Below are 72089 nucleotides of genomic sequence, written 5' to 3'. Positions count from 1 at the left end.
TAGACCAATTGTATCAGGTATTGGTTCCTTGACAGAACCATTGTCTGCCTTCCTTACACAATATCTTAAACCCCTCTTGGTCTTGGTCCAGGCCAGATTGCAGGACACGACCCAATTTTTACAGATTATTCAGGATAGCCAACTTGAGCCTGGATGGCTTATGTGTTCTTTGGATGTTAAGGCCTTGTACACCAGCATTCCTCATTGGGCTGGTTTACAGGCCTTACAGTATTGGTTAGACAGAGCTGCCCTGTACTCACCTGGGTTCAATACCCTACTGATTTGTATGACGGAACACGTTCTCAACAAGAATGTCTTTTACTTCCAAGGACAATGTTTTTGGCAACTCCAGGGTACGGCTATGGGAGCATCATTTCTTTTTGGTCCAGTTGGCTGTTAAGGAGGACAACAGGTTAAATAAGGGAACAGAATAGAGGAATCAAGACAACGTAGTACCAAGAAGAGATATCCCAACTGTTAATGCATTTGCAAAGCATAACCATGATATACACAGATACTGTACTTAACTTTGATTTTCACCTGTGCTTAACTAGTGCAGACTATTGTCATGAAAATAACCCACTTCTTACTTCATAGCCTATGCTGTGTAATATGTAATACACAAGTCTGTGGATGCTCCTCTAAGAGGCCCAAGCCTAAATGGGTAACCACTGAATTAACAAACATTACAGTCATCTCAAACTTGGTCACGTATGACTTGCTGTGGACTGATTACACTTTTCAGTTCAAATATAGTAATTACCAAGAAGAAGACCTCAACTCATAATTGAAATTTGAATGCAACAGCAATATACACCCCAGAACTGCAAACAAAACAATGAGGAAGAGGACACATTATTCAAAACTAACCACAAAATGGCTGCTTGATGCACAGTAGTCAGCAGTTCATAGTGTTAATAAATGATATCCAGGAACAACTTCTGATTTTTGCTGTCTTATTTTAACAGAAATGTTGTTTCCTTTTCTTGTTTGCAGGAAACAGTTTGTAGTATTAAAACACACCTGTCGGTGCCAAATGCCAAGTGCAACAGAGCTATAAAAGTGGGGAAAACACAAGCCTCCATTACACTACTTACGAACACACACACACACACACACACACACACACACACACACACACACACACACACACACACACACACACACACACGCACACACACACACACTTCACCTACTTGTTTCATGGACATGTCCGGAGCCTCACCTACTCATTTCACGAACATCCCACCCAGCCAGCGACCATTTTGAACATCCCATCCAGCATTCATGAAGCCCATGCAGCGAAATCCCCGTGAGAGCTCTCAGCTCACCCCTCATTGGCCCTGCCTAAAAGGGAAGCAGTCCGGAGCTCCTCTGTTCTGTGCGGTCGTCGATCGCACAGATTCCTGGGTATCTCACAGCACAGGTTGCTGGGTACCACTTTCTCTGCATCTGGACTGCTGATAAAGGCAGTCTGAGTGTCCGCACATGCACAGAGCAGTTGGGACTTGTGATTTTTTTGTTTCACAAATTTTTTTTCTTTTGTTTTTTTGTAGGTGGGAGGGCTGCAGTCCAGCAGTCCGATAGCAAAAGCTCCCCCTCTCTCAACCATGTACAACTCAGATGTATGATAGTGATAAAAAGTACAGTTGTGTAAGAACTTACCATAAAAGTAGATGTCCTACTGATCACTATCACAGTTTTCCAAATGCATGGGTTATCACTGCTGATATCTCACAGTAAGACGCTGTCCGGTTCGATTCTCAACTAGAGCGTCTTCTGCAAGGAGGCATGCGTGAATGGGCGTACCTTCGTTGAAGGTTGTGCATCAGGCCTGGCAAGCCAGTATGTAAAAATCAACTGCCAATCATTAGCGGACTGGAGTTGCGCTGTGGCGAACCCTAACCGGGAAAAGCCGAAACACACAAACATCACTACTGATATCTGACTGGGGTACCAAAGCATTACTTTTCCAGGATCGTAAACATAGGTGTATACAGATGAATGTATGACCATAATTCCTCAAACTGGTCAACTTGGATGGGTGATGCATGATAAGGAAGCCCCTTCAGTTCTAGGATGTTGTCCAGAGAATAGGAACAGAGTAAGGAGAGATATATAGAGCATAGAAATGAATGCAGATGGGAAGAAGGGTTGGAAAGAAAATTGCAACATTGATCAGTATGATATCTGCTATTATGGAAAGTGTTTACACAATGGTACTATATCCTGATTGGCATCATTGCTGCAGTATTCCTAACTAATTGGTGATTTCCAATGCAGAAAAGAATGTTAGTGTGGTTGGTGAATAAGCAATGAAAATGTCCAGATAGAACTGATGAAGCAAAGACTGTTAGGTATCTTCAAAAGGCATTAATCTTGTAGTCTTTAGTAAAGGTCTGTACAAAAGACCAGGTGGCAACATGCCCCAGAGCATGCCACTACCATTTTAGAATTAGTTCAAGGGCATGAGGGCAAGGACTGTCCATATAGAGAATAACAAAAATAGATTGCCTTAAGAGATCCAGCTTGCAAATGATTACTTGGATAATAGGACTTTCCCTGTTAACAAATGTTAAATAAAAAATAAAATAAATAATTATCTTATTTTGTTTAACATCCAAAAAATGAATTTCACTTAAGGAAGTGTGTACCGTAAATCATAAAAAAGTGGTACTGTTTTCTAAATAATGTGCAAATAAATCAAGCTCTTCCTTTGTATCATGCCATAATAAAAACAAATCATCAACAGTTCAAGCATAAAAGAGGATGGACTCCTTCCACTTATTATCCTCATGGAAAATTATCTTGTCCTCCCAATGGGCCAAAGTCAAATTCACATATGTATTCGCGCATGGGGTGCCCATTGCAACAAACCTGCGCTGCAAGTAAAAGTCACCAACAAACATGAACACATTATTCACTAAAACCAATAGCATTAAGGAGCAAATCAAACTAATTATACTTTGCTCATAATTACTATACTTCACGGCAATCAAGTCAAAATCATTCTGAATAATTGTAAATAAATTAACGTCCAAAGTCACAAACATATAATCTGAATTCCATGATCATAACACATCTCCTAAGGACTGCAAAAAGCCTGCTTAGTTTTTTAACATTGCTGGAGCACTAGATAACAGAGGTCTGAGTTTCTTCTCCACCCAAACAGACAAAGGTTCTGTAGCATAGTTCATTTTGAGGTACAGGTCTCCCTCTATTTTGCTGGATAGCCAATGCCTCTCAGGATAATGGAGTTTTTGTGTATTCAAATGTCATCCAATGTATTTAAAAAATGGACTTGGCTTTAGGGGTGGGGCAATGGGGGGGGGGTCCTGTTACATGCTATAATCTGATAGTTAGCTTTATTTAAAGTGAATAGAATCTCAATAGTTCTGTAAGTCTGTTTGGTGGTTTTCTGGGAATCTGCTTTGATTTATATATATATATATATATATATATATATATATATATATATATATATATTCATTTTATAATCTCAAAATACTGAAATGCCGAATTTCAGTATCTCGAGACTATAAAGTCAAAAAATGAAAACATTGAACAGCAAAAACAACAAACCACATATAACTGAACATAACAACAACAAATTCACCCATCATAACATCGAAAAGTAGCATAACAGACAACAACCTGGCTAACAGCCGTCCAATGAAGAGACATCCCAAATGTGCCTATACACGACATTATCAGAATGTCGAAAACTGCAAAAACATCTTTAATAAAGCCAATAATCTTAGTACAATATTGGAAATGAAAGGTCCATATATAACATGAACATCCGTATACTGCGGTTCAAAACAAACAAAATCCACGTACAACATCCTCGTCCATGAATGAAAGCAACCCAGCAAGTAGAAACAATACACGGAATGTTTAGGTGCCCATAATATCTGGTATAACAGCCCGATACATACACCTGTACTGCCAAACTATGTTGGAGCTTCGAAGCTCCTAGCTAATCTCATACTTTACGTTGCACCACTTCAGTGGGATTCCTCAAAATAAAGGCAAGGCTGTCATAACATAGTGTAGACAAAGGATAATAATCACAAATAATATTTGCATGACATGTAGCACATATAATGCTACACTTACATTTACAACAATCTTGCAATAGCCATAACTAATTGGGTTGGTGAATACGTATCCCTATTTCTCAGCACATTTTTAAACTGTGTATGCTGCTGTACAACATTTCGCCTCTTAGGAGAAGGCAGAGTTCCGCAACTCATTCTGATTCATAGTTCCTCAACTCTGTCTTGTTCTCTGGCTAATACGTTTATAAGGATATTCAAATCATAGGCACGTTGACCCAGCAGTGCCTTTAATCTACGGTGTCAAGCTTCCATGCTATTTTGGGTGTGAGGCAAGAACAGTGAATTTAAGTCATTAACATTCCAGAATGACACTGGAAATATGGGTGGAAAATGGGAAAATCCTGTAGTTCTAGTGCAAAACTTACCTAACTTGCCTAGAATGTACCAGTCGGAGAAGTGCTGCAACAAAGATTTCCCTTCTGCAGGAAACATGTCCTTAACATTCATAAAACTTGACAGCACATCATTTTCGGGTACAGATGCTAATGCTACCAGACACTTCACATGCAGTTGGGAACTCATATTAGTATTATACAAGTGTGAAAGACCCAACTGCTGCACTTTCCTCCAGATATTCTGCCCAAAGTGAAACAGGCATCCTTTGGACACAACACCTTGCAGATTCATATTCACACTTCTCTTTGCCGCAATTTCAACGTCACTTAAAACGTATTTAAGGTGTAATTCGAATCCTTCCTCATCTAGCAAGTTTAGAACACAATGCCACATAAAGCTATAGGATTTTAGTGTTTTTTTCGTCATTAGGCAGAACAATAATGGTACACTTTATTGAAACCACCATAATGTACCAGTCCATGAACGCTATATAACTGAAGGCACATAATCCCCTTATAGAAATATGTGCCATCTACCTGCCAAATTGTAGCAGTGCTAAGATCAAACAGGTTTTGACGTGTACTAAAAACAGCAACAGTTGTATCAGTAGTTCATCAGACATAGTTTTACTTATGAAAGGGCCAGACTTCATAGGATAATCAAAGATCTTTATATCATTTATGCTACACAGCTTATCTGCTTTAAAATTCTTTCTCCGAACCCTACCAACCTGCTGAATAACAGCTTTATGTGTGGGTAGGCTTGGTGTTATATCAGCAGATGTTGATGCTAATACATCGTCGACTACAATGCAAGGGTTATCATGAGACACTTTAGAACGTACTGTTAACTCATCAAAAGCCCTATACTTCTCAGTCTCACTTGGATCACCTCCATGTGTCTGTTGCACGGATTTCAACAATTTCTCACCATCTGGAACACTTACAGTGATGGCTCTACCTCTGCACTTCAGGAATAGTTTCAACTTGCAGCAGCAGTACGTCTTTTCTTGCACTACCTTTTCCCGATTCATAACATAACCATCCAGTATCAGAACATAACTGCCTTTTGTGAGCTGAAAGTGTGATACATGGCTCCTAAAGTCCCTGGAGCAGTTATAGACGTGTTATACATTTTGAATGGACATGCAAATAAAGTCTAATTTAACTTGGTTACATGTTGCTGTGGTTTACAATATAGCAGCATAGACACCTTCACAGCTCGATTTTTCTGCAAACTGATAGTACTGTAACTAGTGTATTTCTTTGCAAATAAGCACTGAAACCAACTTTCGACATTTCAAATTTCGTGGTTTTTATTACGTGATATTTTAAGGGTTCGTGTTTATAGTCTCGAGATACTGAAATTCGACATTTCAGTATTTCGAGATTATAAAGTGAATCCATATAAATATATATATATATATATATATATATATATATATATATATATATATATATATATATGTATATATATATATATATATATATATATATATAACACACACGCACACACACACACACACACACACACACACACACACACACACACACACACACACACACACACACACACACACACACACACACACACACACTGTACCATAGTTCCTGTTTAGTCCAAAGGTAAGGCAGGTGCAATTCTTGGTAAAAATGGAGAGCTTTCTGCACTTTTAAACTGGGTTTCAGTAAATATGTAAGCATGAATGTACAACAAATGAAGGGTTCAGCTAAATTGTTATTTATACCCCTAGCAATAAGCAGCTGTACATTGATATTGTCCAGTGCTTTATTATTATGTTTTTATTTTTGGTTTGGCAGGAAGATCAGCTGTCTGGGCTCTGCATAGAAAATGCACTATGGGTGCAGCAAAGGTTTTAACCAGTATGAGAGGTAAATTCTGCCCTTAGAAAAGAAAGGGCTGATCCCATTCAGGCACATACTGGATACAAATGACATGAGTTATTCATCCAGTCGTTGACTTCAATAATGTTTTCCTTCTACCTTGGTATCAGTCTTGCTGAAAGTATAAATGTTAAAGTCTTTCCTGTATCTGTGATGTGCATATAAAACTCAGAAATATTAGGTTATTTATATCCACATGGACTATCTGTGTTATTCATGTAAAGCTCAGAAATGTTAGATTATTTATATCCATGTGGACTACCACCATGATGAAGCCATATTTTTTCATCTCAAGGGTCTTGACTGCCTGTAAGACATTGCATATCTTTGTACATGAAAGACAGTTCACGTCCACCCTAATTTTTAATGTTGTGAGAGTAGAGTTTATGTGTTTTATTGTTTGGACACCAAGTAACAGTACATTTCTATGATCATAAAACTTAAGTGAAATTGATTTGAGGCAAGTTGTTTTCCTGTTGATGTGGCAATATCTGCTATCCTTTTTTAATTTCTATTGAGATCTAGTCTTGTTAGACCTTGAAGGTTTTGAAAATGGCTTTTTTACAGCCTCATCATATAATGATTTATTCATGTATTTTGTATGAATTACTGTGGAGGCATGTGGTGCTCACAGGCTGGGTTTTTTTTTTTGTTTGTTTGTTTGTTTTTTTTTGTTTGTCACAGTGATGCCTCTATCTTAGTTAAAGATTTGCATCTGTACCAGGGATGGGCTAAGTAATAATTCATTTTCCATGGGCATTAGGCAGTTGCTAAATCATTGCCTAAGAATACCATGTTCTATGATGCTGGCAACTGACAGATGACAAGCTGTCTGACCTTCTGTTAAGTGAAAGAGTGTAGAAAATGGGTCTATATTATAACATTGAATTCTACAAAGATTGAATGTTATAATATTCACCCCATAATGTTGAACGCTGAAAACAGCGAAGGTGCAGGACACCTAATTCTTTCCCAGGGAAAGAATTCGGTGGGCCGTTGCTGTGGCTTCACTGTTTTCAGCGTTCAATATATTGGAACATTACGGGTCTTGTCCAGGTAAGTGTGCGATTGTGTGTAGGTTAGGATTAGGGGGAGGGTTAGGTGAGTTAGGGTTAGGGAGCAGGTCAGGTAAATGTGCGATTGTATGGACGTTATGGTTAGGGCGCGGGTCAGGTAAGTGTGTGATTGTGTGTAGGTTAGGGTTAGGGGCGGGTTAGGTAAGTTAGTGTTAGGGCGCGGGTCAGGTAAGTGTGCGGTTGTGTGTAGGTTAGGGTTAGGTGGTGGGTTAGGTGAGTTAGGGTTAGGGCGCGGGTGAGGTGAGTGTGCGATAGTGATGGACCTTAGGGTTAGGGTTGGGTTAAGGTAAGTGGATAGCTAGTAGTGTATATAAAGTTTAGTTTAGGTTTAGGTGTAGGATTTTAAGTGTATGTGTGTGTATTGCTGTTTTTAGTGTGTGTTTGTGTTGTATGTTTCTCGGAATAACAAATGCAAACTTTCTCGAAACAGTAGCAACATATCTTGTACAACACAGGATAATCATCAATATCTCTCAGTCTGCCCACATACTTGTATAAAACTTTTCCACAACAGTAAATAAGGTATATAATGGGACACACAGCTGATTTCCCTTAAAGAAATGACACATTAATTAATGAATCCATTCTGGCAACTGTACAAAACAATTCGATTTCCAGCAAAGAAGGCAAGATTACATGAGTAAATGTATGTTTAAGGCATTGGCCAAAAAGAACTGCATTCCGATTGAGTAGCATCATTAAAAGTTCCTTGATAGTTCATACTGCTATACTTTTATTTACTTATTTTTGGGTGTAGTAGCATAACGTAAAGCCTATCTCAGCTTTGAAAGCTGTAAAACATTCTAACACTCTTCTGACTTGGCTGTTATATACTGTATGCTGTAACATATGATTAGAACATAACAACTTCAAAGGGTCTGAAATTAGTGAAATGCATAGCAATCTTTTCCAATTTTAGCTCTCAGTCAGCTCACTCCTCATATTGCAGGGTTGTTGTTTTCCCCAGTTTCTTAAAGTAGTCAGGACGTTACATCTGTTACAAAACCGGTTATGTAAACATCAAAGTTGGAAATACTTTTTTTTTATTTTTGGCAAATCAGTATGAAGTGGTATAGCCTTCTGCTGATTTTGGAGCATAGTCAGCACTCAGATAGAGCTAGAAAAGTAATTAGTGAACAGCAGCCATTTTGTTCTAGAAATACTATTACATTCCTGGTTACTGCATTGCCTCATACATGCATAAGCAAACATAACATGGCTTCAAAACAGTATCACATTGCGTAGGAGTAGCTTCTGACTTCTCCATGGCTTCTTGGATACCAAGAATGGAAGTATGCCTATGACACTTTAATGTATCTGCTGCTGTTTATTTGTTGCTAATAATTAAAACCGCGAATAAGGAACACACTCATGATTTTGAAATCTCCTTTATTATACTTCAGTAAAACAACATTATAACATCACAGGTTTCAAACTTTGGCAGAGTGGTAGAATGCTCGCATCTGTAATAACATTAACAATGTATATGAAGAAGTGTGCCCTGGTCCACTTGTAGGTTACACCAAATACCAGTCACTTGTTGAGAGATTAAGAAAGCAGCGAAATCTCATCCAGATAACAGTGATACTGAGAATAAGCAACAGTACTGAAAAAATAACAGCGAAACCTCCGATAAGATTTAATCTTACTTAGTAACAACAAATCACATTGATGAAGTCGTGTTTAAGTACACATACTGTGGAGAACTGAGCTCTGCTACATATCTGTTCAAGCAACATACTTAATTGACAAATCTTGTACTGCCCTTCACTGGGTACATCTTTGAATGACTTTTATTTGACTCTTCCATCACTTTTAAAACACAGTCTTCTATGTGAAGATCCAACCACACTGCTGGGGCTCATTTGACAAGTTCTTTTATGCCACTGTCCTCTGGGATAACACTATCAACTCCATCACCGTAACCGTGACACTATCATTTGTGAATTGTGAGTCATCATAAAGAAACAATTTTACATTTACATTAACAATGTATCTTAACAAATAAGACAGCACTGTATACTGCTCACCAACCAACAGAAGCAGAATCGTAACACTCACTAACCGCAAGCACAACTCAAGGAGCATAACACAGCTCACTTGACTTAAAAGAGAAACAAATTCCAAACCCAAAGAGGGGGAGGTGCTACTACCATGTTCAAATGAGCTGCACCTTCTTCTGCCTTTCTTCTGCTAGACCACAACCGAATAAACCTCAATAAAAAACAGACTAGGTGGGAGGACAATGCAAATGTGCAATGCCAAAGAGAATGACCTTCCTCCTAACATAACCTTATTTACCCCTCCCAGCCCCTCGCATTCCTATTCCCTGACTCAAATGCACCCTCCACCTCCCACTAACAGCCTATCTTATCCTCAATAATCATACCCTCCTTCCTTCCTTCCTACCTTCCTTCCTTCCTTCCTTCCTTCCTTCCTTCCTTCCTTCCTTTCTACCTTCCTTCCTTCCTACCTTCCTTCCTTCCTTCCTTCCTACCTTCCTTCCTTCCTTCCTACCTTCCTTCCTTCCTTCCTACCTTCCTTCCTACCTTCCTTCCTTCCTTCCTTCCTACCTTCCTACCTTCCTTCCTTCCTTCCTACCTTCCTTCCTTCCTTCCTTCCTTCCTTCCTTCCTTCTTCTTCCATCCTCCCTCCTGTCTTTACTCTCACAATTTAACTCTTTTGTACAGCAACAAACTTGCCTTGAAAGCAATCTACTGTTTTCACTGCTAGCTTTTATTAAAACCAGATACAAACAACACATCCATGAGATTGCAATCAGCTTTATTAAACTTCAATATCTTAAATAAATTAAGCAGTGTGGTTAGTGCTTGCCAACCAGCAGTAGCAGTAGTAGCATCCTCAGACTCAGTACAACCAGAACTCCTCAAGGAGAGTAACACTGCTCACTTGTCTCATAAGAACAACAAATGTCAAACCTAAATTGGGAGCAGGGGTAGAAGGACATTATGACCCTATTCCAATTTTCTGGCCTTGTAGCCTGCTCCCCCGCCCCTTTTTTTTCAGTTTCAACCATACTAACTACTCAACCTGTCCTGCAAAAATAATGACAATTGAATAGTAAAAATATTAAAAACAGCATCACTAAGGTGAACCCTGTCACTGTGGAACTGTATTCACCAAATCCCAATTCTGTAATATCACAAACCCCAACACATTACATGCCCGGGCAACCCTATGAATAAGAAACTTTGCAGTAACCTCCAATGTATTAAACTAGGTCTCTTCCTTCCACACCAACCTTGCGATTATTGCTGATAAACAATGCACTCCATTTCCTCTTTAGTATACCCCTGATATTTGCCTCCTAAATGTCACCATTTTGCTTGCTTACCTCTTCCAGAGCTGGTAACAAGTGACTCCATTTCATACCTCTTTGACTACACCACTCCACCTGCCACTGGCTACAAACTCAAATGTCGGCCTCCAGGTCTCACCTCCACTCACCTAGCTGCCCAACAAACAGAAGAGTGGCTTATTATGACTATCAATTTCTTATCTGAAAGAAGAAAAAAATAATATCTTTGTCACCTTAACAACCCCATCTACCCCACCTAATGTATCCAAATATGCCCCATAATATAATCTACCAACCTTCTCAATTACCTCCCTTCTTCCACAAAACCAAATACCTACTTATCCATAAACAATGAGTGTCATAATTCTCACCATTTATACCTTGCAGCCTTGCACTTGCAAATCTCTTCTAATCCAAATAACAAAAGTCCTAGCATCTATGCGATGCTTTATTCATCCTGATAAATAAGAACAGACCTCTTGCCATGTCATTTCCCACACCATAGGACATACTCCATACCACTCCTAGGCAACACCATTTGCCTACCATTCCCCAACTGATAAATCATTGATATTTTTAACCAAATCAACACAACCATTAGAGTAATTTTTGTATCTTCTCAATTAAACTAACTACAAATTCACTTACCCTAAATACCCCAACAAACATAAAAAATGATAAAGGAGCTCACAGTAAATAATCAAAATAAGAATGAGAAACCTTATGCAAACCTTCTAATAATGATAGCAACATAGGGTTACCCCATGGTAATGTATTATCACTCAGTGTAGGCCAAGCTTACTCCCACCTCTTCAACATCCTCAAATATCATCCAATTTTTGGCAACATCCTTCATCCTACTAAACATCAGAGCAGCACCCAATGTTGCCAAGTGGACCCTAATAGTCCTAACTGCATTAACTAACTGCCATCTTCCCACCAAATACCTCATTAATAATTTTACCAACAACACCCTTTTATACCACCACAAAGCCTTGATAAAATGCTGGAAAACTATAAGAGCCTTAGCATATGCCTTCTTAGTAGACTCAGACCATAACTGCTGTACCAGCCAAGTACCTGGCCTATACAATCTCCCACATCACCTTGGACACAAACATAAAACATACTTGAGCTCCTGGTGCCAGCTTCCCAAAACCTGGGAAACTGAAAGCAGGAAAGACTACTAGCCAAAACGTTAAAATGACCTGCAAAATGCATAGCTGGAAAAGAAAGATTTATATTCAAACAATGCAACATACTATTCTTCCCTGGTCCTTGCACCAGAAACATTACTAAAATTAGTAAAAATCCAAGGATGCAGAGAGGACCAGGACAAAGCCCAAAAAATGAATAAATACATAAACAGATGTCCAGTGAATACTGGGTGTTAAAAGACTAATGTTTTAATAAAAACGGATAAGTAAAAACTGATAAAATTGGTGAGCGCTTTTGCGGAAAACCCACTTCTTCAGGTCATATAACCAATACAACATTCAAACATTTAAATAGAATTTAACTACCAATGAAAAATTAAATATCCAGTCATGTGATGGTATTCAATGATGTAAACCCCTTTTTTTAAGTGCTGGTTTTAAAGAAACAGAATTATTAAGACCGGGACAAGCATTAGCCCTTAGATCAAAAATCCAACGTAGTTCAGCATATTCAGTTTCATTATACATGTCACCCTCATGTAAACCACAATCTACTATACTTAACACCAATAACTTAAAATAGTGTATGTCACGCTTTTCTACAACATGTTTTGCAAGAGCATTACTCTTAGCTTCCTATTGCAAATATCGTTAACATGCTCAAGAATTTTCTCCCCTAATATTTGACTAGTCTTACCAACATAGAATACCTCACATTCTACACATTTAGTCAAATAAACTATATTCTTCATACTGCAGTCTGCATAAAAACAGAATTTGATAGTCTTAGATATTCTCTGATGAAAAATAGAGGTTACAGTGCATACAAACTTGCAAGCACTACAGGATCTACATGAATATGTACCCTTACATTCAGATTGCACTATCCAGAATGGTGTTTGTCTATAGCACAAACGTTGTTTCAGTGTCTTATTGTTCCTAAATGCAAACTTAGATGAGGAACCTATTGTTTTACTCAAATCAGGGTCATTTATAAGGATGGGCCAATTTGTTTTAATAATGTCACATACAACATTAACATTACTAGAAAAAGATAACATAATTCTGCTCAAGATGTCAGTAGTCATCATCTCTGTAGGTCTGGACAACTCTACTACATTATCAGAAAAGTAGGGTTTAGCCCATGAATTCCTATGTTCTTTCACTTCCAATATTGCTTGCTCTGTATCCCCTATCTTGCAGCCTCTATCTATAAATTCAACTCTAAGGATATCTAAGGTTTTCTCAAGTGATGTTTCTTCTGTATGTAGTCTCATGACCCTTAGTATCTGATTCTTCAACACATTCCTTGGAATGTGTTTTGGACATGCTGGGTTTATGTGGAAGATTATTCTTGTTCCATGGTTTCTTGTATATCTTTGTAGATAATCTACCACACATGTTCTTATGGACCGAAACATCTAAGTAATCTTCTATTCTATAAATGATTTATCGATGATATATTTTTTGTGTGGAGGGGCCCAGCTGATCTATTGTCAGACTTTGTGGAATTTCTGCAAAACACTACATCGTTCTTAAAATTCAGTATGTATTATTCAGATACAATTATAGATTTCTTAGATGTAACTGGATCCAACTATAAATTTGTCTGAAAAGCAAACTAATTTTATTTGAAGCATGAGTTTTACCTCTTGCTAGAGGCTGTTGCACCTTACATGTATTAATGATTTCCATGGGCTGACTAAGATCAGAGAACATCTTTTCAACAGAGATCTGGGAAGAAAACTCCATTTAACAAAAATAATATAATTTCATCAGAAATCACAAATCCAAATTAAATGTAAAACTGGCAAACAGGAAATATATTAAAATATAAAACGCACACACACACACACACACACACACACACACATATATGTGTGTGTGTGTGTGTGTGTGTGTGTGTGTGTGTGTGTGTGTGTGTGTGTGTGTGTGTATGTATGTATGTATGTATATATATATATATATATATATATATATATATATATATATATATATATATATTTATTTATTTATATACACATATTTATATAAGCAGTTTATGACTGGTTTCAGATTAAATTATAATGAAGATACATACATTAAGCAGGTATCAAAGAGAAAGTGCAGTTTTATTAGTACTGTATTAGAAATTATATTTTATAATAGAGGTTTAGTTACTAAGAAAGTAAGAGATGAATATTTATAGTTATTTCAGATTTTAAAATGGACTGCTGCTTTGGTAAGGCCTGTAGGATCATCCGTTGCTTCTGTGCAATAAGAATCGTATTCAGTGTCTGTAATAACTGTAGAACATGAAATTGTTAATTTCTAAATATTAACAAGCTGTGATGTTGGTAGTAAAATGTATTTACATTTTACTCTGTACTTTTATGGTTCTCTGTAACCGATCTATGGTTCCTTTTTCTTGCTGTTCAGGTTGTGATGTTCCTGTTATACCTTATATTTATCCTAACAAATAACTGCATTATGTCAGTTTAGAGTTTAATATATGAACATATTTTAGATGTCTTTATGGCCAGGGGGGTATTGGACAAATAATCTGAATGGAAAAAAGGGGCACTTTTTCCTGGCCCTAGCTTCAAAAAGTATTTCTAGAGATTAGTACTATTTCAGAAGTACAGCATCTTTTGTTAAGACATTGAGTAAGACTGTAGTAGATTCATTGTTGATTTTTTTTTTTTAATCTGGGCTGCCATATATTTCTAAAATATGCATAGTTCAATATTTCAAATACTGCATCTGGAAGTGATGATAGCAAATAGATCATTCTGGAGCAATGGTCTTAAAAAGAACTTTTCAGGTGAGACAGAAGAATAGCATTTTATAATATGAGCTCATGATCTATAATGATCTATTGATCCATCTATCATTTTATCTGTCTCTCTTTCTTTATATCTAATAATCTATCTAGCCATCTATCTGTCTATGTATCTATTTATCTGTCTCTCTTTTAATCTGTTTGTCTGTCCATCAGTGTATTGCTCTATAATAATATTTAAGTATTTATTTATACATTTGACCATGTGTGTATGTGCGTGTGTGTGTGTGTGTGTGTGTGTGTGTGTGTGTGTGTGTGTGTGTGTGTGTGTGTGTGTGTATGTGTGTGTGTGTGTGTGTGTGTGTGTGTGTGTGTGTGTGTGTGTGTTCCTAATAGACAGAATGCAATTATGATCAAAGTCATGGCATTTATTATTGGACATTTATTGTATAAAGAAAGTATGTTAGAAATGAGAAGCACATATAGAAAACAAAGGTGCAAAAGCAAACATAGTCAATAAAAATCTGGTTTGTGTACTTACCTTATAGTGATGAGAAATGGAAGGATTTATGTTTGGACTTACCTGGTGAGAAAAAGAGGAAATAAGGTCACATGGCGAATAGTTAGCAAGACTTTCTACTGATGCTTAATGATAGGAGTCAACAATATGCAGTCTGTGATTATGATTATATGGTGATTTATACACTTCAATATCTATCTGTCTGTCTGTCTATCTATCCACAATTAATGCCACACACAGAATGCCTTAGTTAATGTAAAAATGACATCAAAATTACCTTTAATTAATATATAAGACTGGGTTAGGGACACAGCTAGTGCACGGACTTGGTTTGCATACACCCAAACACTACCACTAAGCAAGACAAAAGAACAGGTATGCACACACACACACACATGCACACACACACACACACACACACACACACACACACACACACACACACACACACACACACACACACACACACACACGCATGCAAACGCACACACGCACACACACACACACACACACACACACACACACACACACACACACACACACACACACACACACACACACACACACACACACACACACACACACACACACACACACACACACATACACACACACACCTACATGCATACATACACACATACACACACAATACAAGTAACTGGAGTAAAATATCTGAGCAGTTGTCAGATCTTCGGTGCTAGAAGTACCAGCAGGGGTTCCAGCTTTTACAGCAATGATTTTTATAATTTTTATTGAACCTTTAGCACAAAATGTGACATAATCTTCAGTGTAAAAAATTCCAGTAATATCTAAGTACCTAGACCTTTAGATGATTACGTTTTGGTGAGTTATTAAATCTTACTGAGATACATTTGGATTTTCTAATCTGACTAAATCTGATTATCAGCAGGCAATCAAATTAATAGTGGAAAAGCAGCTCATTTAAGATAATAAAATGAACTATAATTTCATGCTGCAATAACTTTCTTTTTCCAGCTGCAAACCCACTCATATAAAAGTTTATTTAGAGACTTTTTCTGTCTATCTTGGAAATGATGACTACTAAATGTAATAGGTAATTTTGCACATAAAACAAACAGCTGCAATCATTTCTGCATTACTTCTGCTTCTTCAGTTTTCCAACAGTATTTTACTATGCTCATTCCCCTGAAATAGATAGAATGACATAAGAATTTAATTTCAAAAGATTTTTCTGACTGCAATGTTTTCATAAATTCTGTTCTTTAAGATTGTTGGTGGTCATTTTAGCCCTCCACTTCAGTTTTCTGCAGCCAGGTAGACATTAAAGCCTGTGCCAATCCATCTTTCAGGGAAATGAAATGTGATTTATCAGTGGTATGACCCTGGTATCACAAACATAGGTTCATAAGTTCATAGGCAGTTACTAGGCTATCGGCCCTAGGGGCCTATACAAGCCCAGCCAGAAAGGTACCCTGGCTTTTGCCACCCAAGAAAATTATTTTCCTGTGCCTCTATCGAGCAGAGCCACAGAGGGGATCCCCAGGGTGAATTTCCTATTTCCCATCCAGTCATCAAGACTTTTCTTGAAGATTACTAATGAGGAGCTTTGTTTGATAAAGATAGGTAGTTTATTCCAGAGTATGGGAAGTCTCTGAGACAGGAATCTATCCCTCTGGCATGTTCTGTTTATTGTGGCGACAAGGTTTAAGTCCCTAGAGAGTGTTGCTCGGAGGGATTGGGATTTCTTTAAGTGGAACATGTTCAACAGCTCTGGGTTTGACATAGCTTTGTATGTTAGGCAGAGATCCCCTCTGAGTAGGTGATATGCGATGGAGTAAAGCTGGAGTTTTTTGAGACAGTCTGCGTAGGCATCTGTTTGAGTCTGGTAATCCTCTTTGCAAGGTATTTCTGTGGCCTTTCCAGTTGTTGTAGATGTCTTGTGAGGTAGATACTAAAAGGGGCATTGTACTCTATAATGGTTCTAATGAGTAATGAGTAGAGGGGAACAATGACCTATTTTTTCTGGATGAGAAACCTTTTGTGATGAGGTGTGCCATGTAGAAGGATTTCCTGACTACTGTGGTGATGTGATTATCAAAGGAGAGACTACAGTCCACCTGTATCCCAAGGTCTCTTATCACACTTTCGGTGTTAAGTATACTACTGCCTATGTTGTCATTCATGGGTACAGGGTTTTTACCAAAGGGTATGACAATGCACTTTTTGGCATTGAGCTTGAGACCATGGCTTTGACACCAGGCATCTGTCTCAGTGAGGCCCTTTTGTAGGATGTCCACATCATTAGGAGTTTCGATTATGACTCCTAGTTTGCAGTCATCTGCAAACTTCATTAGCCAAAGACCTTCTGTGTTAGCCTGTACTTCAGAGAAGTAGATACCAAACAGGAGAAGACCCAGGACTGAACCCGTTGGTACTCCACTTGTCACTGGTCTGAAGTCTGATTTGGAGTCTGCTACTTTCACAGTGTGGGTTCTGTCAGTGAGCCAGTTGGCAACCCATCTTGTGACATAGGGATTTATACCTAGTTTAGTGAGTTTATCTATAATTCCAGAGTGGGGGATGGTGTCGAAAGCCTTGGCAAGATCTAGATAGGCTGTGTGAACAACCTTACTCTTGTCTATGGATTTGGTGACTGCTTCAAAAAAGTCTATCAGGTTTAGGAGACATGATCTGCCTTTTACAAACCCGAACTGGGCGGGGTCCAGAGTTTGGAGATTACCAATGTCTTTGTTTATAAGATCCATGATGATACGTTCCATGGCCTTGCAGACCAGGATCATCAGGCTAATGGGGCGGTAGTTCCCAGGGTCTGCTGTGGCTCCCCTCTTGTAGAGTGGGATAACCATTGCTGTGGGCCATTCAGCAGGCACAAAGCCTGAGGTGAGGGTATGATTGAACATGGTACTTAGGTGGGGTGCCAGTTCGTTCTGTAGTTCATGTAGAATGCAGCCTGGGATGTTGTCTGGTCCCATGGTACTGTGTTCTTGGCTTTGGAGAGTGTGGTTTTTACCTGTGCATCTGAGATTACAGGAAATTTGCATTGTTCCAGTATAGAGATGGGCTCTTTAGGGGGTGAGAGGGGGTAAAGTTAGCACTGAACCTATCTGCCAGGATGTTGGCAATATCAGTTGGGTCTGTATATTTAGTGCCATTGTGCTGTAACTCAGAGCAGATCTGAGTGTTGCCATTGAGATTCTTGACATAGCTATAGAATGCTTTGTGATTGTCTTTAGAATCAGTGGTGATTTTGTTTTTGTAACTAGCTTTGGAGGATTTTATCAGGGATCACAGCTTCTTACTGAGGCTGACCAGGGAGCTCCTCCACTCGTGGGACTTTACTCTCTTTTGCAACAGTTTCTTCCTTCTGTTGTACAGTTTGTTTATGGCAGGGGACCACCAGATTGGCTTCCTTTTTTAGAGGATAGCGTCTTGGTTCTGTTTGGGGTAGCACGAACCATGCACTCATGTAAGTGCTTATAAAGTGCAGTTGTGTAGGACTGAGTAGTCATAACTGTATTGTCCATCTGCATGGGTGCCATGAAGTTCACCACTTCTGTCTTATGAAGCATGAAGTTGGCTTTGGACACATTTTTTACCATGGTTTCCTTAATGGGGGGTGGAGGCAGGATGTGGATATCTAGGGTAATTAGCTTATGGTTGGATCGGACCAATGAGGCATTGACTTCAGGTGTGGAACACTGGTCATTCATGTTGGTAATGACTAGATCTAGGATATTGTTGCCCCTGGTGGGGGTGTGGATAAGTTGATCCAGGGCATTGGAGTTTATGAATTCCAGAAAGCATTGAGCAAAGGAGTTGGTACATGAGTAGTTTTCCCATTTAATGGTAGAGTAGTTGAAATCGGCCATTATTAGTGTGTGGTTGAACCCTAATATTTTCCAGTACATCAAGAAAAGAGGAGTGGGAATCCTGGGGCATGGTGGGTGATCTGTAGCAAGCTACAATTTGGATTGCAGTTTTGCCCAGAGTTAGTTGCACTTGGATAACCTCGGCTGCATTATGCTGAGCAGCTAGCCTGGAGGTGTGGAAATCCTTAATAAATATGGACACACCTCCGCCTTTGGTGTTCTGGTCCAGGTTACATGGCTGAAAAGTGTGGTATGAGTTATAGTCTGGTAGTGCAGAAGTGCTCCCTGGAGCCTTGAACCAGGTCTCAGTCACTGCACAGATATTGATGTTCTCCATTTTAAGGAGATTTTAACATTACAACAGAAGTTATATGTTTTATTGTGTTGTGGTCTTCTAGTTTGCCTGATGATGATGATTATCAATTTTGTGCATCTGACTATCATGGATATAACATTTGAGTTCAAATAATCAGACAATACTTAAAACTTAATAAAACAACAAAAAAGTGGAAGCAGGCTGGTAAAAAAACGGCACAGACTATTTATTAACTCTAAGAGCTTTCAGCCAAGCAGATGCTCAGCCTTCCTCAGACATAAAACTATTACCACAGCTCTCTATTTATATGAACAAAGCACCTTATTTAGTAATTAATTAATTATCCAATCACAGTAATAGATCAAAAAAATATATATATGAAAATATAAGAAAAATATATAAAAATACTACATTGTAACCATTCTCAAAGAGGAAAAGGTAAAATATGTAAAAATCACACCATTTCACAATCATTCTTTCGAATGCAAAAACCTATAAATATAACATATTAATTTCCTAAAAAACTAGTCATAAAATAAACCATATTAATTAACATAAACCAAATGGATTACAAACAAATAAATATGGTACAACTGCTTCAAGGTTTTAACTTACAAACACTACTATTTAAAAGAGGGGACATCTCACTATACATTAATACAGATATTTGTAATATATCTAAGCATGAGTTAGATTTTATTTCATTTCTTAATGAATGAATCTCAGATTTGTAAAGATTCCTAGGATTTTCTATAGAACTTCAACAAGATTGAGTTCAATTTGGATGTTGTGTTTTTAGAAGGAGGCATTAGTACTCATGAGAGGGTGAGTTAGTGATGAAGTGACTGATTTTATTTTCAATAGTCACTTCTGTGGAGCAGTTTTTTTTTTTTCTTAGAGATTCTTAGAGATTGTTGCTATTTTAGGTTGGCCAAATTCAAGCTGGACAAGAATGACTCCTTTGCCAAAAGCTGCCCTGGCTGGGATAGATAGTTAGGTTAAGATCTTTGTTTTCCTTGGTGTGCCACAAAGAGTAGTAGTATTGAGGGACTGATAATTTTTCATTTTTTTTTGGGGGGGTCCTATTATCATGCTTTTTGTTTTGTTTTTTTTACTCAAATAATTTTATAAATTTATTCAAAATACAATAATAATAAACTTTTACATTTCAAGCAAGAATAAATTATAATTAACTATTTACAAAATGTACAAATGGCCTCAAACCAAATATGAAAAAAGGAAAATCAATCTGATATACACAAACAGAGTTTACACATTGTTAGAATAGGTTGTTATACTTCTTCTCCACTTTAAGTTGGTGAAATTGTGTCTGTTTTAAGTGTCTCAATAAGGGAGAGAACTTTCTCACAAGGATTATTAATCCATTTCTTAGGAAAGATTCTCATTTCCTTGACTCTTATTTCCAACAGCGCTACAACTTTTAATGGGGTTAGAAAATCATCAAGAGTTGGAATGGAGGAGGAGTTCCATTTTCTTGTGATGCATTTCTTAGTAACTGCCATTGTAGTCCAAAGAAGATAAAGGTCTTTGTTTTTTCGTAACAATAGTTTCATTTATATTCAGAAGAATTAATGACTTTGACAAAATAGAATCTGTAAAAATGGCTTGTAGAAATTCACCAATTTCTTCCCAAAATTTCTTAATGTGAGTACATTCATACATAATATGAGACCAATCAGCCTTACATTTTGAAGAACATCTCCAACATGTTGTATCATTAGAATTGTTGAATCTAGCAATTTTGTTGGGTGTATAGAAAGCTCTATGCAGAAACTTCCATGAAAAAAAATTCCAAACTTGCATATTGGTGGTTAATTTAATAGAATATAAAAGACTAGTTTTATTCTCATTTGTTAACAATAAAGGATGTTCTTTAGTAATAAAATTCCAAAACTTCTTATTAGAATTGCCTTTGCAATTAATAATGATTTTATATAATTTTGAAGTTAAATTTGTCCAATTAGAATCTTTATATAGTACTTCATGTAAAAAAAATATGAGTTTAGGTATGGATTTAAAGGAAGAGTTGTCTATTGTTCTGTATAGATGATGTGCATATAGAAGTAGACTGCTATGAGCTAACCAATCTGAATTTGATAAATCAAATGTATTAACTGATGTACATCCTTGACGATCAAGTTTCTCATATATTGGTAACAGCATATACATTTTTTTGTTTTCCATGTTTTAAGAGTAGTTATATGAATGTTATTGAATTAATGTTTTTTTGTGATTTTAAAGGGAATTAATAACTGTAACTATAATTTAATATCAATATTATTATATACAGAATTCCTGAATGTGTTGTAAATATAATTTATATAATTTAGATTGGTGGGTTTAGTAGAATTATATTGCAAATTAATACAGATATGCCAGAGTTTATTATTTTGTTCATTTAGTTGTAAGTTTTTTTGTTAATTTATTTTCATTTTGGAATATAGCAGTATGTAAAGTTTTCCATGCAGAAGAGAATTTTGGATCAAACCAATGTATAACCGTTTTGAAAATGGAAGCTTTAATATAAGATTCTAAGTCAGGAAAATGAATCCCTCCCATTTCCCAAGGTCTAATATGATTTAAGAAAGCGATTCTATTTCTTTTTGGGTACCAAAGAAAATGTATAAAAATTTTATTTATTTCTTTTAAAAGATTCTTACTGGGAATTATAGGACCAGTTTGATCATCACTTATGACATGAATCAGTGATTTTTTGATTCTATTAACCAATATAGACATAAGAATTTTATAATAATTATTAAGCAGTGAGATTGGTCTATATGAACTGCATACATTCTTATTTTCCTTTAAAATAGGGGTGATCAATGACTATCTCCATGAAGGTGGAATTGTGCCCTGTGAATATGCTTCCTTTAGTGCGTTTTGCATAATTGCTATAGCAGATGTTGGAAATAGTTTGTAAATTTCAATAATGATTCCATCTATACCTGGAGTCTTATTATTTTTTACTTTCTTTAATTTTTTTCATTAATTTCTTTGAGAGTAATTTCCTTTTTGAATATCTATGATTAAGCTTTCTGGTATTTTGTTTAATTTAAAAGAATCCAAGCCTAAGTCCAAGTTATTATGATATGAATCATTATTTTTGTAGTGTTCTGTAAAATGATATTTAAAGGCTTCTAAGATGTCACTTAAATCTGAGACTTTTTGATTGTTTTCCCCTTCATGAATTATATTTGTGATATTATTTTCAGTGGAGTGTCTTTTTAATCTCATTGCTTAGTTGTGCATATATTTTGAGAAAACAGAGAAAGAATTTAATTTTAATTTTTGTAAAGCCAAATTGGTTTTGTGAGTTAGGATATCATTGTATTTTTTATTTAATTCCCCAATTTCTTTTTTTTTAGCAACTGGATCTTTCAAATCCTTAGAGTTGATTTCTATGATTTGTTTTTGAATATTAACTAACTCTGATTCCCATTCCTTTGTTTTGTTATTAAACCAAGTAATAATTTTGCCATATAGATATGCCTTTAGGCAATCCCATAAAATAACTATATGTATGTCACTAGTATAATTTGTATCTAAGAAATATTGTATTTCAGAGTCCAACCATGGTTTGAACTGTTTTAATTTAGTGATATAGGCCAAAATTCTTTTTGTGAATGTCAATCTCTTAAAATCTGTTTGAAATTCAAGAATGAAGGAATTGTGATCAGATAAGGGGCAAGGGATTATAGAAAAATAAGATATTTTCATTTTTAAATCTTGGGATACAAAAATTGTATCAATTCGTGCTTGGGTATTGAATCTGTGATCACTATGAGAAAATATTAATGAATTATCTTTCTTAAGACTAAATGAGTCTAATAATTGCAAATTATCTACCCATTTTTTAAGAGTTTTCCCTGTAGAAGTAATATGAAAAGGTATTTTATTAGTAGTCTCCAAACTATCTAAAGTACAGTTAAAATCCCCTCCCAAAATTAAATTACCCTTAGAAGTTTTATTGATGAGATCTATATGCTTTTTAACTGTTCCTACTCCTATATCAGGGAACCAATATAAATTCACCAAAGTCCAGATTCTGTTACTAAATCTTATTATTACAATTGATGGAAGACCATCTTTATCTTCATAGTTATAAATAACTTGAGGATTAGTGACATTTTTCCTCCATAATATTAAGACTACTCTGTTGTTTTTTTACTATATGACAAATTAGATAACCTTAGATATTCATTTGGATTCCATGTAAAGTTATCATTACCTTTAAATTGGGTTTCCTGCAAAAATACCACAAAGCAAACAACATTGGAGACATAGGACATCCCTGTGTGGTACCATTAGTAATTTCAATAGCTTCTGATGTAAATGGGCCTAATTTTACATAGGCCAGATTGTTTTTATAAATATTTTTTATTAAAGTAATGAATTGTTTAGGGAACTCATAAATTTGTAGAATTTAAAAAGATAGTTCTAATTTAATGAATCAAAAGCTGTTTCGATGTCTAACAAAACTATTAGGGCCTCCTGTTTGTCTCTGTTTAAAATGTCTACAAATGAAGTTTGGCAACAAACTAAGTTGTAATGGGACATCTTCATGGGGGGTTAGGTTAATATTAAGGGGAGTTAAGTGGGTTGGGGAGGTGAAAGGGTTAAGAGGGGGCAGGGATGGTTGGGAGGAAATGAGATAATGATGGGGAGTGGCTTAAGAGGTTAAGGCTAGTGTAGTTGGGTCAAGCAATCACATTTGGTGTGAACTTGCTACAGGTGCAAGTTTATGCCCAAGATGATCTTGGGTGCTGTTGCTGTGGTCGGGTGGGACTTGGTGGCAGAGGTAGGTGAGGTTGGGAGGTCATGGTTTGCGGAATGTGCTGGTGTTTTTTGCTCTTTTCCCCTGTGGGTTGTTGGATTGTTCAGGGTTGTGGTGGTCCAGTTTTGAAAATTTATGGTTGGGGACTGTGGGGGTGGCCTTTCAGTCTGGGGATCTGAGAGTGAGGCTTTCTTGTTTACGTTTGTTGCATGCAGTCAGAGGAATTGTTGTGGTTCAGTTGAGAGCTTGCATGTGAGTTTGAGGAGTTTGGCTGTGTTGCTGGGTTGTGAAGATTTGTGAATGTGTGAGAATTGTCTTTGTAGAGATTGGTACTGTGAGGTGGTGGTCAGATGACAGTTGGGGACATGGCTGGATTGTCCCTTGTGTCTTCTGGTGGCAGCGCGGTGTTTGATGGACTCGCAGATGATAGTTTGTGGTGTTTCACGGGTGCCGGAGCAGTGTTGCTCTTTTCGCATGCACGTCTGCCATTGTCTGGGAGATGCAGAGGTATCTTAATGTTTTCTCTCAACGGTAAAGATTTTCTCAGGGTACCAGCTTTGGATTATATTTGGTCTGCTCATTGTTTCTGTTTAAGCTGAGTGTCATGCAGGTCTCCGCTGAAGGTGAGCCACTGGCTCAGTTGGAAAAAAAAAAAGAAAAAATAGGGGGACTGTGTGCTAGCAGTGGTGAGGGCAGAGTGGAGGCAAATCCTGGTGCATTGTCAGCACTCTAATTTTATGGGAGGGGAGTTTCCAATGAGTCGCTGTTTGTTGTTTTGTCCCCTCCCATGTTTGGTGATGGAGGCTAGGTTTTGGTTTCGGGTTTCGGGCTTGGGTGGTCTTGTTTCGCTCTGCCTCATAAACTAAACCAATATATCTATTTTCTCAGAATACCAACTTTGGGCTGATATTTTGGTCCGCTCAGTGCTTTATGTTTAAACTAAATATCATGCAGGTCTCCAATGAAAATGAGCCACTAACTCATTTGGACTAACCAGGTCAATGAATGTAAAAAAAAAAAAAAAAAAACGGTATGCTAATGGTGGTACAGGCAGAGTGGAGGCAAATCCTGGTACATTAGCAGCGCTCTAAGTTTATAAGAGCAAAATTTCAAATGAGTCCCTATTTGTTATTGTGTCCCCTCCCGTATTTGGTGATAAAAGCTCGGTTTTGGTTTTGGGTCTCTGGGTTTGACAGTGTTAGAAGAAGCTTGAAGTTCGTGGTGCTCGTTAGTGCTGGTGTCGTTGGTGGTTTATTATTTTGTGGGCCGTGAGAGCCTTGGAAGTTCATGGTGTCAGAGCTAGTTTTGCGGGCCGTGTGAGTTGATGTTGTTTGCTCTAGTGATTGGAAGCATGCACAGTGGCAGCATGTTGGGATCGTTCTGCAAAGCAGGGAAGAAGATGGGAAGAGAGAGAGTGCAGGAAGAAACAGAAGGAGGAAAAAAAAACCCTTTCATTTAGCATTACAGGGTTAGCGGAAACTAAACTTGAACCAAAATCAGAAAACAGAATTTCATGTGGAGCTCTCTGGTTCCCTTGGTAGTATTGTAAGTTATCAGAGTAATATGAGATGTTGTTTCCCAGTTTCAGGTTTTGTCTGGGGTTTCTTGCAGTGAAGGGTGGGGACAAATTTAGCTTGCTGGAGCTGCAGTTTTCTAGCTCTGTGTTGAAGAGGCATAGCATATGGTCGGCATTTTGACGTGATGAAGAGGGCGATTTGGGTTGTTACTGTGGTGCTTGGGTAGTTGTTGTAGCATTTTGGCTGTGTCAAGGGCACATGTGCAAAGTTTCGAATATGAGGTTGGGTGAGCCTCATGTTTTGGTCTTTTTTTTTCCATTTAGGTGTTATATCCAGAAGCAGCAGAATTAATATAATGGCCATATCAGTCTGTCATTATTGACAGCACTGGTCTATACTTTATATCTATCCGCTACTGATAGATTGGTGCCTTCATTGATTTACCCTGTTATTACTTGCATGTTTATTAATCTGTTTACATGTCTTGTTGCTTATTCTTCATATGTCAGCTCACATATGGCAGACAGGAGATTATTTTGGATCATTCCACCTTTTTTTTTTGGAAAATTAAATAAATAAAATGGGGGGAAATAATTTGTAATGAATTTCCTCCACCTTCTGTAAGTTGCACCAATGGGTCTGAAGTTTTTTTTTTCCACAAGCAATTACATGCAGACAGAGCAAAAACTTTATAACACATGCTTCAGTTCTGAGATTACTGACCAGTCACGTCTGTATTATTCATTTATTTATTTTATTATTTTATTTTTTATTTTTTTATCTGCATTAGCCAGCTGTGCTGTCACATCAGTGTTCATTTTTCTCCAGAACGTTCTGGACAGAATACTTAAAAAAAAAAAAAAAAAAAAAAAAAATCTTACATGCTATGTGTTTTAATAAGGCATTTCTTGTATTAACTAACCTACTTGCTTGGTTCAGATTCTACAAGGCAAAAGTTATGGCATAAATTGCTAACACCTGGGGTTAAGAACCCTGCAAAGGCTTGCTTTTAAGCATGTCAGATACCTAGCATTTTTACTTGGCAGTCTAAAGACGTTAAATATACTGCTGTTACAACCATAAAAAGCTGTATCAACATGTTTCATTTCATCACCTACAGATATGTCCCATGTTTCAAATTAAAAACTATATTTTATTGTTTCAACATGATTCCAGCAGATGTGGCAAATATATCACCTTTAATGTGTTTCATTTGAACCTTTTCTCATATAATTTTCAATGTTGGGGTGGTGATGGAGAATGTGTCTTTGTGGTTGCGGGCTGGAGCTATGGTTGCTTGAAGAGACTGAGTTGCCATTTCGCAGGCTGTGAGTTTCCCGCGAAGAAGGGTTGCCCCCCCTTCTTTTTTTTTCTTAGTAGTACTAGCACAGCAAGTGGCAGATTTTGATAGGGCGCTAATTGATGTGGTCTGGAATCGCAAGTTTACCAGGGTTGTGGGTATTGATAGGTCCTTCATGTGTGGGGTTTAGTTTTAACATACCTGACTGGTAGTTAAACTTCTCTTGGGTATTTGATAGGTTCATTGGAAGTATAGCTTTAGTTACGGCTGCTTTGTCATAGATATGAGTGGCGGTGGTACATTCCTTCCTGGGTTGGCAGAATAGGTTGTCCTTAAAGATGTCTTGGAATGTCTGTTATGTATTTTGAATGATTTGCATCTCTTTTCTTTCTTGCAGATGGGGTCTTGGAATGCTGTGACTGTAAGTTGGAATAGGTGGGTATAAGTTGGAGCCTTCTCTTTACACATTAGATGGTTTATTTTTTCCTTTTCTTTGTAGATGGCAGTGTGCTGCATACCATTGGTGGCAATACACAGTGAAGTTTGCCAATGATGGAAGCAGTGGTGAGTGAGGAGGTTACACATGGGTAGCACAAGTGGGCAACAGTTCCTGACGGAAATTGCTGAAGTGCAGAAGACATCATGCGGTGACTTGACAAGAGGATTTGAAAGGTGATGTTTTGATGGGATGGATGTTCTTCCCACTGAATGGGGCTCAATGTGGATCTGAGTATTACCTTAGTAAGGAATTCTAGACCTTTGCGTTAATTAGTGGGAGCTGATTATTGGGCTGGGATTTTGGGAAAGTAAGGAAAAGGTAGGTAGGGGTGTGGAGGAGTGTAGGGATCCCACTGGATAGGCAGAGTCACAACATTCATAGGAGCATGGGAACTTATTAGGCTGCAGCCTTATGGTTCTTGCAAGCCAGTGAAGTTCAGTCGTTGCTTTCTTGGATCCTTGGGTGGTTGCATTCACTTATTCAATTTGTACTTTAGGTGGGGGAAGGGACAAGGAGGCATTTGACAAGATGTTGGTGTTTGTTCCTAATGGATGGTAGCTTTGGGAGTGACAAATTTGTCCCTTGAGTAAGTAGTGTTAATGTTGCGTGCCAGGTTAAGGTTTTACAGAATAGCACAAGGATCATTTCACTTGGGAATTTGGTTGAATTTTTAGATAGGGTTTAGGAAGCATGGTAGGTAGGTGGCTGTAGTGGGGTAGTCTTAGAAACTGGGTGCATGGTTGCAGGGGAGTTAGAAGGTTTAAAGGAAGCTTGGTTGCAGGATAAGGCAGCTGTAGGACAAGTGGTGCTGGTTTCTGCCAGCTAAGGTAGGACATTAAAGTTGGAGTTAGACTGTTCCCTACAGTAATGGAGTTGCTGCACATATAGGATATGCTGCCGTTAATAGGGTCTTGGGTGTGAGACTTGCTACTAGTTGTTTGACTGAGTGCCATTTTGAGTTCAAAGGGTTATATTTTGTGGTTTGTTGTGGTTATAGGCTGTCAATACTTTCAGTTTGATCCATGATTTCAGCTTTGAAGGCAGCGGGCTAAAAGGGTATGTGTTCTCTTGGTGGTTGTTCTGGTGTTATAACGGGGTCACGGTAATCTTACTTTATTTAGTTTCATTATGGTGTGTTTCAGTAATGGCATGGCAAAGGGGTTTATGATGGGATTCTAAGGTGCTTTACAGATGATGGGTACACTAAATGATGTTTGGCTTGACCCTTTCCTTTATGTGAAGTGGATTGGACAATTTTGAGTAGTATGGAGGGGGAACAGCCTTGTCAGGCTGGTTGGCAGAGAAGAGGGATAGGCTTGCCCTCTTCTGCTCCCCCTCTGATGTCTGGATGTTCATTTTAAGGATCTGGGGAAAGGAAATAAGTAGTTGGAGGAAGCTTGCTGAATAGATAAGCAAGCTGAGGTAAGGATGGTGCCTATTTGGTGGAAGGTAAATTCAATGGATGGTGTATGAAGTGAGTTGGAACGCTGCTTCATAAGTAAAGTAAGCGAGCAGAGGTACGGACCCTGCTTGTTGGGCAGGGTGAGTAGGTACGCTGCCTTGACTAACATTATAATGAATGGTGTATGAAGTGAGATGGGACGCTGCTTCATAAGTAAAGAAAGTGAGTAGAGGTATGGACGCTGCTTACTGGAGCAGGGTGAGTAGGTACGCTGCCCTGATTAAAGTTACAAGGATGTTATGCTGTATTTAGAATCATATCATGAATAGTGGTAATTAATAAAGTTGGTGATCAAAGCTATGTTATGGAAATTTAATAAAGGTCATAAAATGTCATTTGATGTGATGTGTATTATTGAAAGGGATCGGGACAAATGAAGTTTGGCAACAAACTAAGTTGAACCGGGACATCTTCATGGGGGGTAGGCTAATATTAAGGGGAGTTAAGTGGGTTGGGGAGGTGAAAGGGTTAAGAGGAGGCAGGGATGGCTGGGAGGAAATGAGATAATGATGGGGAGGGTCTTAAGAGGTTATGGCTAGTGTAGTTGGGTCAAGCAATCACATTTAGTGTGAACTTGCTACCCACCCACCCTCCCTCTTTTTGTTGGTGGGGAGTACGGTTAATTATCAGTTGGGATAGGTGGAGAAGAGGGATAGGCTTGCCCTCTTCTGTTTACCTTCTGATGTCTGGATGTTCATTTTAAGGATCTGGGGAAAAGAAATGAGTAGTTGGAGGAAGTTTGCTGAAAAGATAAGCAAGCTGAGGTAAGGATGGTGCCTATATGGTGGAAGGTATATTCAATGGATGGTGCATGAAGTGAGTTGGGATGCTGCTTCATAAGTAAAGTAAGCAAGCAGAGGTATGGACCCTGCTTGTCGGGCAGGGTGAGTAGGTACGCTGCCCTGATTAACATTATAATGAATGGTGTACGAAGTGAGATAGGACGGTGCTTCATAAATAAAGTAAGTGAGTAGAGGTAAGGACGCTGCTTACTAGAGCAGGGTGAGTAGGTACGCTGCCCTGATTAAAGTTACAAGGATATTATGCTGTATTTAGAATCATATCATGAATAGTGGTAATTAATAAAGTTGGTGATCAAAGCTATGTTACTGAAATTTAATAAAGGCCGTCAAATTTCATTTGGTGTGATGTGTATTATTGAAGGGGACCGGTACAATGGTTAAAATTCTTTGAATAGTATCATGAGTATGTCTATTATAAATAAAACCAGTTTGGTCATCACTTATGACATGAATCAGTGATTTTTTGATTCTATTAACCAATATAGACACAAGAATTTTATAATTATTATTAAGCAATGAGATTGGTCTATACGAACTGCATAAGTTCTTTTTTTTTCCTTTAAAATAGGGGTGATCAACAAATATCTCCATGAAGGTGGAATTGTGCCCTGTGAATATGCTTCATTTAGTGCATTTTCCATAATTGTTATAGCAGATGTTGGAAATAGCTTGTAAATTTTAATAATGATTCCATCTATACCTGGAGTCTTACTATTTTATCTTTAATTTTTTTCATTAATTTCTTTGAGAGTAATTTCTTTTTGAATATCTATGATTAAGCTTTCTGGCATTTTGTTTAATTTAAAAGAATCCAAGCCTAAGTTAAAGTTATTATGATATGAATCATTATTTTTGTAGTGGTCTGTAAAATAATATTTAAAGGCTTCTAAGATGTCACTTAAATATAAGACTTTTTGATTGTTTTTCCCTTCATGAATTACATTTGTGATATTATTTTCAGTGGAGTGTCTTTTTAATATCATTGCTAGGTTGTACATATATTTTGAGGAAACAGAGAAAGAATTTAGTTTTAATTTTTCTAAAGCCAAATTGGTTTTGTGAGTTAGGATATCATTGTATTTTTTATTTAATTCCCCAATTTCTTTGTTTAGCAACTGGATCTTTCAAATCCTTAGAGTTGATTTCTATGATTTGTTTTTGAATATTACTAACTTTGATTCCCACTCCTTTGGTTTGTTATTAAACCAAGTAATAATTTTGCCATAAAGATATGCAATTAGGGAATCCCATAAAATAGCTATATTTATGTCACTAGTATAATTTGTATCTAAGAAATAGTGTATTTCTGAGTCCAATCATGGTTTGAACAGTTTTAATTTAGTGATATAGGCTGAAATTATTTTGGTGAAAGTCAATCTCTTAAAATCTGTTTGAAATTCCAGAATGAATGAGTTGTGATCAGATAAGGGGCAAAGGATTATAGAAAAATAAGAAATTTTCATTTTTAAATCTTAGGATACACAAATGTTATCAATCCTTGCTTGGGTATTGAATATGTGATCACTATTAGAAAATATTAATGAATTGTCTTTCTTAAAGTGGGTGGGAGGTTGGTATAACGGTTAAGGTGTTTACCTTACAAACACAAGGTAAAGGGTTTGATTCTTCCATGGGGCAGTAGGCTAGACTTAAAGTGGCCCACAAGGGCAGTCAGCCTAGTACTAATCTATGAACCTATCTATCTATGAACCTAAGACTAAATGAGTCTAATAATTGCAAATTATCTACCCATTTTTTAAGAGTTTGCCCTGTAGAAGTAATATGAAAAGGTATTTTATTAGTAGTCTCCAAACTATCTAAAGTACAGGTAAAATCCCCTCCCAAAATTAAATTACCCTTAGAAGTTTTATTGATGAGATCTAAATGCTTTTTAACTGTTCCTACTCCTATACCAGGGAACCAATATAAATTCACCATAGTCCAAATTCTGTTACTAAATCTTATTATTACAATTGATAGAAGACCATCTTTATCTTCATAGTTATAAATAACTTGAGGATTAGTGATATTTTCCTCCATAATATTAAGACTCCTCTGTTTTTTTTACTATATGACAAATTAGATAACCTTAGATATTCATTTGGATTCCATGTAAAGTTATCATTACCTTTAAAGTGAGTTTCTTGCAAAAATACCACTTGTGCTTTATTTAATTTTAGATATTTAAGTAAATTGGATCTTTTCCTTGGGTTACTTAAACCATTAACATTTAAAGAGAGTAACATTATGTCCATCGTATTTATTTACAATTAAAGAGTATTTGAAATGGATATAGTGACAAGATATTTTGTTATTTAATTGCTGTGTAACTTACTTACATATATTAAATCTAAAAGACAGGTTACTGACTCCTTTTGAATTATATAATTTAGAACTTAAAGAGGCCAAAAAGGAAAGAAAACGTGTACAGTGAATAATCTCATACAAGTGGATAAACAGAGACTTTAAGTAACATTTTAACAAACACGGAATGAAGAGCATTCCTGATCTGACAGAACTAAAATGTTCAGTCATATTAACCCTTATTTCTGAAAATAAATCAAGGTATATTGAGAGGTTTGAGGCTCCATAATATGTTTCTCTGGAGAAGACTTTATAGTCTCATTTAAAGAAAAAAAATCTATCAATTAATATTATCAAAAATAGTATTTTTTATAAATTTAGAGTGGTAAAAAATAAGATGAATATTAATTACTACTTCTTAAGAATAAAGATGGGTTCTCATAACTGGATGAACCTTTGCAATATTGCAGTATAATAATATTATCAGCAGATAGTGAAAAGTGAATAAAGTTACTAGATAATAATTTTCATGTATGGTAAAATCGTTCCCAAGCATAAATAACTATTTATAACACAATAATACACATATAAATAAATACTCATTGTGGAATATCATGTAATATAGTACTCTAACTATAAAGTATATCACAGTTATTTACAGTTTCTACTTCTCTCTTAAATTCTCTTCCATATGACATATTCACTTTCTTATCCTTTAAGTAGATATTTATGATTTACATAGCTTTCAACATATTATATACAAGTTATTAAGAAAAACAATATTACTTTCTATAATCTTGTATGTATTTTAATAATTTGTCTGGAGAAGGCATATTAAACTTTTAAATTCGTTATTTCATGTTCCAGACAAGTTAAATTTAGTACATGTGATTGGAATCATGTCATTTCTTGCCATACAAACTTCCTATATCTTACAGTCCAAACATTTGTATGCGATAAACCAAATACACAATCTCATTTTGAACAAACTTTTGTATAGTCCAACTAAAACATCATGAAAAGATGTTAAGATAATCCTATTTTCTTCCATCACTAGTGATTCCCTATAGAACAACCATATCATTCAGTATCTGACTTATAGGTTACACTATAGCCTTTGTTGTGAGATATATTAATAGTAATATCAACTATAAGCCCAGGCTTCTACTTTTTATTGTTGTATCTTTACTTTTATTATCTTTCTTTTTTCTTCTATTGAGCGTATGATAGCATTTTATGTACTAGTCAATACTATGCTGCAGTTCCTTTCATTGCTCAATCCAGCATAATGGTATTTTTTCAGCATTATCTAAGGAGAAAGCTTTTTAAACTTGTTCATTTAAAATAACTTCTTTAATGACATGTAGTAAGATCAGTATTTACATATTACCGCAACCAGATTCAGAGTAAGAGAAGTGCCCCATTTCAAACCCTTCTTCCTCTGAAATGTTTTGTCTAACTTACTCAGGAATTATGTGTCACTCAAGTGTGTTTTTTATTGAATCTCGGTTTCGGTGGGAAATATTTTGGGAATGATAACTTTATGCTGTCTAAGTCACATCCAAGACAGTAGCGTGCAAGTGCTTTCCCCACAACTCTTTACTTCTTGCAGTGCGACTGGCAAAAGATGTGGCAGCACAAATCACTTTCCCCACAAACAGTGAATAACTTTATTTTCTATAATATCTACATACACTCAGCTGAAGAAGCTTAACAGCACAGATTGCAGTAGTCTGTGCATAAAGAAACCTCATGGCTTACTCAACTGCTGCTGAAACGTTGCTGTACAAGACAACTTGCATGTGAAAGAAAAACGCGCCTTACTTATTACAGTTCACAGTACTCCAGTTTGAAAGATAGTTTATCATTAATTCGGAGTGAACCCTGAAAAGTTTACTGCAAGTGGTAAAATATTTGAATTTCTATCCTAATGAAAACAAGAGTCACAGGCTCATGATTCGCAGACAGACGATATTAGAAGCAGAACTACTGGTTCATTGTTACGCCACATCGCAGTTACGGTGCATTGACAGTAAAGTGGTCTCTGAAATGATGCCACTTATTGTAATGAAGGTAAAGTATCTACTCTGTCATGTACAAAATGTTTGTGGCTTTTCAACATGGTCTCTTCCCTCAAGGGGTAAATATACCATGGAATATGCAGTCCTGCTACTTGGTTTGGTTTGGTTTGTCTGAAAGTAGCAGCAGACATAAAGACAATCTGAACTGTGGGCTATACACCTACAATGCCTAAATTATAGCATAACACTTCAGACATAAACTTTCTCATAGTACATGCCATAACAGGTGATCAAATACCAGCTAATGCTTTACACACCCCTTTCCACTTAAACATATAGTCGTTTCGCAATCCCATTACAAATTATTCCATGTTACTAATCTGGTTGTGATAACACGCAAGAACTATAAGATCTCATTCTTATTTTATTTGTTGACCAAGCTATGTGTAATTTATGACAATCTTTTGTTTATATCTTATTAAATAATGCTATTGTTCAATACTTCTGCTTTGCCCTCTATGTCCATATGGCTTCAAACATATATACATCTGTTCATTTTAAGTTTAATAACTGGTTTCCCTACCTGATTTATTTATGTCTGAAGTCCAGTGAACACATGTGTTGACAGACAATTTTATTCAGGTTACATTCATATTCCTTAGAGTTTCTTTACTTCATAACTTTTATAATGTTCTATGTTCAACAAATTTAAACTGTTTAAGAGACCTGCTGTCTCTTTAAGACAATGAGGAAGTGTGTAGGGGCATGTACAGTTACATCGCTAACGTGTTTTTCTTTTGACTTCATTGATTTACCCTGTTATTACTTGCATGTTTATTAATCTGTTTACATGTCTTGTTGCTTATTCTTCATATGTCAGCTCACATATGGCAGACAGGAGATTATTTTGGATCATTCCACTTTTTTTTTTGGAAAATTAAATAAATAAAATGGGGAGAAATAATTTGTAATGAATTTCCTCCACCTTTTGTAAGTTACACCAATGGGTCTGAAGTTTTTTTTTTTTTTCCACAAGCAATTACATGCAGACAGAGCAAAAACTTTATAACACATGCTTCAGTTCTGAGATTACTGACCAGTCACGTCTGTATTATTCATTTATTTATTTATTTATTTTATTATTTTATTTTTTATTTTTTTATCTGCATTAGCCAGCTGTGCTGTCACATCAGTGTTCATTTTTCCCCAGAACGTTCTGGACAGAATACTTAAAAAAAAAAAAAAAAAAAAAAAAAAATCTTACATGCTAAGTGTTTTAATAAGGCATTTCTTGTATTAACTAACCTACTTGCTTGGTTCAGATTCTGCAAGGCAAAAGTTATGGCATAAATTGCTAACACCTGGGGTTAAGAACCTTGCAAAGGCTTGCTTTTAAGCATGTCAGATACCTAGCATTTTTACTTGGCAGTCTAAAGACGTTAAATATACTGCTGTTACAACCATAAAAAGTTGTATCAACATGTTTCATTTCATCACCTACAGATATATCCCATGTTTTGATTTAAAAACTATATTTTATTGTTTCTACATGATTCCAGCAGATGTGGCAAATATATCACCTTGAATGTGTTTCATTTGAACCTTTTCTCATATCATTTTCAGTGTTGGGGTGGGGATGGAGAATGTGTCTTTGTGGTTGCGGGCTGGAGCTATGGTTGCTTGAAGAGACTGAGTTGCCATTTCGCAGGCTGTGAGTTTCCCGCAAAGAAGGGTTGCCACCCTTCTTTTTTTTTTCCCAATAGTACTAGCACAGCAAGAGGCAGATTTTGATAGGGCGCTAATTGATGTGGTCTGGAATCGCAAGGTTACCAGGGTTGTGGGTATTGATAGGTCCTTCATGTGCGGGGTATAGTTTTAACATACCTGACTGGTAGTTAAACTTCTCTTGGGTATTTGATAGGTTCATTAGAAGTCTAGCTTCAGTTACGGCTGCTTTGTCATAGATATGAGTGGCGGTGGTACATTCCTTCCTGGGTTGGCAGAATAGGTTGTCCTTAAAGATGTCTTGGAATGTCTGTTATGTATTTTGAATGATTTGCATCTCTTTTCTTTCTTGCAGATGGGGTCTTGGAATGCTGTGACTGTAAGTTGGAATAGGTGGGTATAAGTTGGAGCCTTCTCTTTACACATTAGATGGTTTATTTTTTCCTTTTCTTTGTAGATGGCAGTGTGCTGCATACCATTGGTGGCAATACACAGTGAAGTTTGCCAATGATGGAAGCAGTGGTGAGTGAGGAGGTTACACATGGGTAGCACAAGTGGGCAACAGTTCCTGACGGAAATTGCTGAAGTGCAGAAGACATCATGCGGTGACTTGACAAGAGGATTTGAAAGGTGATGTTTTGATGGGATGGATGTTCTTCCCACTGAATGGGGCTCAATGTGGATCTGAGTATTACCTTAGTAAGGAATTCTAGACCTTTGCGTTAATTAGTGGGAGCTGATTATTGGGCTGGGATTTTGGGAAAGTAAGGAAAAGGTAGGTAGGGGTGCGGAGGAGTGTAGGAATCCCACTGGATAGGCAGAGTCACAACATTCATAGGAGCATGGGAACTTATTAGGCTGCAGCCTTATGGTTCTTGCAAGCCAGTGAAGTTCAGTCATTGCTTTCTTGGATCCTTGGGTGGTTGCATTCACTTATTCAGTTTGTACTTTAGGTGGGGGAAGGGACAAGGAGGCGTTTGACAAGATGTTGGTGTTTGTTCCTAATGGATGGTAGCTTTGGGAGTGACAAATTTGTCCCTTGAGTAAGTAGTGTTAATGTTGCGTGCCAGGTTAAGGTTTTACAGAATAGCACAAGGATAATTTCACTTGGGAATTTGGTTGAATTTTTAGATAGGGTTTAGGAAGCATGGTAGGTAGGTGGCTGTAGTGGGGTAGTCTTAGAAACTGGGTGCATGGTTGCAGGGGAGTTAGAAGGTTTAAAGGAAGCTTGGTTGCAGGATAAGGCAGCTGTAGGACAAGTGGTGCTGGTTTCTGCCAGCTAAGGTAGGACATTAAAGTTGGAGTTAGACTGTTCCCTACAGTAATGGAGTTGCTGCACATATAGGATATGCTGCCGTTAACAGGGTCTTGGGTGTGAGACTTGCTACTAGTTGTTTGACTGGGTGCCATTTTGAGTTCAAAGGGTTATATTTTGTGGTTTGTTGTGGTTATAGGTTGTCAATACTTTTAGTTTGATCCATGATTTCAGCTTTGAAGGCAGCGGGCTAAAAGGGTATGTGTTCTCTTGGTGGTTGTTCTGGTGTTATAATGGGGTCACGGTAATCTTACTTTATTTAGTTTCATTATGGTGTGTTTCAGTAATGGCATGGCAAAGGGGTTTATTATGGGATTCTAAGGTGCTTTACAGATGATGGGTACACCAAATGATGTTTGGCTTGACCCTTTCCTTTATGGGAAGTGGATTGGACAATTTTGGGTAGTATGGAGGGGGAACAGCCTAGTCAGGCTGGTTGGCAGAAAAGAGGGATAGGCTTGCCCTCTTCTGCTCCCCCTCTGATGTCTGGATGTTCATTTTAAGGATCTGGGGAAAGGAAATAAGTAGTTGGAGGAAGCTTGCTGAATAGATAAGCAAGCTGAGGTAAGGATGGTGCCTATTTGGTGGAAGGTAAATTCAATGGATGGTGTATGAAGTGAGTTGGAATGCTGCTTCATAAGTAAAGTAAGTGAGCAGAGGTATGGACCCTGCCTGTTGGGCAGGGTGAGTAGGTACGCTGCCTTGATTAACATTATAATGAATGGTGTATGAAGTGAGATGGGACGCTGCTTCATAAGTAAAGAAAGTGAGTAGAGGTATGGACGCTGCTTACTGGAGCAGGGTGAGTAGGTACGCTGCCCTGATTAAAGTTACAAGGGTGTTATGCTGTATTTAGAATCATATCGTGAATAGTGGTAATTAATAAAGTTGGTGATCAAAGCTATGTTATGGAAATTTAATAAAGGTCATAAAATGTCATTTGATGTGATGTGTATTATTGAAAGGGATCGGGACAAATGAAGTTTGGCAACAAACTAAGTTGAACCGGGACATCTTCATGGGGGGTAGGTTAATATTAAGGGGAGTTAAGTGGGTTGGGGAGGTGAAAGGGTTAAGAGGAGGCAGGGATGGCTGGGAGGAAATGAGATAATGATGGGGAGGGGCTTAAGAGGTTATGGCTAGTGTAGTTGGGTCAAGCAATCACATTTAGTGTGAACTTGCTACCCACCCACCCTCCCTCTTTTTGTTGGTTGGGAGTACGGTTAATTATCAGTTGGGGTAGGTGGAGAAGAGGGATAGGCTTGCCCTCTTCTGTTTACCTTCTGATGTCTGGATGTTCATTTTAAGGATCTGGGGAAAAGAAATGAGTAGTTGGAGGAAGCTTGCTGAAAAGATAAGCAAGCTGAGGTAAGGATGGTGCCTATTTGGTGGAAGGTATATTCAATGGATGGTGCATGAAGTGAGTTGGGATGCTGCTTCATAAGTAAAGTAAGCAAGCAGAGGTATGGACCCTGCTTGTTGGGCAGGGTGAATAGGTACGCTGCCCTGATTAACATTATAATGAATGGTGTACGAAGTGAGATAGGATGCTGCTTCATAAATAAAGTAAGTGAGTAGAGGTAAGGACGCTGCTTACTAGAGCAGGGTGAGTAGGTACGCTGCCCTGATTAAAGTTACAAGGATATTATGCTGTATTTAGAATCATATCTTGAATAGTGGTAATTAATAAAGTTGGTGATCAAAACTATGTTACTGAAATTTAATAAAGGCCGTCAAATTTCATTTGGTGTGACGTGTATTATTGAAGGGGACCGGTACAATGGTTAAAATTCTTTGAAAATTATCATGAGTATGTCTATTATAAATAAAACCAGTATGGTCATCACTTATGACATGAATCAGTGATTTTTTGATTCTATTAACCAATATAGACATAAGAATTTTATAATTATTATTAAGCAATGAGATTGGTCTATACGAACTGCATAAGTTCTTTTTTTTTCCTTTAAAATAGGGGTGATCAACGAATAACTCCATGAAGGTGGAATTGTGCCCTGTGAATATGCTTCATTTAGTGCATTTTGCATAATTGTTATAGCAGATGTTGGAAATAGTTTGTAAATTTTAATAATGATTCCATCTATACCTGGAGTCTTACTATTTTATCTTTAATTTTTTCATTAATTTCTTTGAGAGTAATTTCTTTTTGAATATCTATGATTAAGCTTTCTGGCATTTTGTTTAATTTAAAAGAATCCAAGCCTAAGTTAAAGTTATTATGATATGAATCATTATTTTTGTAGTGGTCTGTAAAATAATATTTAAAGGCTTCTAAGATGTCACTTAAATATAAGACTTTTTGATTGTTTTTCCCTTCATGAATTACATTTGTGATATTATTTTCAGTGGAGTGTCTTTTTAATATCATTGCTAGGTTGTACATATATTTTGAGGAAACAGAGAAAGAATTTAGTTTTAATTTTTCTAAAGCCAAATTGGTTTTGTGAGTTAGGATATCATTGTATTTTTTATTTAATTCCCCAATTTCTTTGTTTAGCAACTGGATCTTTCAAATCCTTAGAGTTGATTTCTATGATTTGTTTTGAATATTACTAACTTTGATTCCCACTCCTTTGGTTTGTTATTAAACCAAGTAATAATTTTGCCATAAAGATATGCATTTAGGGAATCCCATAAAATAGCTATATTTATGTCACTAGTATAATTTATATCTAAGAAATATTGTATTTCTGAGTCCAATCATGGTTTGAACAGTTTTAATTTAGTGATATAGGCTGAAATTATTTTGGTGAAAGTCAATCTCTTAAAATCTGTTTGAAATTCCAGAATGAATGAGTTGTGATCAGATAAGGGGCAAAGGATTATAGAAAAATAAGATATTTTCATTTTTAAATCTTGGGATACACAAATGTTATCAATCCTTGCTTGGGTATTGAATATGTGATCACTATTAGAAAATATTAATGAATTATCTTTCTTAAAGTGGGTGGGAGGTTGGTATAACGGTTAAGGTGTTTACCTTACAAACACAAGGTAAAGGGTTTGATTCTTCCATGGGGCAGTTGGCTAGACTTAAAGTGGCCCACAAGGGCAGTTAGCCTAGTACTAATCTATGAACCTATCTATCTATGAACCTAAGACTAAATGAGTCTAATAATTGGAAATTATCTACCCATTTTAAGAGTTTTCCCTGTAGAAGTAATATGAAAAGGTATTTTATTAGTAGTCTCCAAACTATCTAAAGTACAGGTAAAATCCCCTCCCAAAATTAAATTACCCTTAGAAGTTTTATTGATGAGATCTAAATGCTTTTTAACTGTTCCTACTCCTATACCAGGGAACCAATATAAATTCACCAAAGTCCAAATTCTGTTACTAAATCTTATTATTACAATTGATAGAAGACCATCTTTATCTTCATAGTTATAAATAACTTGAGGATTAGTGACATTTTCCTCCATAATATTAAGACTCCTCTGTTTTTTTTTACTATATCACAAATTAGATAACCTTAGATATTCATTTGGATTCCATGTAAAGTTATCATTATCTTTAAAGTGAGTTTCTTGCAACAATACCACTTGTGCTTTATTTAATTTTAGATATTTAAGTAAATTGGATCTTTTCCTTGGGTTACTTAAACCATTAACATTTAAAGAGAGTAACATTATGTCCATCGTATTTATTTACAATTAAAGAGTATTTGAAATGGATATAGTGACAAGATATTTTGTTATTTAATTGCTGTGTAACTTACTTACATATATTAAATCTAAAAGACAGGTTACTGACTCCTTTTGAATTATATAATTTAGAACTTAAAGAGGCCAAAAAGGAAAGAAAACGTGTACAGTGAATAATCTCATACAAGTGGATAAACAGAGACTTTAAGTAACATTTTAACAAACATGGAATGAAGAGCATTCCTGATCTGACAGAACTAAAATGTTCAGTCAGATTAACCCTTATTTCTGAAAATAAATCAAGGTATATTGAGAGGTTTGAGGCTCCATTATATGTTTCTCTGGAGAAGACTTTATAGTCTCATTTAAAGAAAAAAAAATCTATCAATTAATATTATCAAAAATAGTATTTTTTATAAATTTAGAGTGGTAAAAAATAAGATGAATATTAATTACTACTTCTTAAGAATAAATATGGGTTCTCATAACTGGATGAACCTTTGCAATATTGCAATATAATAATATTATCAGCAGATAGTGAAAAGTGAATAAAGTTACTAGATAATAATTTTCATGTATGGTAAAATCGTTCCCAAGCATAAATAACTATTTATAACACAATAATACACATATAAATAAATACTCATTGTGGAATATCACGTAATATAGTACTCTAACTATAAAGTATATCACAGTTATTTACAGTTTCTACTTCTCTCTTAAATTCTCTTCCATATGACATATTCACTTTCTTATCCTTTAAGTAGATATTTATGATTTACGTAGCTTACAACATATTATATACAAGTTATTAAGAAAAACAATATTACTTTCTATAATCTAGTATGTATTTTAATAATTTGTGTGGAGAAGGCATATTAAACTTTTAAATTAGTTATTTCATGTTCCAGACAAGTTAAATTTAGTACATGTGATTGGAATCATGTCATTTCTTGCCATACAAACTTCCTATATCTTACAGTCCAAACATTTGTATGTGATAAACCAAATACACAATCTCATTTTGAACAAACTTTTGTATAGTCCAACTAAAACATCATGAAAAGATGTTAAGATAATCCTGTTTCCTTCCATCACTAGTGATTCCCTATAGAACAACCATATCATTCAGTATCTGACTTATAGGTTACACTATAGCCTTTGTTGTGAGATATATTAATAGTAATATCAACTATAAGCCCAGGCTTCTACTTTTTATTGTTGTATCTTTACTTTTATTATCTTTCTTTTTTCTTCTATTGAGCGTATGATAGCATTTTATGTACTAGTCAATACTATGCTGCAGTTCCTTTCATTGCTCAATCCAGCATAATGGTATTTTTTCAGCATTATCTAAGGAGAAAGCTTTTTAAACTTGTTCATTTAAAATAACTTCTTTAATGACATGTAGTAAGATCAGTATTTACATATTACCGCAACCAGATTCAGAGTAAGAGAAGTGCCCCATTTCAAACCCTTCTTCCTCTGAAATGTTTTGTCTAACTTACTCAGGAATTATGTGTCACTCAAGTGTGTTTTTTATTGAATCTCGGTTTCGGTGGGAAATATTTTGGGAATGATAACTTTATGCTGCATAAGTCACATCCAAGACAGTAGCGTGCAAGTGCTTTCCCCACAGCTCTTTACTTCCTGCAGTACGACTGGCAAAAGATGTGGCAGCACAAATCACTTTCCCCACAAACAGTGAATAACTTTATTTTCTATATTATCTACGTTCACTCAGCTGAAGTAGCTTAACAGCACAGATCACAGTAATCTGTGCATAAAGAAACCTCATTGCTTACACAACTGCTGCTGAAACGTTGCTGTACAAGACAACTTGCATGTGAAAGAAAAATGTGCCTTACTTATTACAGTTCACAGTACTCCAGTTTGAAAGATAGTTTATCATTAATTCAGAGTGAACCCTGAAATGTTTACTGCAAGTGGTAAAATATTTGAATTTCTATCCTAATGAAAACAAGAGTCACAGGCTCATGATTCGCAGACAGACAATATTAGAAGCAGAACTACTGGTTCATTGTTACGCCACATCGCAGTTACGGTGCATTGACAGTAAAGTGGTCTCTGAAATGATGCCACTTATTGTAATGAAGGTAAAGTATCTACTCTGTCATGTACAAAATGTTTGTGGCTTTTCAACACAGTCTCTTCCCTCAAGGGGTAAATATACCATGGAATATGCAGTCCTGCTACTTGGTTTGGTTTGTCTGAAAGTAGCAGCAGACATAAAGACAAACTGAACTGTGGGCTATACACCTACAATGCCTAAATTATGGCATAACACTTCAGACATAAACTTTCTCATAGTACATGCCATAACAGGTGATCAAATACCAGCTAATGCTTTACGCACCCCTTTCCACTTAAACATGTAGTCGTTTCGCAATCCCATTACAAATGATTCCATGTTACTAATCTGGTTGTGATAACACGCAAGAACTATAAGATCTCATTCTTATTTTATTTGTTGACCAAGCCATGTGTAATTTATGACAATCTTTTGTTTATATCTTATTAAATAATGCTATTGTTCAATACTTCTGCTTTGCCCTCTATGTCCATATGGCTTCAGACGTATATACATCTGTTCATTATAAGTTTAATAACTGGTTTCCCTACCTGATTTATTTATGTCTGAAGTCCAGTGAACATATGTGTTGACAGACAATTTTATTCAGGTTACATTCATATTCCTTAGAGTTTCTTTACTTCATAACTTTTATAATGGTCTATGTTCAACGAATTTAAACTGTTTAAGAGACCTGCTGTCTCTTTAAGACAATGAGGAAGTATGTAGGGGCATGTACAGTTACATCGCTAACGTGTTTTTCTTTTGACTCATATAGGAAGTTATATGAAAAAGGACAAAATTCCCTCAATATTATGCAATGTTAATCACTGGGTTAACAGGAACAGAGTATGGAGTATACAATAAGTTATTCAGAAGAATGTTTCCTATGCTATATGAGCAAATAATTGTATGTGAAAAGGTTTAACCTTTAGACATCATCATAGCCTTCCCTAACCCTTCAGTCTTTTATTTCTCCTTCTAGTGATGTTATGTATCTTTGTCAAGAAACTGAAAGCAAATGAAAAGAGTGCATCTTGTGACTGAGTGAAAGAACGAGCATTTTATATTCAATATGATGTGATAAGCGCATTTGCATGCTCATGAGTTGTATAGAAATAGTTGTTCACAAGTCTCGAGTTTCGAGAAAGTCATATTTTGAAAAAGGGTAGTTTAACTGAAAAAATCAAGACTACGCTTGATTTAATGATTCCACGAATGCTATCTACATTCAAATTTATTCTAAAAGTGTGTTTCATTACTGAAATAAAACAATTATGTGCATATAACTCAGATACCATTCATCAATAAAATACCAATGAAATCAAAAACATCCTATGTAGATTCACTGTTACATTTCCAATATTCAAGATGTGTTATCAGACACCCTTCCCAAACATCACTTCTCTACACTTCTCCATCCCCAAATTAGTGTGAAAATAGCTATGTCAGTTAGACTGTTGTTATCAGTCTATTGTATTTATGTTAATAGATAAACCTAAGGTACATATATGAATTTAATGAGAACAGTGAAAGGAAAATAGTAAAATAATTGAGAAAATAGACTGTACATACTTTTTTACCTTTATCAAGGGTTTCGAGTTTGAGTAGATTCTTTGAGAGAAGCAGTAGAAATTATGTGTTTTGTATCAGTTCTTTGCTTTTTTTTCTTCACATCAATCCAAGTATTTTTCTCAGGAGATCTTTTCGGTGAGGTAGTTGAAGACCAATCCATCTCTTCTGGAACTGTCATTATGTTGTTTTTGATGAAAGTGATTGCTTCATTAATGTCATTAAATGACCTCATTTCATTTGAAAAAAAAATCCTTATTTTTGCAGGATATGCAAGTTGGGCTTTTATTTTGTTTTGCTTGAGTAACTTCACAAGTCGCCAAGCTTTTTTCTCATTTCTAAGACTCTGGATAAATAGTCATTATCAAATCTGATTTGATTCTGGTTATACTTCAGTGGGCTTTTCCTCCAAGCAGATTTAAGAACTAATTATTTGTCTAGATAAGAAAGAAATTGTACTGCAATAGATCTGGGTGTGGATGTAGATGATGAAGGAATAGGTTTCCCTATAGCTCTATGAGCTCTTTCTATGCCATATGCAAAACCCTCTTTTAGATCTAGGAAGTCAGGTAATCAAGAATTTAAAAATAAAATAATATCATCACCTTCAGTCTTCTCAGGTAACCTACAGATTCTCACATTAGATCTACTTTCCCTGTTTTCCAAACCACCCATCTTGTTGGTAAGCCACTTATTTTGTTGCTGAAGAAATTCACCCTGGATTTCCTCCTCTCTAATCCTTCCATCTATATCAGACAATGAATCTTTGATGTTTAATATTTTGGTTTGATGTTGCTGTAGTAGTACTTTAAAGGTTTCAGTTTGTTTATGACAACTTTCTTTTAGATTTTTTAAATTGTCCTTGAAAGTGTCTATTTTCAAAGATAACTCTTGTAATGTAGAGGACATCAACTGGATTTCTTTCCTCCAAGTAGTTTCTGAATGAATATTCTATGAACCACTCATTTTCCCAGAACAGTTTTAAACTCCAGATAATTCTGACAGGAAAATTTTGGTGAATATATTCCAAAGTTAGTATACTGGTAGTAAAGATGTTGGAGAACATTATTTAACAGTTTTTTTTCTAGAAAATATAATTATTTTCCTGTTATTTAAAGTAGTTTTATGGAGCTCCAAAAAAGTGCTGCCTTCAGTCTGCCATCTAGGCTCCACCCCCTATCATGCTTTTTGTGGTGTTAAGCATGAGTTTGTGGTTAATGACACAAAAATTAAGGGAGTCAATGTATTTTTGCAGTTGTGATTTGATTGTCATGTGGTTGTGGTCAGGAGTAAAGATTACCATGTTATCTCCATAGAAGAAGAGTTGTAGAGTATGAAGGTCATAAGATATTCTACTGATGAAGAGAGAAGAGAGGAGAAGAGAAGAGAAGAGCAGAGAAGAGAAGAGAAGAGAAGAGAAGAGAAGAGAAGAGAAGAGAAGAGAAGAGAAGAGAAGAGGAGAGGAGAGAAGAGACGAGAAGAGAAGAGAAGAGAAGTGTGGCTAGGATAAATCTTGGGGAAGTCTCATTAAAAAAGATGTGGGCGAAGAGAAGGGATAGGCTAATTTAATTTTGAAGACAATAAATCTTAGAACCACTTGATGGATGTAACATTAATTCCAGTGTTCTGAAGACATAGAATGGGGAGTTGATATTTGATTAGGACACTTTTTACATTATGGGCAGGAGAAGATTTAGAATAAGAAGTGGCAGTAGTAATGAGCTTGTTACGAATGCACAACTATTGTGTTGGGAGCTACATATTCAGTGAGATTTTGCATTGTAGATGGACATTGACAGTCATTTATTGGAGTTTTCTACACTCGTGACAACAATCTTTTATATCTACTCATTTTGCCATATCGTCAAATTGGTCACTCCGCTCTGCCAATAAATCACTCTTCTCCGTCTCCACAGCTAATAACACAGCAGGTAAAGCTCTGTTTTCTCATTGCATAGCAAAGTATTGGAATAATCTCCCTCACTCAGTTATTTCAGCACAAAACACAAAACAATTCAAACACCCCCTTAAGTCTCATCTTATTAATTCCTGGTTATGTCCATGTGTTACATAAAGACAAATAAACTACCTTCTTTCTCATCCTAAAACCATATAACATTGACATAGCAAATATCGTATGTTAATGTAAGAAAGAAACAGTAAATTAATCTCTTGTCAACAATTTATTTAACTATTAATCTTTTGTCTACTTACAAAGTTTGTTTGAAAAAAATATGTTAAAAGAATGTCCTTGTACTCTGATCTATTATGTCACTGATACACAGTCTCACTAACTGGTTTATAACTGATGTATAAATACCTGTTATCTCTGTAATTAATTAAGTGGAGCTTTTCTCCCCGGGCCTCTGCTGAAAATGGACCTCATCCATTCGGACCATCCCGGTTAACAAATGTAAAATAAAAAAATAAAAATAATTAAGTAAATAAAATCAATGTTTCAAAACCTCCTGTATAAAGCCCTAGTTTAATAAAGAACATGTCTTTGTTATGTTCCGTGTTGTTCCAACCACCTTTCTTTCTTTTTCTAATGTCTTTCTCAGAAAACACACTACCATCACCAGGAATCAAATGGCTAATATTCTTTATCTTGAGACAAAACTATTAATCACTTTGACTTATATACTGTCTAACAGTTCTATTATTCAGAAAAAGAAAATTGCATTGCCCAAAGAAAGTGTTTAAATAAACAGCTGCATGGCCTCAGAGCCACAGACTATCCCCACAAAAAAATTACAGATATGTTCAAAATGTTTCACAAGAGTGTATATGCATACATTATATTGCAACTACACACAGAGACAGACACACACTCATGTGAGAACACACACACACACACACACACACACACACACACACACACACAATGATATAAGTTCATAGGTTAGTATTAAGCTAACAGCCTTTGTGAGCCATTATAAGCCTAGCCAATTATCTGTTGTGAGATTCAAACCCTGCACTTTGTGTTTGTAAGGCAAACACCTTAATCATTAGGCCACCCTCCCTATACACCCTATACCCTATATACACAGGGAACTTGTTCAAATGCAAGCCTACCAAATAACAATTATCTACTAAATTTGCCTTTCTTAAAGCTCAAGGGAACTTTTGATTATGTGTTACTGGCTAGGCCTGTAATGGTCTGCAGACTGATTATTTAGTGTTTACTTATGAACCTATAAAAACTAAGAACCAATAATGTCTGGAGCTAGTTTACAATAATACTGCCTACTCTGAACAAGAGGAAATAAACATAGATAATTAAGATTAAAACAACACCAGATGCAGTCTAAAGCTGGGTTAACACAAACACATAAAATAAGCAAATAAAATAAGATCTGACTGTACATGGCTAAAAACATATTATACCATGACCCCCCCAAAACGTGCACGCTGATTGGCCAGCATGCCCATTGTAAATCGAGTTATACTAATGGAAAAAGGTCCTGTTGCCCGGACTTTTTTCCATTAGTATAACTGCTTAAAACACTGTCTCGCTATGTTAAATGGGTTTAACATAGCGAGACAGCTTTAAAATAAGCAACGAAGATCTCCGTTGCTTATTTTAAAGCTGTCTCGCTATGTTAAACCCATTTTACATAGCAGACATGTTAAAAGCAATGGAGAAAGCAAGATCTCCGTTGCTTTTTTTTTAGTGTTTCACTATGTTAAATGAGTTTAACATAGCGAGACAGTTTTAAAATAAGCAACAGACATGTCCCTTTCTTATTTTAAAACTGTCTCGCTATGTTAAACTCATTTAACATAGCGAAACTAAAAAAGCAATGGAGATCTTGCTTTCTCCGTTGCTTTTGCACAACTCTGATGTACTGCGCAGGCGCAGTACATCAGAACTGCCGGATGCCAGACATCTGCGGAAGGGCAGTAAACAGGCATTATACTATGCCATTATTTAAGAAAAGTAATAGTTTCTTTTCTTAAATAATGTCATGGTATAATAGCAATAACCCACTTCTGGGTGTGGGTAATGCTAAATTTACCCACGGTTGGCTTTGTTTGGTCCCTCGGGCTTCGCCCTCCGGGCCAAACCACGCCAACCCTGGGTAAATTTAGCATTACCCACACCCAGGCGTGGGTTATTGCTATAACATTTAATGAATGGTAAGAACTTTCAAGCTAAAAGCTCTTCATCAGACCAATACAATTTACAACACTAAATCCAAAACACTTAAATGCAAACACCAACAAATCACATGGCAAAAACAATTAATCAATAAACTAATCTCATGGCTTTCAGCAGAGGTCTTAAAGGAACCACAACATTCAAACCATAATCTTTATCTGCTCACAGTTCAACTATCCATCTGGTCTCTGCCTTCTCAGTGAAATTCTTGACATCAGCACCCCTCGTGCTCCTAGTAAGCAACTGGTGCACCATAAACTTAAAATAAGTGACCAGGAAACTCAGCCACATGCTTGGCCAGTGCATTACTGGCTTTACATTTATGGATATCATATGCTTAAACATAGATAATTGGAGTACTGCATCAAATTTTCCAATGCACTAACTTGCGTTGCCCTTCTTGAGACTGGGGGGAGGGGTATATGGGTTATTTGCTAGGCTTGTAATAGTTTACACACTGATTCCCTAGTACTTATAAATTAATCTTTAAGATATAATGCAATGAAGTAATACTGTTAACACATTACTTTGCATTCAATGAATTTGCCTGGAACTATTCCGGATTTGCAAATCTGAGCACATATTTCACCATAATCATTCAGTTAGTGAAATGGTAATGACAATTCTTTAATGAACAATAGGTAACTACTACAATGCAGAAAACAAAAAAATAAGACTAGTAAAATTCATAGAACCAGCTTTGCAGTAATTGCTAAACAACAATAACATCAGCAAAAAAACAATAGTTTAAATGGCAAGGGTGATGTGCTTATGCTCTTTGATGGCTCTGCTGCTCACAGCTTAGAATTAGCATATTTTCCCTTAGATCTTGCTAGTTCTTTCTATCTTGCACTTCAAATGGCCTAATCACTTTGCACTTCAACAGATTTTGTAGCAATTATTGTAGCACACCTAAGTGCCATCAGTGCTACTCGTTCTTCATGGAAAAGCTCCAGTACTTAGTAGTTATGACCACCCCTCCTGGCATGATTAAAGGGCAGATTCTTGTGCTTTCTCCTATTAACCTGGTCCACTTGGGTATTCCTAGGCAGTGTAGCAACTGCCTCATGTACACAGACAACCCTCTCCTCTTACCTTTCAACACTCAGACCTGTGAGAGATGCACTTATATCATCAAATTGGAAGCTATGCACTCTCCATCCAAGACCGGACTAGCTGGTCAAAAGGAGCAGGTCAACACCTGCACCACACCACATGGAACACATAGCCCTCCAGAACACCCACTATCACAGCTCTCACATAAAAACACAAACCACACACTCACCTTCACAGAGGCTATCATTTGAAATTTACCCAAACAGCAGAGACCTCCAAGACAGAAATGCACTTGACCACTACAACACAGAACAAACCACAGGACACATAGCTTACCTCCATAGTGTGCCCCTCAACTTAAGCCCCTAAGGCTAAACACCTTGCCCAATACACTAATCATAGGGGACTCAATAGTGAGGCACACAAATTTCCCACTCACTAGGCTGAATAAGGAGAAGGTAACAGTCAGCTATCTATCAGGTACCAGAATCCGACACATAACACATGCACTCAGGTCACACCACAACAAGTACAAGTATGACTCTGTCATTGTCCATGTGGGTGTGAATTATCTGAGATGCACCTCCCTGGACTACATGAAAAAAGGCATGGTGGAGCTCTTGGATTATGTGGCCCAGGCAGGTATGACACTAGCCCTGAGCATTATCCTACCATCACCCAGAATGATACCGCAGTACAAACAAAAAAATGATAGACTTCAACAATTGGCTAAGTTTCTGGTGTCATTCTAAGTGGATCCTGTATCTCTCTGGGATGACATGATTGACACCTCGATGATTTGCCAGAGATGGACTGCATCTGTCACCCCTGGGTTTCTGGGTATTGACTAAGACTGTTGCCACCCCTATAGTGCCTTTTAAATTACCGCCATGACATCTATAAATAAATGCAATCTGAGGGTCATGCTGCTCAATGCTAGAAGTCTGAATCTTAAGGTGCACTCACTCAATGCACTCCTCAAAATGGAGAACATCAACATTTCTGCTGTAATGGAGACCTGGTTTAAAGCGGCAGAAAGCACCCCTGCTCTACCAGGCTATAACTCATTCCACACCTTTCGGCCACAAAACATGGACAAAAGGTTCAAAGGCAGTGGTGTCTCCATATTCATAAAGGATATGCACACCTCCAGACTAGTAGCCCAGCATAATGCATCTGAGATACTTCAGGTACAACAAACATTGGGTAAGATGGCAATCCAGGTCATAGCCTGCTATAAGTCCCCAACCATGTCCCTAGACTCTCACTCCATGTTCCTAAGCACCCTGGAATATATCAAGGTCCAACCCAACACTCTCTTACTAGGAGACTTCAACTACCCATCCATCAACTGGGAAAAATTACTCAAGCACCAATGAACTGGGCAACATGTCCTGGAATTCATCAATTCCAATGCCCTGGATCAACTCATTCTGACCCCCACTAGAGGAAGCAGCATCCTTGACCTGGTTATGACTAACATGGGTGACCATTGCTCTACACCATTAATCAATTCCTCCCTGGTCAGATCCAACCATAAAGTAATCACCATGGAAATCCACATCTCACCCACATCCCCCGCAAAGGTTACCACCTTGAAAAACTTCTCCAAAGCTGACTTTGGACTCCTTAAAACAGAGCTGGCTAGCTTCACAGCACCCATGCCAATGGAAAATAGCTGCATAACTGCCAAATCATACACCAATGCACTGTACAAATATGCACATAAATGCATGGAACTATCCATACCCAATAGAAGGAATAAACTGTTGCAGAAAAAGGTGAAGTTCCAAGACTGGAAAAACTCCCTTATTAGCCTCAACAAAAGGTTGAGATCCCTCATCAAATCCTCTAAAGCCAGCTATGAAGGCAGAATTGTGGCAGATACTAAACACAATCACAAAGCCTTCTATAGTTATATCAAGAACCTCCACAGCAATACCCAGATTTGCTTTGAGTTATTGCACAATAGTACCTCTTATACTGAGCCAACAGATATTACTAGCATACTGGCTAACTGATTCAGTGCTAACTTTACCCCCCTCCAATGGACCAATCACAATACTGGAAGAATGACAGCCACCAGCATTACTGCAGCACAGGTTAAAGCTCCATTGTCCAAGGCCAAGAATACAGCTTCCATGGGACCCAATAATATCCCTGGCTGTGTTCTACATGAACTATAAAGTGAACTGGCACCACATCTGTGTGCACTATTCAGTCCCATTCTCACCTCAGGCTTTGTCCCTACCAAATGGCACACTGCTACAGTCATCCCTCTCCATAAAGGGAGAGTGACTACAGACCCTTGAAATTATTGCCCCATTAGCCTGACGAGTGTGATATGTAAAGCTATGGAGTGCATCATCATGGGACCTGATTAACAAAGATATAAGAAATCTCCAAACTCTAGACCCCATACAATTTGGCTTTGTGAAAGGGAGATCATGCCTGCTTAACCTGGTTGACTTCTTTGAGTCAGTCACCAGGGCTGTGGATGAAGGTAAGGCAGTGCATACAGCCTACCTCAATCTGGCCAAGGCCTTTGATACCATTCCTCATTCAGGATTATTGATAAACTCACCAAACTAGGCATCAACCCCTATATCACTAGGTGGGTTGCAAACTGGCTCACAGATAGAACAGACAGTGTGAAAGTTGCAGACTCCATGTCAGACTGCCGACCAGTCATGAGTGGAGTCCCACAGGGATCTGTCCTGGGTCCTCTGCTGTTCAGCATCTACTTCTCAGAAGTCAAGGCCAACACAAAGGGACTCTGGTTGACCAAGTTCACAGACAACTGCAAGCTGGGAGCCATTATTACCTCCCCAAGTGATGCAGACATCCTACAGAAAAACCTCACTGAGACAAATAACTAGTGTCAAAACCATGGCCTTAAGTTTAACACCAACAAAATGTGTCATCATTCCCTTTGGTTCAGCCCACTGAACACTGAAGGCATTGTATGAGATCTGGGCATGCAAGCTGACAGCAACCTCTACTTCGACCACCACATTGCCACTGTGTTCAGAAAGTCCTTCTATGTGGCACATCTCATTAGCAAGGGTTTTACATCCAGGAAGGATGAGGTCATCATCTCCCTCTATTCTTCCCTCATTAGATGGATCATCGAGTATAGTTCCCCATTTGGCATGTACCTCACCAGACACCTGCAATAGCTGGAGAGACCACAGAAGTACCACATGAAGAGGATCCTAGGCATTGAACACATGTTCTAGCCAGACAGACTCAAAAGACTCCATCTATTCTCTGTCTCATATCGCCTACTTAGAGGTGATCTCTGCTTGGCTTACAAAGCCATGTCTGATCAAGCTCTGTTAGATATGCTACAACTAAAGAAATCCCAATCCCTCCACACCACATGCTCCAGAGACCTCAACCTCATTACCACAATTAACAGAACATGCTGGAGGGACAGGTTCCTCACTGAGAGATTGCCCATGCTCTGGAATAGACTTCCCATACATGTCAAGAAGAGCACCTCGCTGCCCCTCTTAAAGAGAAATTTTGATGAGTGGATGCATAATAGAAAGTTCACTACGGGGATCACTCCAGTGACTCTTCTTGATAGAGGCACTAGCAACTAACGTTAGGCAGCACGATGCCAGGGCACTTCTATGGGCTAGACTTGTAAAGGCTCCAGGGACATTAGCCTAGCACATACCTATGAACCTATGAAACCTATGAACCTATATACAAACCTAAATGTATGGTAACACAATCTCATTTTCTAAGTGTCATTTTCAGTGATACAATTAAATTCTTATCTTTCTGCATTAATTTAAACAATTAATAATAGTGGTGGTACATGGGAAAGATACACATTATACTGAGATTTATCTGGCATGCCATGTCTGGTGTCAGGCACTGTCTTCATTGTAAGATCCATCAAATGTAAATCCAGGCATAACACCATCCTTGGTCATATATTACTTGAAAGAAAGTATAAAACATTTGTAGAAACCCACTATTACTATCAAGCTGCAACTATATAACCTCTTTCAGGAACTTCATATAGCAAAAATGATCTGAAACCATCCTTTCTAATACATAAAGAACTTGGTTACAGAGTCTCATGGACATTGATTTCCACTGAAATGGGAATTAAACCACGTTTATAAAATATGGCTCAATGAATCTTCAAAATGTTATAGAGAATTTGGTAATTTCTGCCACAGCAGTCATTCAGCATATATTGGATGTCTTATATTTGCCACTGCTGATAGTATCATCTTGCTTTATTTAGAGTTCTAGTTTTAAAACCTCTTAATTTTGCATATACATAGATGCAATAAACAATTGTAACTGTCAGAGGTTATCTAAAGGTTAGTGGCACCATTCATGGAATTTCAGCTGAAAAAGATTGATGATTTAATATTATTTATTTATATGGTGAGATTACATATTATGTTCAAATTTGTCACATATCAATATTCTTCACTTAAAACAAAATCAATTTACATTTAAATCCAACATTAGTATATTTTAGCCATTTTTGTATTAATAACACCATTTATTTTTACTAATCATAAATCAGTGTCACTTGATTATTTCTGATGACAACTTACCTTGATGTTAGAGTCTGGTAACTAAAGACACCCTTTTGTATATAAGGGTAGAGCATAACAACTAAAGAAACCTTTTTTGCATATAAGGGTATTGAACTTTCTTTGAATGACTTATCCTAAGTGTTAATGTTTTTTGTGGGTCAATGCTATGTTACTTCACCTTCTGGACTTTTTGTTTTATTTTGTTTTGTCCCTATTCATTTCTCACTCACTTTATAATTCTCCATCCAAATAATTTATTTGGTTTAGTCAACATGATTAATTAATCTTATTTGGAAGAAAACATTTTATTTAATTCTATATTGAATTTATAGTGACAAGTCATCTGCAAAAATAGGTTCCTTGGTTCATAGGTGTTTACTAGGCTAAAATCCACATGGGCCTTTTTAAGCCTAGCTATGCATCCCAAGTCTCCTGGGGCTTGAGAGATGAAACATTTACAAGCAAGGAACTGGGAGATGAAACATTTTCAGGCTGCCTGTGTTCATTAGAGACACAGGTGCCAAGCCAGGGATGAATTTCCTGTTCCCCATCCACTTGTCCAAGTTACACTTGAATTCGGTTAGGGAGGAACTCTGCTTCACATGGATGGGGAGCTTGTTCCAGATATGGGATAGTCTCTGGGATAAATACCTGTCTCGCCAGCAGGTCCTATTTATATCATAGGCAAGATTTAAGTCTTTAGAATGGTTAACTCTGATGCTGTTTGTTTTATGGATATGCAGGAGGTCCATCAGAGTGGGGTCTGGCAATGCTTGCATGCCAGGCATAGATCTCCCCTCAACACCCTCTAAGAGACAGAATACAGGGATAGGGCCTTGAGGTCATCTGAATAGGACATTATACTTATGCCCTGCATTCTTTTAGTGAGGAACCTCTGTGGACTTTCCATGTGTTCCATATGCTTAGTTAGGTACATACAAAAGGGGCATTGTACTCAATGATAGGTATGATGAATGCCAAATACAGTGGAACAATAACTTCCTTGGACCTAGATGTCATACCTTTATTTATAAGTTGTGTAACATAAAATGATTTCCTCACTACTGTAGACACATGAAGGTCAAAGGCTAGATTATTGTCTATGTGTGTCCCTATGTCCCTGACAACTGGGTCAACTCTAAAGGGTATGTTGCCAATATGAAAGTTACCAGGGGTGGATGACTTCCCAAAGGCTACTATTATGCATTTCTTGGCATTTAATTTTAGTCTATGGCTCTGACACCAGCTGTTAATCTGTTTCAGCCCCTTCTGGAGAATATTTGTGTTGGTGTGGGATTCACTGACAGCTCCTAATCTGCAATCATCTGCAAATTTAGTCAGCCTGAAACCATTGACATTGGCCTTGGCTTCAGAGAAGTAAATGCTACCAGTCCAAGGACCAGTCCCTGAGGGACACCACTTGTGACTGGCTTCTTTGTAGAGGTGGACTACCCAATTCTAACTTCCTGGGTCCTGTCTATGAGCCAGTTGCCCATCCATTGGGTGACATGTGGGTTTGTACCTAACCTCTTCACTTTGTCAGCAATGCTCAAGTGGGGTATTATTTCAAATGTCTTAGTCAGCTCAAGGTATGCATTGTGAGCCATTTTGCCTTCATCCATTGGTTTGATGACCTTCTCAAAGAAGTCCACCAGGCTGAGTAGGCATGACCTGTCTTTGATAAAACCAGCCTGGGTATGTATCCAGTGTCTGGAGGTTTAATATATCATTACTGATTATTTCCATGATAATTCTTTCCATGGCTTTGCATATAAGACTAGTAAGACTTATGGGTCTGTAGTTTCCAGGGTCTGTAGATGGCCCACCTTTGTGCAGAGAGATAGTTGTTGTTGTTCTCCATTCATGAGGACTGAAGCCTGTTTGGAGGCTACAGATAAATAGCAATTCCATGGGGTCTGATATGTCATATTTCAAGCTATTTAGAAGGCATCTTGGGATATTGTCTCGGCCCATTAATGCAATGTTCTTGGCCTTAGAGAGAAATTAAAAACAATTAAATAAATACACAAATAAAACACTGACTGGTCACATTTAAGGGAGATTATACACAAATTTCCCAATGTTTGTTGTTTTGTTTAACTATAACTTTATGACTGAGGAGATAAAAGTCACTGTAAAGTATGCCTTAATATGCCATCATGAATGCAAAGCTATGGCTTTTATGTAATGTGGAACATTTTTATATGAGAGAGCATGAAGTAATAAAACATCCATTATGAGATGCAATTACAAAAGCAGTGCAGTGCTTGGCTTATTATGGAGTATGCATGCACAAGCAAAAGCCATGAAAATGTATACATTGCTTGCAATAGCACTAACAGGGATTTTTTTTTTAAGTTTGTTTCAAATATAAAGCATGAAACACCTTGGGAAGAATTTATCAACATTTACTTCTTCTCATTAAACAAATTTGTGTGATAAGCCATGCACAGGGTGCGCTATTTAAAAAGCACAGCTATATGATATGGCCAGTTGAAAAAACACTGGGAGACATATTATACATTAATGACTGTATAATGACATAATGGGTATGCTAATGAGGCTAAATAAAATGGCAGAACATTTCAGAAAAAATTAGACATCACATGTCTATGCACATGGTCAGATAATGTTCAGGCAGTGTAAGCTACTGAATAAGTTAAGGGTTAGGGCAACTATTGTAAACTTATATCTGAAGAAGCTCTTATAATAGCCACTGCCCTCGATAGTGCACTACATCTAGTTTCTGTACATGCTTAACATTTCATGCCCACCATGACACTGACATAGAGGATCATTAGCATTTGGACAGGGACACCATGCAAAAATAGCAGGCTTGTGTCTTCCTCATCTGTAGCCTGCTATTTTTTGCATGGTGTCCCTGTCCAAATGCTAATGATCCACTATGTCAGTGTCACTGTGGGAGATTTGGAGTATCCATCTCCGTGGATACAAAAATATGTTTGACTTTACATATAGTATTTTTAGGACAATTCATTAACCCGTTAGTGATACACCAGAGTTATCTCAGACAACTGCCTCAAAAACAGTTTACCAGTTTCATAATACCATGCTTCAGCATGTAGGGGAACATATGTGGTTCCTTTGAACTTCTATGTCCAAGCACCATGTAGGACATCTGTGCTATATAGCCCACTTTCCTGAAGTACTGTGGGGCATAGATTGTACCTACATCAAACTAAAGCACCCACCTTGTGAACCAGGAAAGAGGTATGAGAACTGCAATGGGCATCAGTTCATCAACTGTCAAATGATGCATAATGAATAGGGTTGTGACACATGTGCCCTGGCCCAGCAATCAAGAAGCCTCAATCCTCAACACCAACACCAATGAGGAGTGTCTCATATAGGAGGAAAAGATAACAAATACACACAGTAAAGTGCAATTTCCCTTAAGAGCACACAGATATCACAGTCAGTCTGGGGCTGGTCGCTCCCTTGCTGTCCAGGTCCCCAATAAGATTCCCCACTGGCACAGCTATAGGGTCCAGATCTCAGTCTAGTGGGCAAGCTAAAACCTCCAGCATCTTCTCTGTCCAACCAGTGCTTAGTGTCCCTGCCCAAGTAGCTGACACACACACACACACACACACACACACACACACACACACACACACACACACACACACACACACACACACACACACTTTGAGAAGAGTTTATACAATCACACAGACACTCCTGGGGAAGGCTAGCACAGGTTCTCCAGCTGTGCCCCTTTTTCCCAGACAATACAGTAGTACCAGCTGCCACCACCCACTAATATTTAACAGCTACTCAAAGGCCCTTAAAAGGCTGTCCAATTATTACTGTGCAATATTATTATCCAATCGGTAGTATAGCCCAGGGCTAAAGCTATTGAAGTGGCTTTGTACAATTTTACCAAAGGCATGCACATACTCTAAATAGCTTAAATTATCTCTACAAAAACAGCCACAGTTGAAAGGGTTTAAAAATATTTAATAACAAATAGTCAAAACCCAAGACAATACTTTTTACTACACAGTGCTAGTCAAGAGTTCAGAGATCACAGAGAAATACTTTAAACAATTCAGTAGTACAGTTCTTACATCACAGAAGAGAAAACACAAGTCTAAGATCATCATCACCTTTCGGCTGTTCCCATTAGGGGTCGCCACAGCAGATCATCTGGTTCCATTTTTTTGCTGTCCTCTGCATCTTGCTCTGTCACACCAACCACCTGCATGTCCTCTCTCACCACATCCATAAACCTTATCTTAGGCCTTCCTCTTTTCCTGTTACCTGGAAGCTTCACCCTTAGCATCTTTTTCCAAATATACTCAGCATCCCTCCTCAGCACATCTCCAAACCAACATAATCTTGCCTCTCTGGCTTTGTCTCCAAACCTTCCAACCTGGGCTGACCCTCTAATATACTAATTCCTAATCCTGTCCACCCTCGTCACACCCAATGAAAATCTTAACATCTTTAACATTGCCACATACAGCTCTAACTCCTGCCTTTTTGTCAATGCCACTGTCTCCAACCCATATAACATAGCTGGTCTCACTACCCTCTTGTAGACCTTCCCTTTCACTTTTACTGGCACTCATCTGTCACAAATCACTCCTGATACTCTTCTCCACCCACTTCATTCTGCCGGTACTCTCTTCTTCACCTCTCTTCCACACTTACCATTACTCTGAACTATTGATCCCAAGTATTTAAACTCATCCACCTTCGTCACCTCTACTCCTTGCATCCTCACCATTCCTCTATCCTCCCTCTCATTCACACACATGTATTCTGTCTTAGTCCTGCTGACCTTCATTCCTCTTCTCTCTACAGCATATATCCATCTCTCCAGGTTCTCCTCCCCCCCCTGTTCCCTACTCTCACTACAGATCACAATATCATCTGCAAACATGATAGTCCACGGGGACTCCTGCCTGATCTTGTCTGTCAACCTGTCCATCACCATTGCAAACAAGAAAGGGCTCAGAGCTGATCCTTGATGTAAACCCACCTCCACCTTAAATGCATCTGTCACTCCCACTGCAGACCTCAGCGCTGTCACACTACCCTCGTACATATCCTGTACCACTATTACATACTTCTCTGACACTCCAGACTTCCTTATACAATACCATAACTCCTCTCTAGGCACCCTGTCATATGCTTTCTCTAAGTCTACAAAAACACAATGCAACTCCTTCTGACCTTCTCTGTATTTCTCCATCAACACTCTCAGAGCAAACATCACATCTGTAGAGCTCTTTCCCGGCATGAAACCATACTGCTGATCACTAATCATCACGTCCCTTCTTCACCTAGCTTCCACTACCCTTTCCCATAACTTCATGCTGTGACTGATCAATTTAATCCCTCTGTAGTTATTACAGCTCTGCACATCATCCTTATTCTTAAAAATCAGTAGCAAAATACTTTTTCTTCATTCCTCAGGCATCCTCTCACGTTCCAAAATTTCATTAAACAATCTGGTTAAAAACTCCACTGTCATTTCACCTAAACACCTCCATGCTTCCACAGTTATGTCATCTGGACCAACAGCCTTTCCATTTTTCATCCTCTTCATAGCTATCCTTACTTCCTCCTTGCTAATCCATTGCACTTCATGATTCACTATCCCCACATCATCCAACCTTCTCCACCTCTCATTCTCTTCATTCATCAACCCCTCAAAGTACTCCTTCCATCTGCTCAACACACTCTCCTTGCTTGTAAGTATGTTTCCCTCATTATCCTTTATCACCTTTACCTGCTGCACATCTTTCCTAGCTCAGTCCTTCTGTCTAGCTAATCAGTACAGGTCCTTTTCTCCCTCCTTAGTGTCCAATCTTTCATACAACTCTTCATATGCCTTATCCTTAGCCTTTGCCACCTCTCTCTTTGCCATGCACCTCATCTCCTTATACTCCTGTCTACTTTCTTCATCTCTCTGACAATCCCACTTCTTCTTTGCCAACCTCTTTCTCTGTATACTCTCCTGTACTTCCTCATTCCACCACCATGTCTCCTTGTCATCCTTCCTCTGTCCAGATGTCATACCAAGCACCTTTTTAGCCATCTCCCTTACTAGCTCTGTTGTAGTTACCCAGCTATTTGGTAACTCTTCACTGCCACACAGTGCCTGTCTTAACTCTTCCCTAAACTCCACCTCAAAATTACCCTTTTTCAGTTTCCATCATTTGATCCTTGGTGCTGCCCTCATACTCCTCCTCCTCTTCTTGATCACCAACGTCATCTTACAAACCACCATCTTATGCTGCCTAACTACACTTTCCCCAGTCACCACTTTACAGTCTCCAATCTCCTTCAAACTGGCCCTCCAACATAAGATATAATCCACCTGTGTGCATCTTCCTCCACTCTTGTATGTCACCCTATGCTCCTCCCTCTTGTTAAAATACATACTCACCACAGCCATGTCCATCTTTTTTGCAAAATACACTATCATCTGAACTTCTGCATTCTTTAACACCGTACCTACCCATCACTTCCTCATCCCCTCTGTTCCCTTCACCAACATGCCCATTGAAATCTGCTCCAATCACCACTCTCTCATGCTTGAGTACAGTCATCACGACTTCATCCAACTCACTCCAAAATTTTTCTTTCTCGTCCATCGCACACCAAACTTGTGGAGCATATGCACTAACAACATTCATCATTACACCATCAATTTCCAGCTTTATAAAAATCACTCTATCCAACACTCTTTTCACCTCCAAAACACTCTTAGCATACTGTTCCTTCAGGATAACTCCTAAGCCATTTCTCCTCCCATCCACACCATGATAAAACAATTTTAACCCACCTCCGATGCATCTAGCCTTACTCCCCTTCCATCTGGTCTCTTGCACACACAATATACCAACCTTCCTTCTGTCCATCAAATCGGCTTACTCTCTCCCTATACCAATCATATTGCCAACATTCAAAGTTCCGACCCTCACTACCACAGTCCTAGCCTTTCTCCTCCCTTCCTGCCTTCAGCCATGCCTTCCACCTCCTCTCCTCCTTCGGCCAATAGTAGCCCAATATCCGCCAGCACCCTGTTGGCTAGTCTAAGATAAGCTTACATATAGAGCAAGACAGGTGCTGTGAGTTGGATGGTCAAGACAAAAATGCTTAATGCTCTCTGATTCTCTCTGTTTTTAAAATCACATTCCTGGTTCACATTACATCATTCTTCACACTTCCCTGGGTTACATTACATCATTCTTCACACTTCCCTGGGTTCCCCGGCTAACAGAAACTACATTTGCATTCTTAACCTCTGGGCAGAAACCAGAACAATAAAGGACATTTATGCATGCAAATTCTGGCCATTAACTCTGGCCGTATAACAATAGCAAGAATTCCTTCATCTAGACTTGCCGGAGCCATGTTTGCATCAAAGGGTCACAACATGATTTACTTGTTCAGTAAAGTGCACTGTTGTTACATTTTTTTTTCCAGTTCCACATATAACATTATTTTTACCATTTAAGACAACAAGCCTGTGGTTTACATTAATATTTACAGATGCCAGAATTACCTCCAAAATTCTATCTGGCTAGGCTGGCAGCCTTCATCTATCTTCACCCAATCTTCACAAGGGTATCATCCACAACGTGTGTGCATACCACCATGGCAGTTTATACAACTTACACATATGGCATACAATTTCCCACAGGAGCATGTCACCAATTATAAGTTTTCACATCCAAACTGAACATGATTGCGTAGCTAGTACCCTTTCAATGTCTGATATATGAAGATAACCTGAAAAAAAATTATCCCTGATTATTGACCTTATAGTAAAGAGCACACATAAACCTATCTATATACATATAAGTAGCTCTAAAAAGAAAATCACATCTTATTGAAGGAGATAGAGGTATTGTGTAGCAACAGGTAGTTGCACTAGAATATTCAATCAAAAATGTTTATCTTTTATAATCCAGTAATGAGCTTTGTTGGCACTGTGCAATGAATATGCAAATAAGGGCTCATCTCATTATTGTTTCTGAATCACTCAGTTTTGATGATGGGTATCCCTGATGAAGATTGTGTTGAGTTACACACAGTGACATCTGCATGCACAGTAAGCACAGATAGTAGGGACTGAGAAATTCTCATGCTTGTACCCCTCACATGTAACCCATTACGAAGAATATTCCTCAATTTAAATTTTAAACAACCATGGTTCTTGCATTTTCACAATAAAAGAATCTAAAACATATTCAAGCCTTAGGATTGTTTTTAAATGACATCCTTGATTAATTACAATGAATAATTCGAATTCATCAGAAGAACATATTATAACTGTAGCATGACACATGGTAACTTTGCTGTGATCTATATAATTTATGTTGTTGGTGAGCTGATAGCAAGAGTTAAATATGCTGTGCATGTGTTCAAAATTATGGGAGGTGAAGTACCATAACTTGTATGTGGAAGGTTGAGACCAGTGGTCATGCTATCTTTAACCATCTGATGATGGAGTCACTACTGAGCATTTATTCTCTAGTATTTGAAGAAAGACAAGATGGAGTTCTCTGACTATTTTTCCATGGCAAGTATGAGCCTAGTATTGAACAGCATTCTACCTTCTCCAACGATGATGCCATTATATGAGCAAAAGATAATTGACTTCAATAATTGGCTTAGTTTTTGGTGTCAATCAAAGGAGATCCAATAAGTTTCAGTCTGGTAGGCTTCACTGGGGATTGCCTGCATTTCTTCTCTCTTGGGTTTTGATTATTGTCAAAGGTATTGCCCAACCCCATAGTGCCTTTTTTAGGCAATACCAACCTGATAAACCTAGTAACTTAATGAAACAAACAAAGGAAACTATGAAGGAGTTATTGATCAATTCTAGGAACCTAAATAAGAATCTCCACTCTCCACAAGGCCTTTTCCCATGGCAGAAGATTAATATATGTGTAGTGACTGAGACATTGTTTAAAATGGTGGAGAACACTCTGGCTGTGCGGGGCTATAATGCCATTCACACATTCAGACCAACCTCTGTGCAGGGTAGAACAATTGTGTACATGTATCAATCTACATCTAGAAAAAAACTCATGTCAAAGCTAGTAAAACAGTATGATGCACTAAAACTTTATATCCAAATAACCGTGAGAAATTTCCAGGTCCATATATTAGCTAGCTACAGAACTCCCTCTATAACGCAAGAAAGCCATGACACTTATGTACAGGAACTATGATCACTCATTACTAAACCCAGTACCATTTTCCTAGGTCAGGGTTCTGCAAATGTCACTATCAAAAGAGTCATTTTGGGCCTTCTCCTACCAAATAAAATTCATCTGGAGCCACAAAACATATTTGACCCATAATACAAAGATAATACAGCATAAGAACTAAGTTTATAAGAACAATATTTAAAAGCTCTCCCTATTTTTGTTCCTTTGTTGATATTTTTATTGGGATCACTCAATCACTGTGTGTGTGTGTGTGTGTGTGTGTGTGTGTGTGTGTGTGTGTGTGTGTGTGTGTGTGTGTGTGTGTGTGTGTGTGTGTGTCATACCTTTCATCCTCTTAGAGTAAGAAATCTGGAGAGACCCACAAATAATGGGGAGACAAAGGCCCAAAAATAGGGATGCTTTTTAAATATTGCTCTTACAAACTTAGACAGCTGACAGAATAGGTTTTGCATTAGCATGTATTTTATGAAGGGTATGAAGTCTGAAACTCAAATGTCTGTCTATATTTTCTGACTTCAGCCATAAATAATTTGCCAATGATTTGCCAGAAAACTACAATTTTATGGGAAACAGAGCAAAAATATGTGGCAAAAATCAGGACATTCTGTGAAAATCTGTACAATTGACAGGCAACTGTGTGTGTGTGTGTGTGTGTGTGTGTGTGTGTGTGTGTGTGTGTGTGTGTGTGTGTGTGTGTGTGGAAAATGCATGTTAACAGAAAAAGTGTCATTCGAGCAAGTTTCTAAGTTTATAAGAGCAATATTTAAAATCTGTCCCTATTTTTCTTCCTTTATCCCCCCTATATTTGTGGCTCTGTCCAGATTTCTTGTAGTAAGAATTTCAGAGGTATGGTGGAAAGGTATGGAAACCTTTCAGGAGATACGGATTCTGCCAGGGAATTGTTCGAACGCTCTCAGTGTGTGTGTGGAATGCATAGTAAAAGAAATCATGTTTTTCTAGCAAGTTTTTAAGTTTATAAGAGCCACTTTGTGTGTGTGTGTGTGTGTGTGTGTGTGTGTGTGTGTGTGTGTGTGTGTGTGTGTGTGTGTGTGTGTGTGTGCGTGCGTGCGTGCGTGCGTGTGTGTGTGTGTGTGTGTGTGTGTGTGTGTGTATGTGTGTGTGTGTGTGTGTGTGTCATGCAGCAGAGTGGCCATTCTTTTTCAAAGCTACAGGCAGCCACTGCAGAGGGGTGGAAAAGCTGCATGCAGCTCCAGAGCCACAGGTTACAGACCCCTGTCATAGGTGATCTAAACAATCCAACTATAGACTAGGAAACCTTCACCATCACTAGTGCACAAGCCCAGAGATTCCTGGACTTTATCAATGCAAATGACCCAGGAAAAATCCGAGTACCCACTAGGAGAAATAACATCTTATCCATCTTTTCCATACTAATATTGGAGCATATTGTACCATCTCTTGTTAGGTCTGACCATAAAGCAAAGTCCTTCAAAATGAAATTGAAACCAGAGATCCCGTCCACCCATGTCATCTTAATTTCTTTAAAACAAGCTACCTACTACTAAGTGATACATTGTCAACCTTCAAATCCCCACCAAACATAATTATCTCCACTGAATATGCAGAAATGTACACCACCGGTCTATATCAACATGTAAACAGCTTCATAGATGTAATTTTACCCCACAGGAAGAAGTGCAGGGCAAACCTCAGAAACAAACCAAAATGGTGGAATCATAATATCAACAAGCTTTATAATAAAAGCAAAATAATTTTAACAAAACTGAAGGATGGTAATTCACAGAAGGATGGAACCCTTGTTAATGAAATAAACAACTCAGGAGGATATAAAATTCCACCAAAGCTATGTCTGAGGCTAAAATAGCTACCCAAGTCAAAGAGAAGGTATTTTTAGTTATGATCATAATCTCAAAAACACAATGCAACAATTTACTGAGCTGATTGCGAATGAAGTAAACTACACTGAAGCTGAAGATAAAGTGAACCTACTAGTCAATGAATTTAGCTCTAATTTTACCCATTACTCCCTTCTGTCTGTCCCTTTAGATAAACCTGAAACTCACTTGCCTCCAGCTATCCCACAAGACCAAGTTCTAAAAGTGCTATCAAAAGCTAAAATTACAGAATCGGTGGGTCCTTACAATATCTCAGGATGCATCTTAAATAATATGAAGCAGGATTTGGCCACACTCTAACAATTCTGTTTAATCTCAACCTCCAAATAGGTTTTGTGCCAAGCAAATTGAGTTTAGCTACAGTAATTGCCGTGCATAAGTGAGGACCTTCCACAAACACAGGCAATTGTAGACTTATAAGACTGACCAGCCTCATATGCAAAGCCATGAAAAGACTTATCATAGAAGTAATCAATTAGGACATAGAGAGCCTCCAAACACTTGACCTATCTCAGTTTGTATACATCAAGGGCAGGTCATGCTTACTCAACCTGGTGAACTTTTTTTAAAAGGTCACCAAAGCAATGGATGAAGGCAAAGTTACTTACACCACATACTTCGACATGGCCAAAGCTTTTGACACAATTCTCCATGCAGGCATAGCAGAAAAGCTAAATAAACTGGGAATAAATCCCTGTGTCATCCACTGGATTGTTAACTGGCTCACAGACAGGATGCAGGAAATCAAAATAAGAGAAGTTATCTCCACAAAGAGAACAGGCACCAGTTGATTCCCCCATGGTTCTGTGCTGGGACATCTCCTGTTTGGCATCTACTTTTCTGTAGTAAAAGTACATACCAAAGTACGCTGGCTGACTAAGTTTGCAGATGACTGCAGGCTAGGAGCAGTTACTCAATTCCCAAATCACTTTGTCATTCTGCAGGATTGTTTGTCCCAAATAAATAAATAAATGGTGCTAAAATCATGGACTGAAACTAAATGCAAAAGAATGCATTATTATATCCTTTGGGAAGTCATCCCATCCCAGGGAACTACCACATTAACAGTATAACTCTAAGATTTTACCAAGTTGTTTAGAAGAAAGTCCTTCTATATTGTACAGCTTATAAACAAAAGGATTGTGTCTAAATCATTGTCACCCTTTCTCATCCCTCATTACCCCAGTCATTGAATATAATGCTCCGATTGGCATGTATATGTCCACATGCATGCAATAACTGGAATGCCCAAAGAGATACCTTACTAATAGCATAAAAGACCTAAACAACATGTCTTACATGGAGTGACTCAAAGCCCTGTCACTAAACTTGGTGACCTGTGCCTGGCTTACAAGACATCCTCCAACCCAGTACTAATGGATTTACTGCACATCAGAAATGGCATTAAAATACATAGTGTAGGGATATCCATATAAAACAAAGTCCGTTGCTTTCCATATTCAATTGCAAATTGAATATAAGGAAGGGAAAATAAAATTTATCCCAGGACTGCCCTATATACTACTAATGGACAGAGGCAGGTTGTAAATGCTTTACCCCATGCATGTGTCCCCTCAAATTATCTATAGAATGATCTCAGTTATTTCCAGTAGGGGTATTATATAATTATCGACCATAGGAGGATTAACATCAATCATTAACCAAATGGAATATGTTAATTTAAGCACAAAAACGGATACTGGATAGGCTGAAAATGGCCCTATAGGGCAGCTAGCCTAGTATTTAAATATGAGCCTATAATCCCAGCTATACGTGTTTCTACTGCTCTGCTATAATGTGTTCCATTTCCCTGAAAAGTGTTTTCTAGTTGCGTTTCTTACAGTACTTGTATGACATGCACTGCTGATGCACTGATTCAGTGCATATCAGTGGCATAACCACGGGTTCAATTTCATTCAAGTGTGTTTCTCTTTTCATGCTATTTCATTTAATTCTGACAGCAAAAATTCTGTCACAAATGTTTACTTTATGTGTTTACATTATGTGACATTTTCTAACATAATATTTTTTGCCATTGTTGAGCTAGAAAGTTGGAGATATGGGCTGCCACCCCACTTCCAACCTGTTTATTCTGTATTTGCTTAGTTTGTCTTCTGCCCTCTACTAACTTCACCTTTTCACTTCAGTCTGCCCTATACTCCAATTTCTTTTTAACTATGCTATGGGCCAAAAGTAGATGGACACACGATACACATGCCATGGACTGAGGATATAAGTGAAAGTCATCTTTCTGTGGATATACATGGTGTGACAGTTGGCACAGAGCAACATATCTGTAGTAATCAGAGAGAATTGGTTCTCCACTTCCGGTGACAGAAATGAAAGAAAATCCTTTATACACACTAATCAGTCATGCAAAGGACTGAAGCTTCACTCTGCATACCCTTCTAAAATAAACTGCAGCTACTGGAATTATACAAAGGCCTTTGATGGCTCAGCGTACTTATGCAATGATTCTTAATCTGTCACTACACTGATTAGGAGATGGTATTCTGTTTTATAAATTTTCCATTTGCACATGTTCTGCATTTCTGAGATATATGCATTTAGGATCAGTTGCAAGATAACTGCTGCAATGACTCCCCTTACTAATGCACAGTTATGCAACATTCAAATCTGGATGGGTTTGATTCTCTTAATATCTATTTTTTTTTAAACACTCATCCCCACATGGGCTACATTTGTTATGGAACATTCAAGTGTGAAAGTTATGCATTCAAATTGCTTAAGAATTTTTTTATTTGCCATCTGTCTGCAAAGCTACTGCACATTTAAGCATTTAACAATAAAATGCAGTTGTCAAGGAGACCGAGCGATTTTGGGAGTTGTGCTGTGTCCCAGAGCAGCATTTATTAGCCCTTGTCACCTTTGAGCTGTCAGTTTGGTGAGTAGCTCAAAAGAAAGCACAAAAGCAGACATGTCAGGGTGCAGTTGGTTGAGAGAGAAGCTCTAAAGTCGTTTGAGCCAATCACTAATGACCATTGAGGTAAGATTTAAAAAAAAAGTGGTCATTAGTTTAATTAATTAATTTGAAGAATATGGAGGCTATAAGTTTTAGAAGTCAGGAATTCCAGTATTCAAGGAAACACTGTTGGTGTAGCATGCAGTCGGTGATGCCAGTACAAGACAGGACAGACAAGAGTAACAGGATTGTATCACTAGTCATCAACATGGTTTAATTGCATCTCTCAGACAGCTGGTTTAGTTGCTAAGGACAACAACTGTGTCAAGTTTAAGGGTTTAATGCATGTATACACAGAGCTATCTTATACAAAATAATGAGCAAGTCAGTTGAAAATGATCAAAGCCTTTAGTGGTGTTAATGCTCTGAACTTCAAAAGTGATAAAGCTTATAAGAATAATTTGTTTAAGAAAAGTACAAAAAATACTTACATTATTAATATGAGGATTGTGTAGACAGCAATAGATTTATACAAAACTTCCATTTCAGCCAGTAAGTTAGCATTTGGGGCCAGGACTGGAGAAAGAAAGGTTTCTGCCAAAATGCAGCACCAGTCAGTTAAGTTACATTGGATAACAGTCCTTGTAGTGGGCAGGAGGATCTCTATTTACAAAAAATAAAAAAAAATGCTTTTAAGTAAAAATTTGAAGGTGTTTTGTTAATTAAGGGGGAGGAAGAGAAAAGGCAAATGTCAATTAATGGCAGCTGCACACAAATGTTGGATCTGTAATGAATTAATAGGTGCACCTACGAAGGAAAAGGATTTTTCTCATGCTGACAATATTTGCAGTGGTATGGCACCAAAACGGACAGGTGAAATGCAACTGCCACAAAACAGCTGGGCTGTAATAAGAAAGGTAGTCAATTTCAAAGAAACTAAAAATAGTAAAAGATGCATTTCAAATGTGCTGATTGTTGCAAGCCAATGATATCACAAAGAATTATGTACATTCAAAGTCTCACCAAATAATAATAAAAAAGAAGCATAGCACGACAACAGCATCCTGAACAAACATCATACGTAAAGAACGGTTAAGAAGAGTAACTTATTATACCATGATCCCCCCAAAATGTGCACGCTGATTGGCCAGCGTGCCCGTTGTAAATCGAGTTATACTAATGGAAAAAGGTCCGGTCGCCCGGACTTTTTTCCATTAGTATAACTCGGTTTTTTAAAACACTGTCTCCATTGCTTATTTTAAAGCTGTCTCGCTATGTTAAACCCATTTAACATAGCGAGGCAGTGTTTTAAAAAAAAGCAATGGAGAAAGCAAGATCTCCGTTGCTTTTTTTTAGTATTTCGCTTTGTTAAATGAGTTTAACATAGCAAGACAGTTTTAAAATAAGCAACGGAGATGTCCGTTGCTTATTTTAAAACTGTCTCGCTATGTTAAACTCATTTAACATAGCGAAACACTAAAAAAAAAGCAACGGAGATCTTGCTTTCTCCGTTGCTTTTGCCCACAGCTCTGATGTACTGCGCAGGCGCGCAGTACATCAGAACTGCTGCGGATGCCAGACATCTGCGGAAGGGCAGTAAACAGGCATTATACTATGCCATTATTTAAGAAAAGTAATAGTTTCTTTTCTTAAATAATGTCATGGTATAATAGCAATAACCCACTTCTGGGTGTGGGTAATGCTAAATTTACCCACGGTTGGCTTTGTGAATTTAGCATTACCCACACCCAGGCGTGGGTTATTGCTATATTAAACCAGTTGCCCAGTTTCGAAGAGATTTAATGAAAGAAGTTGCAGCAGTGAATCGACACCTCAACCAAAAAATAAAATTAGATATTTACTGTTGGCAATTGGTATGGTTACATCATTTACTTTACAAACAGGAAGGACTGTAGCGTATATTTAGGGTGTTCGTTACAAGTGAAATTTACTGTTTGCAGTTCGTGTTCAATGCATCAGCAGGGGATTGGTGTTGGACAACTAAAATATTTTGAGTATGTCGGTTTCAACTTTGTCAGGTTTTGCTTATAAGACCATTCACTTAAAAGTTGTCGACACAGATGTGTTCGACATTTTAAGCGTTCGTTCTTATAGACACAATAAATTTGAATGCAGTATTTTCAGTGAAGACAGAGTCCTTTTGAATGATGTAGGGAGGGACGTAATACATTTATAGCTAGTGTTGCAAACTGAAAAAAATGACATTTTATTAAATTTTCTTTTCAAGACATCAACATTAATTTCAAAAGAGGGGTTGAGACAGCATGCAAGCACGCAGGTGAGCCTGGCCCTCTGCGGCCTCCTCCTTGTCTCCCATTTTGTCCTCCCGCTTCTTTGAAATCATCATATAGTTGTTTGATTATTAAATAGGAAAAGTAAGGCTGTATTGAATCAGTAGATTTATTGGAAATGAGGAGAAACAGTGCACACCCACAGCTGGAGAACGAGTTGGCTGTAACAGGTGGGAGGGGCAATTCATAAACTCAAATGCCATGGAACAACTAGTCACCATCCCCACAAGAGGAGAAAACATACTTGATCTCATCATCACGAACATGGGAGCACAATGTTCAACACCGGAAGTATACCCCTCACTGGTGAGATCAGATCACAAACTAATCTCGCTGGAGGTCCTCATCCCACCCCCACCTGAAATAAAAAAGACCACAGTAAAGAACTTCTCGAAAGCCGACTTCACACTTCTAAAGACTAGTGTGGTCTCCTTTAAGGCCCCCGAGCCAGTGGAAAACAGTACCCAAGCTGCTGAATCACTTACAAATGCCTTCTACCAGCACCTACAGGACTGCATGGATAAGGCAATCCCAAGCAAAACAAAGACTCTTTGTACCAAAGGCAAGCGTCCAGTCTGGTGGACCCCAGCCATAAACAAACTCTACAACAAAAGGAGGAAGCTACTACAAGATAGAGCAAAATCCTTAAAAGGTAAGACACCTTTGATCACTACAAGTAAAAAACTAAGAGCTCTCATAAAATCATCCAAAGCAAACTTTGAGAGAAAAATAGCTAAAGACTCAAAAGACAATCATAAGGCCTTCTTTAGCTATGTTAGAAACCTGGGAGGAAACTCCCAGATATGCTCAGAACTAGTTCAAAATGATGTGAAGATTACTGATCCTACAGACATTGCCAACATACTGGCTGACAGGTTCAGTGCAAACTTCTCCCCCCCCAAAAGGAGAGATATCTATACCAAACGATTGCAGCCCCCCAAACATCTCTAACGCCCAAGTGAGAACTGCTCTCTCCAAAGCAAAAAACACAGCATCCATGGGACCTGATGGTGTCCCCGGCTGCGTGCTCCACAAACTCAACGAGGAATTAAACCCACAGCTAGGACAGCTGTTTAATTAGGTTCATAGGTTCATAGGTTCATACTAGGCTATCTGCCCGAGGGCATTTACAAGCCTAGCCCATAGTTTTGTGGCTTACGCCACCCCTTTAGTATGGGGAACTATACCCATTATTTTGCTGTGCCTCTGTTGAGCAGTGACACTGAGGTAATCCCTGGGGTATATCTGCGATCTCCCATCCATTAGTCAAGATTTCTCTTGAACAAGGCCAGCGAGGTGCTCTGCCTCACATATACCGGGATTTTATTCCACAGCATAGGGAGTCTTTGGGTGATGAATCTATCCCTCCAGCGTCCTATTAATAGCGTGTCGAGGTTTAAGTCTCCCGCCCTTGTGGCTCTGACGGATCTAGACTTTTTGAGGTGAAGCATATTCATCAAATCTGGGTTTGACATGGCCTTGTATGTTAGGCAAAGGTCACCTCTGAGCAAGCGT

The sequence above is a fragment of the Protopterus annectens genome, chromosome 5.part1 (assembly GCF_019279795.1).
Source record: "Protopterus annectens isolate FY-2018-M chromosome 5.part1, PAN1.0, whole genome shotgun sequence".
Lineage (NCBI taxonomy): Eukaryota > Metazoa > Chordata > Ceratodontiformes > Protopteridae > Protopterus > Protopterus annectens.
The sequence above is the reverse complement of the archived record's forward strand: the minus strand, read 5'-3'. Positions refer to the sequence as shown.